At 39.3% G+C, this 72,089-nt stretch overlaps 5 protein-coding genes and 4 pseudogenes across 6 annotated transcripts in view; 6 read left to right on the top strand and 3 right to left on the bottom strand.

The window, feature by feature from the left end:
- nectin3a (nectin cell adhesion molecule 3a) overlaps nt 1–2,876 on the bottom strand; it is an 18,316-nt gene extending 15,440 nt beyond the window's left edge. Inside the window, exon 1 of the mRNA XM_062419875.1 lies at nt 2,795–2,876. Within this exon, the coding sequence (XP_062275859.1) occupies nt 2,795–2,876 (82 nt within the window). The remainder of the gene's footprint in view (nt 1–2,794) is intronic.
- A 19,980-nt stretch (nt 2,877–22,856) lies between these two features.
- Nucleotides 22,857–27,109, bottom strand: LOC133980870 (diablo IAP-binding mitochondrial protein-like). The gene is made up of 6 exons (XM_062419699.1): nt 27,009–27,109; nt 25,639–25,771; nt 25,427–25,549; nt 24,395–24,505; nt 24,148–24,244; nt 22,857–23,763 (listed from the first exon to the last, which is right to left on the bottom strand). Exons 1-6 carry the CDS (start codon nt 27,050–27,052, stop codon nt 23,558–23,560), a joined length of 714 nt encoding a protein of 237 aa, XP_062275683.1. The 5' UTR covers nt 27,053–27,109; the 3' UTR covers nt 22,857–23,557.
- A 9,331-nt stretch (nt 27,110–36,440) lies between these two features.
- On the top strand, nt 36,441–37,754 carry LOC133980243 (odorant receptor 131-2-like; annotated as a pseudogene).
- Nucleotides 37,755–47,660: 9,906 nt separating this feature from the next.
- LOC133980988 (odorant receptor 131-2-like) lies at nt 47,661–50,476 on the top strand (annotated as a pseudogene).
- A 3,968-nt stretch (nt 50,477–54,444) lies between these two features.
- On the top strand, nt 54,445–55,042 carry LOC133980987 (odorant receptor 131-2-like; annotated as a pseudogene).
- A 1,390-nt stretch (nt 55,043–56,432) lies between these two features.
- On the top strand, nt 56,433–57,350 carry LOC133980244 (odorant receptor 131-2-like). The gene has a single exon (XM_062418903.1). It carries the CDS (start codon nt 56,433–56,435, stop codon nt 57,348–57,350), a length of 918 nt encoding a protein of 305 aa, XP_062274887.1.
- A 7,443-nt stretch (nt 57,351–64,793) lies between these two features.
- LOC133980986 (odorant receptor 131-2-like) lies at nt 64,794–65,732 on the top strand. Its single transcript, XM_062419874.1, is given in 1 exon segment — nt 64,794–65,732. A coding segment is annotated over 1 exon segment (939 nt).
- A 523-nt stretch (nt 65,733–66,255) lies between these two features.
- LOC133980985 (odorant receptor 131-2-like) lies at nt 66,256–66,845 on the top strand (annotated as a pseudogene).
- A 901-nt stretch (nt 66,846–67,746) lies between these two features.
- LOC133980869 (diablo IAP-binding mitochondrial protein-like) lies at nt 67,747–70,326 on the bottom strand. 2 transcript variants are annotated; one of them, XM_062419698.1, is made up of 6 exons: nt 70,154–70,326; nt 69,612–69,741; nt 69,348–69,473; nt 68,910–69,020; nt 68,687–68,783; nt 67,747–68,390 (listed from the first exon to the last, which is right to left on the bottom strand). In XM_062419698.1, the coding sequence occupies exons 1-6, from the start codon at nt 70,288–70,290 to the stop codon at nt 68,185–68,187; spliced, it is 807 nt and encodes a 268-aa protein (XP_062275682.1). In that variant the 5' UTR covers nt 70,291–70,326; the 3' UTR covers nt 67,747–68,184. The 2 variants fall into 2 exon arrangements, with proteins under 2 accessions (XP_062275682.1, XP_062275681.1); XM_062419697.1 differs by having other exon boundaries at nt 67,749–68,390; nt 69,612–69,744.
- Nucleotides 70,327–72,089: the final 1,763 nt, after the last annotated feature.

Genomic DNA, 72,089 nt, shown 5'->3' with positions numbered 1-72,089 from the left:
GCTTGGTAGGAATGAATACTATATCTTGGAAAACTAACCTGAAATAAATCCTAAATTACAGGTTGTGTCTGCAACTGTGAAGGGAATAAAAAAATCCATCACAGGCTCAGTTTTTTTTTTTTTTTTTGTGTGTATGTGTGTGTGAGAGTACAATAACACAAATGAGTCATTGATAGAAACACTTCGATTTTAAAGTGGCTATATGAGGATTTACAACACCGGTCAAGACTAAATTGTAGAGTAAATTCACATTAAATCTAGTGAAAGCGTTTATTTTACATATAAAAGTGTAAAAAGGTTGATTTCATTCAAAATATTTAAACCATACATCTCAGTTTTCTTTGACATGGTTGCAGTTGGAGTAAACTATATTTGGGAGCTATAAATTTCCACTTTGTACGTAGTCTCGAATGTGTATGGAGTAAAGCTTATAAAAGTGGTCCGCTGGCTGATATTTTGAGTCTTTGGCATGAATGTGAGCGGTAAGCCACAGCAATGCTATCTTGGTTTGTGAGGAATATAGCCAAGGAGGCTGAGGCTCCCTGTGCTCCATTACGTCCCCTGTAATTTCAGTGATTACACACACACACACACACACACACACACACACACACACACACACACACACACACACACACACACACACACACACACACACACACACACACACACACACACACACACTCTCTCTCTCTCTCTTCCAAAAGTAAGGAATAAGTGTGTGATCATGCGTCTTAGACTCAGGCATTTTGTTTGAATGGCTGCTGGAACCTAAATGTATGTTGCATTGTGTTGTGAAGTTTCCTGCTGTGCTATAATACACGGGCAGGGTTTCCGCTAGAAAAGTTGTTAGACCCAAGGGGTGGAGATGGGGTGGAAGGGGTGTGTACGTGGGGGGTGTGCGGAGAGGGGGGTAGAGAGCATGAGCCTGAACTGAAGTTGTCACTAACTTCAGGGTTAACTCTCTTCAACTGGATGGTAAGCATGACTTTTGGGGAATTTGGATGACACGTTTTAGTTTTTTAAAAAGCGTCTCACAAATGCATTAAAAAATATTCCCTGATGCTTCGGCTCGGCTGGGAGTCAACGAAGACCCGGTGGGCCGCCGGGCATGTAATACACTGGTGGAAACCCTGCTGAGGCTTTCCTATTTGTTTCTTCCTCTGCTAGGCCTGACCCACATTTTCAAAATATTTTCCTTGTGCTTATTGAATTACTGTGCAAATTAATCCAGTACAGCTCCATACACTGTATTTAGGCTTTTAACCTATTTACCTAAAGTATTTAACCCGCACTGCCTAATATACCAGTCGTTTGGAAAAGACACATCTCAACACAATAATTCTGGGCTCCGTTTACATTCCCCCCCAGATCACTGATTCACGAGCCGGTCTAAAAAAAAGAAAAGAAAAAAGAAATCCTCACTGTGCCATAATGCGCTTTGCAGTGCATGTGTTGCCCTGTGTTTGTATTGCGTCTGCCAGAGTCCTTTGGGTGCGCTGGTGTGGGGGAGAATCAGGGTCAGAGAGCTGTGTGCGTTTTGCATTCTCCGCTTCACACCAATCTGACATGACTCGACAGCTGTTTGTTGTCACCTTACTATTTCACCTCCCTCGGTTATTCTGCTCTACAAAAAAAATAAACCAAAATTACACCGCGGTGACAAAAAAACTTGACTGCGAGATAAATATTTACAAATAGACTGTCTAATCAGAAGAGGAATACAAATGTAAGAATGAATATCTGCAGTAGATAGATGATACAGATCAGACACTGGTTGCCTGTGTAGTAAACTAACATGTTTGGCATGCGTGACATTGTGTTGATGCATGCAGATTGCAGACACGTGTCTCAGGCCGGGCTTCTCTCCCCCGAACATGCTCCGCATACTGCAGCTACCTGACACGACACTCCAAATGTTACCGTACGTAGTTTGTCTATCTCACTGTGTCAGCTTTCAGGCCTGTCAAAGCACACGGAGAAACTGAACTCCATCCATGCTATGTTCTGTTTGTTTTACAGTGAGTATTTGGGACTAAGTAGGAAAGCAGGGACAGAAAAAAAGGGGGGGTGGGGTGTGCTTACAGTGGACTCCACCCTTAACATTAGGGGAGGAGAGACAGATGGCCTCTGCATGGGATACCTACAGCCAGGAGGAGAGTGGGGAAACTTGGCACTGCGAGCAGAGACCATGAAGAACACGGCCAGCGCTCGCAAACTAGAGCACCGTGAAATATTATCTAAAATACTGCAGGCAAATGAAATGTAAGCAGTGCCTTAGAGAAAGTTATCATGCTGTTTCATAAAGGAAATAAACGTACAGCTGCAGAGCCGAGACATGAGCTCAGGACTGTCAATAGTTTGATTATTGGTTATTAGTCTTATCATGTTCAGAATTTAACAGGATTCACATGAAAACTGTATTTCGGTTTATGCTTCGTCACTGTTTGGATGTAACTCATTTAGTCGACTTAAATGTGACACCCTGCCCGCAAAAGAACAGGAACTGCCCTCCGCTGCAAAAGTTAACTGACTGAATAGGAGTGGGCTGCACTTTTGCCCCCATTTTCCTTGAGAAACCCGAGGAAAGAATGAACTCATGGGAAGGATATGCCTGCCCCTTTGAAGAAATGCTTCATATTTGTTTCTCTCCCTGCTGACATCACTAATTGCGACAAGCTGCTCGAAAAGACGCAATGCTAAAATCAAAACCTTCCTCTTTGCCTGGCAACTGGCTCAAACACTCCACGTCGGCCACTTGATGAGCCAAAATCTCCACCTACTCAGACCTGACCTAGCTTCAGCCCTGACCTCCCTAGAGGAGGAGGCTGTCTCCTGGCTAGAGATCCTCTCAGCGAGGCCTGCCTGCGGTGCATGTCAGGACTGCGTGAGACGAGACGGATTCGAGGCCAAAACATTCACAAGCTGCAACAAAATAGACAATATGTCATGTTCATGTAGACAAACTCCATGCATAGATTATCATGTCAAACAGCACTCACGAGGGACTGATCTAAAAAGACCTCACAGGAGAAGAATGCAGACATGAGATCTGTGCAGGAGGGAGTGTGGTTTAGAACTACAGCGAGAGGAAACGCTGAGTGCTCGGCATTCAGAAATGAATGAGGACACAAAGCCGGAAAATAGGGCGGCTATTGAGAGGAAACTCAGGCATATTGTGGATGGAGGGAAAAACTGTGTGAATGATCATTTTTACAAACTCATATCATTACAATGACAAGTAATGACAGTCTGACAGATGGTGCTGACCATGACTCAAAACCACTTTTAGAAGCACATACATGTAATATACACTTAATTTATAACGACTTTACATTTTCTGCATTTTATTTCTACTTTGATCGTCGTCGCTATTAGTTACAGTAACACTGCTCTAAAGCAACAGTTGAAATTTAGGAACATAGCAACAAAGCTACAACGAAGTCAAACCAGCCCAAAAAAATATGATCGGGCACGTTGTCGACAAGCAAACGGTTTAGTAGGATTATCTTAGCACACTTTTAATGTTAGTTATTACATTTCATAACACATGAATACTGGGTGTACTGGTACGCAGTGGGTCAAAGTTGGTGTATAACTTACAGAAGGTTTGGGTCACTATTTTACATTCAGCTTAGTTTTATCTCCTGAATAAATTTGGTTAACCAGGTGGTTTATTTAAAAGATCAATGTGTAAGAATTGGCTTCCTGATCCAAACAAATAGGTCATCTTTTTTAGCTGCGTGTGAGTCCTGTGTGTCAAATATAATGACAGTAAATCTTTTCATAATTCTATATAAATAGGGGGCAGCATATCACCCCCCTCTCCACACACACACACACACACACACACACACACACACACACACACACACACACACACACACACACACACACACACACACACACACACACACACACACACATTATCACTCACTGAATATACCGTAAAGCTTAATGATAACAGTGAACCTGTGCTATGGCATTGTTAAGATATGAAAATGCTATGGAAACATTAGAGACGGTGGTAAATTACAAATAAAGCTGTTGCACCACGGAGAAAAGTTACTACATAATTCTAACTAAATAGTTACACACATGCCCCCCCTGGCGTAGGTGAAAATCATCAAATGTCACAGAACTCACAAATGGTGAAACAACATGCACCATTTTTCATTAATTGATGCCATTTTTGCAACACAGTAAACCTTAAGAGACACAATTTATTGATATGATATTTCATTACTGACCCAGCTGATGTGCTACGATGCCACATGGTCAGCTTTCACATAGCTGCTGTGACCCAGTGCAGTTTGTCAGATCAGCTGAGACAAACAGCTGACGTCTCAGCCGGCCAGCGTCTGCAGCAGCAGCCAGCTGCTCCGACAACATCTGTGCAGCTTTCCAAGTAGGCGTTATCTGGATGAACTGACCATATGCTGGGAATCTTAATGGTTACTTTATCTCCTGAAGGAATATTAAAACTTAATTGCTGCTTAACTGCAAACATTTCAATGAATTTCAAAATTCAAAATAGCATTCAGCCTTTCATTTACTGGATTAAATTAGGCATTAAACACGCTGTCCTGGTGGTGACATCATACTCAAGATTTCCAGGCAGTGGGCAAAAAAGTCTACCTCCCATGGAGGGGGTGGGGGACCGGCTGTTTCCATCCCTCTCTGAAGTGTTAGTCCAACCCTCACACTCTTTCTCGCTTCACTAATTTTCAAATGTATGTAGGGGGGTAGGTCCAGGCTGAAGGGCAGTGTTTCATCACTGTTTAATGAGTTCAGTAATTCATACTCCTTCCAGGCACTAAAGTCCCTTAGTCTCATGTAGGCCAATCGCAACATTAGCTATTAAACCTCCATCTGATTATCAAGGTCACAATTCTAAACGTCCATTAACACGTTTTCTGTGGTTGGATAACAAACTATTTTTATCATCTTAAAAACTCTGCCAACCTCACACAGAGCAGCACCCAAACCCAATCCAATAAATGACTGTGTCATTTAGTCGTAAAATAATCAATTATTCAATGGACTTTAAGAGCCCACAACAACATAAACAAATCCTGACCTGGTCCAAGTCCTCCGAGAAGATAAGTAAAAGAAAGGAAAATTGCACATTAGTTAAAGAAATTGAAGAAATGGAGATTCACATTACTCTGTCTCTCTTACTTTTTCTGAGTGATCTGTACCTTTATACCATGCCAACCCTGAAGTCAATAGGCAGTGTAAAGCCCTTTGTTTGGTATTGTTACCATCTAAAGAGGAAAAAACAAATCGCACAATGTCTATACGCCTAACATAGTCTTTGCTTTGTCTTTGTGAGACCTACTACTCTGACTCCATCAGTTAAAGACAGGATAGTCTAAGTGGTTTATGTTTTATAGCGTGTCTTTATCGTAAGGAATATTTGTGCAGTGTGACAAAAACATTATTCCCTACACCAGCTGTAATCTACCCCCTTTCCTTCCTAGCATTGTACCCTGTGAGGGTGTGAGGTTTTTTTAGTGGGCTAATTCATGGTGGAGACAAACACTGGCTGACAGGCCTTTAAAAAAAGAGGCGGACGGGCCTCATTTACATGTCACTGTCCTCTTCAAAACCCTTTTCTCTCTGCTCCCCCCCGTAGCAGCGTGGACTTCTTTGCCCTTCTCGTCCGAGTCACATTTGATTAAAGATCGCTGCTTAAAAAGAAAAAAAAAGATCAATGGTGTTGACATACAAAGCGTCAGGATAGGTTACAACCTCTCATCAGAGTCAGCTGCAGCCACAGTTGTAGGACTCGTGAAGGACAATGTCTGCTTCTGTGTACCGAAGAAACACAAACATTCCTACAGCGTCCCGCCTTATTGTGTGAGACTTGTTATTGTTTGTTGTGTGGGTTTGTAGTATTTTTAGTTTGTGCGCACAATAACACGGACTGAGAGATGGCAGCCGTGTTATTTTTTCAACGCAGGTAGATTTGGCTATGTGCATTTATGGAATAAAAGGGGAAAGATTATTTGTAAAAAGCAGGATATCTGCACACTTTTTAAGTACAAATGTAATGTTTTTTTCAAGCAAGTATTCAATGCAGAAAAGTGTCACAGTGACTGTTCATGCACAATATATTATGAAACATATAATAATGCAAAAGCAGGATTTTAATGTGGTAGTGGGTTGAAATGGAGCAAATTTTTTCTGCTGATTATTTTTTGCTTTAATTAATAAGTTGATTGGTTGGTTTTGTAAAATAATCAGAAAATAATGATAAATAACATAAACTGAACAAATATAATTACGCTCAAATCAAATGTAATGACTTAACGCCTACAATTCCAGACATATTAAGACCTTGAATATCAAAAACTAAATTTAAGACATTTTAGGACTTTTTAAGGATCCGCAAGGACCCTGAAAAAGGCACAGGCTGTTACAGGAGGCAAGGAGAGGCATTTTTCAATTTGCCTCGAAAGTAAGATAACTTTGTTTTTCTCAATTAGAGCTTAAGTGTATCACATCTTGACATGTTAGTGCTAATAGAGAGGGCACTACATGCCACATTGTGCCACGGTGCTGTTGAAATTTGCACTGTTAGAAGTTGCAAACCACTCTTGTCCCTTTTTAGGAGGCTGGGCGTTCTCAGAAAACCCATTTCCATGTCTAAAAAAGCTAACAGCCACAAAATGTTAAGACACTTCCTATATAAACAAGTTAGCCTTGTTTAATTTATTTCAATAAATTATTCACAGCAACTTCTGAAATCTACCATCAAGAAAAACAAAGGCCAAACTGACATGATGTGCTGACATGAAAGTCTACCTCTCTACAGCAGCCTCATAATAAAAGATTAAGTGTTGGACATCTGCTCAACTTTGCTTCACTGCTCCCCTCCTGAAATGACGCCGCCCACCAACATGTCCCCTACAACTGTGCTCCCAAACATTTTAGGAGAGCGGAGAGAAATGCTTTTCCTTGTACCACACACCGTATCAACAATGATCAAGTGTATAACCCACAAATGTGCATTATAAAAAACACACTTACGAGACAGATGCCGTTCAAGAATAACACACTGTTATAAGCACAGACTGATTCTCTAAATTAAAACTAAGTTTGTAAAATTACTGTAATTTTCTGATAGAAAATCTTACAAACCTAAGCATAATTTTCATTCATTAGGACCAAAATAGATCCAGCCCTTGTTGGGTGGTGGTGGTGGGGGTGGGTGGGACTTTGCAGAGAAGAGAGGAAGGGCTCTCTACTAATCACAAACTTCACTGCCCTTGACTGAGTCTAAATGGGCTACTGTACTTTCATTAGGCTGATCTAACATAATGGAAACATAGTTTCCCACACGCCACAGAGACCCCAGAGGGAACGGGACTGTTTTCCTTTAAAATGATTCCCATGATTGTCCAATTTTAGATTTCTTGCATGACGCCTTCATCTGCCACCATGTATTTTTCAAGGATATACAACATGTCAGTGACTGTCACACGTACACTACATACACTACACATTTATTTTCTGGAAGTGACACTGATTTATATCACATTATTAGTGTGACAGAGCTGGAGCTAATAGTAATAACAGCATTTTATACAACCGCACTATTTTTAAGTATGACAGGCTATAAGAACAATCATCAGTATTTATCACCATTTTTATTGATATCATAAAAAATGGTTAAGCTTTGTTTGAAGTGCTAGATCCACCCAGCATGTTCTCTTCTTATTTATGCTGTATGTAAAGTTATGTAACTCTATTTGCTATGTCTAGTCAGTGTTTCCCCTGACGTTGACTGCTTTGGGGTGGCAGTAGCGGTGGTGGGAGAGGGTTTGCTGAGTAAAACCTGGGAGACACTCAACAGTTAGGCACTTCTCTGTTTAGGGAACGACTGAGATTGACACTAAAATGAGAATGACTAGTCCACTTTACAGGTCAGTCCGCCTTAAGTGAGCCTGGCGAGGGGTTAGGCTAACCCATCATTGCTAACTTTGGGGCTAACCCACTTCACTTTTCCAGCAGATGAGAAAACAACGGATGAAACTTGGGTCTTGAATAACTGCAGCCTGTAATTTACATTTACTGACAGATTGACAATTTACTGCTAACATTTTCCTCTGCTCCGCTCACGTTTCACTGTCACTTTTTTGGCGATCAATCACGGTCCTATTCCCTAACGCTCACATACTGTTCATATTCTGACTCATAATTAGTCATAAATTCAACATCAGTCATTAATAAATGTTGGATTAATCCTTAAGGAAGCTGTTAAGTGAGATTTTTCTGTTTAGAATACAACATGTTTTAAATTTCTAAATAAACAATGAAATCAAACAATCAAATTTGTACATTTACATATACAAAAATAGTGTATCAGCTGCATAAAATTTTAAAAAAGATGCATTTTTGTAAGCTGTGTCACATTTAGGGAAAAGTCTGGCTTAGAAATGTTTATATGATGTTTTTACAGCTCTCAAATGTAAAACTGTGTCAAATTTGACCCTGAACAGTATGTAAGGGTTAAAGGAGCTACACTACTCTTACAACGGTACCTTTTACATAGATGTTCTTTGAAGAATGAAGAGTAGAACGTTTCTGGGATTTGATGAACTGGTCGATCCTTCCACAAAAACGTAGGGTGCTATGGTGCAAAGTGAAAATCAGTAGCACCTTGATACTAATGAAAATGTTATATTAGCAGCGGTACTCATAATTCTTCAGCAGTGAATGAATATAGAGGAAACTATGGTAGCCTTCCTGTTGTGCATCGACCAATTTTGACCCAAGAGGACGTTTACCCAAAAATGAGGTATAATTTCATTTAAATGAGGTCTATTGACCATAATTTCCAGAAATATGTGTAAAACCTGTGGTAATAAGTTGGAATGAAGTTGGCTAAAAACGTCTAACCCAGAATTGGGTGATAATTTATAACTTATACTTTATAAAAAGTCAAACCAGATTGGGTCAATTTCGACCCTGGAGGACAAAAGTTTCACAGTCGGCAGGAAGACAACAGGAATTTTTGAATTGTGACTGCATATTCATTGAATAGTGACAGAAGGGAGTCTGTGTATTGCAGGTATAAGACTTGATGATTATTTGTGTAAATGTTGTGTATTTAACACTATATATATCCTTCAAATAGCTAATATACATTGATCTGAACACACAATAATCCTGTGCCATACTCTTGACCGCTGCTTTTATTTATTCTATCTAATTCTATTTATTTTATTAAGTGCAATACCCTCCATATTATGCTATTATAGCTGCATCTCTTTTGTTTTTTTGTTGTTTTTTTAATAAATAGCCCATTATGTCATCTTTTTTTAGCTGCATGTGTCTTGTTTTTATCTGGCTGACATGTTTATTATTGTCTTTAAAGCACAAATTGAGTGGCACCTGTAATCTCATTATATGTAAAACATAATGACAATAAAGCTTTCTATTCTATTTGGTAAATACAGACCACATCACCTGTACAAAACACAAGCAGCAATATAGAGTTAAAGTAGGGAGTTCCACATTTTGCTATAGGTTATAGATACTACTTGAATTAGTCTGTTTTTGGCTTTGCTGTTTTACTAATATTTTGTTTTTTAATTTGCTAAATCCTCGAGGATCTATACAGCTTCTTTAATAGTCTATACAATATGGATGCGATATCGATCGATCGAGGAATGTGCTTTGGGCTAGGGATGTCCCGATCCAGCTTTTTGCACTTCCGATACGATACCGATATTGTAGCTTTTAGCATAGGCCGATACCGATACCGGCCGATCCAAGCATGTATTAAAGATTAAAGATATTTACTTATTTTGTTGTTATACTCATGTTGAAAAGGGTTTTACTCTTAAGAACAACTAGCCAACTTAATTAGGTTAGTTTGAATAATCCACAATGGTTGGTAATGAGAAGCTGACCTGTTTATTCTTAACAGGGTTAAATAAACACAAAATAGACAAAATAATAAATAGTCAATTAATCACACAAACTGAATTGGCATCAGTGCTCTGCTCTTGAACAACAAGAGTGTAAACCAAGGCTTACAAAGCCATCAGTGCAAACAATTTTGTAAACTGTATTAAAAAAACAAAACACACAAAAAAGCTGAGTAGAAAATAAATAGTGGGACGCTGGACATGTCGCTAGGTGTGCTGAAAAACGCGGACCGGATTTGGGGGGGAAAGCTGAAAAAAACTGGAATGGATTACCTACAGTGGTGCGCTGGAAAACACGGACCGGAGTTTTGAAAACAAACTGGATCGGGAGTCCGGATCGGGATTTTCCCGTGCAGGCCGATCCGATATTGATATGCATTTTTTGCTAATATCGGCGGCCGATCCGATCCAAATATCGGATCGGGACATCCCTACTTTGGGCATTCTCAAGCAATCAACATCACTGCACATGTCAGCAATCCCCACTCGACTACAGTGGAGGAAGTGCAACAGCCCAACAAAAAACCCTCTGAGTTGTGTGTAACCAGCGGTCAATAAAAACAGTAGTTTGGGTTAGTGTGGCATTCCACCAACATTATCATGGTCAGAGGGAAGTTCATTTTCCCGGCACACCCACTTTTCCCGGCACCTACTCTCACCCTGTTTCTGCAACAGATTAAAGTGGCACTCCAGATTTACACTTACCACCCACTTTGAACAGTGGGAGCAGTGGGAGATTTGGTGCAAAGGTCACATGGGACACAGAGTATTAACAAAAAAACAAAAAAAACCCAGCTGACATGTATAGTGACCTCATAGAAAGCCACAAGATACATGCAGCCTATTTCACAGCATACCAGGAGGAACCTTTCGCCCACTCCTCTGGCTATGATGAAATTGTACGCCCTACATCCTGTGCAACTTTTGTATCTCTTTATTCAAAAGGAGGAATATTGACAAAATGTCATAAAGGAAGTCAGATCTGTATTAGGGATAAATACTGGGTAGAAATGAGAGGTCCACACCTTCCTAAATATACAATATCCACAAAGATTCAATTAGTTAAAAATACCAAAAAAAAGCCAATAAAAAAACATCCAAGTGTATTTTTCTGAAGACTTATGTTACTTGTCTGATTTGACAAAGTGTTCTCATAATATGAGGCTCACTTGGATTTTTAAAGAACAATATTTTGAGAACATAAAAAGGCCTCCTCCCCCATTTACTGTTGCTGTAACAGCTTAAGATGCAATGCAATCCATGCAATATCTGATATTCCAACATTGTTTTCCAGCCCTAAATAGAACTGGCCACTTGTTTTGTTACGAGCCTTTTTGCAATCCAAGTAGAGGCAAAAATAGCAACCACATTGAACTATCATGTTTGTCAGCGGTGTGCAGTAATCTATGACTCTTCTACTGTGTGATAGTGAATACTAAAAAAAGATAATATACTGTTTATTTTAATTTCTTTCATCAGTACTAAACAGTAACTAAGCATGTAGTCTATTTGGTCTTATTAAACAACAGCTAGTGTTTCAAAATAAAAGGGAGCAACTAAAACAGGAGCATGGAAACTTAAGTGTGTGTGTATGGGGGGTACAGGATAATTTGGCAGAATACCAGCAGGGATTGTGCAAAGTCCCCATTCAAGACATCACTGCAATATATGTGCATCAAAGAGCAGAGCTGCTTATCAAGCCAAATCAGAGTGCTTACTAGAGCCCGACCGATATATCAGACAGCCGATATTATAGGCCGATATTGGCCTATCTCAGATACATTGGTTAATGCAAATATGTTGTCCAATATGTGCCGATATTTGTTTTTACATATTTTAAAAGTTATATAGGCAGAATATTATGCATATTAGACAACAAGTTTAATATATGTATGTTTTTTTCTGTGTTTTTAAAACATTTGTATTAAATTCCCAGTGAACTTTATACAATAAAGTTTATTGTTAAACTGTAATATATCAATATCCATTACATATCTTTGTCTTTGTGTTGTGTGATAATCACATTTGAGAAGTGTGTTTATGTTAAATATTCTGTACATATAAGATTATTGGCCAATATATCGATACTGTGAACATTTTAAAATCCAGGTTAAAAACACTTCTCTTTTCCTGTGCTTATGATTGAGCTCTTTTAAAGCACTTTAAATTTTAATCTTTCATTTGTACTATATGTTCTTTTAACGATTTTAACGCAAATCATTATTTTATGCTGCACTCTTATATTTCATGCTCTATTTTAGTCTAGCTTTTTATTTTCTTTCTCTCTTTCTATTTTCTGTTGTTTATTTTTCACAAACTGTCACAAACAGTCTGCATTTAGTGACGTAAGTCTTTCTGAATGAAATACAGCAATGTTAAAACTGTACCCTGACTAACGAGATTGGCCGGGCCAATTCGACCGCTTTGGACCGCCGCTCGTGAGCGAGTCCATTATAGTAAATAATGCATGCAGTGAACATTTCCTGCTCACTTATGGTTTTTGGACTTGTGATCTTGGAGTAGTAAAGTGCTATTGCTTTCAGTTTTTCCACTACTTTGATTCAGTTAAATTGTACAAATGGTTATTTGTTGATAGAGGCTTCCTTTCAAATAGCGATGAGTTGATTAACTTTCCAGGAAGAGATTAAACACGTTATTAACAAATGCCAGTACTGTGGCAGAGTGACTTTGCTCTTTTTGTTCTCTTTTCGTCTTTTTTTTCTCCTTCTCAACACATATCACACATTTGGAGACTAGATAAAAAACAGTGCTGGGAAGTAGGATGTGGGTTTGTGTGTAATACTGACAGCTCGCCACTGAATGCAGATAACTTTACATCCAGGCTGGACGCAGAGAGCAGATGAAGTATCCCGAATCACGGGTGTGACAAAGGCAATGAGAGATTCGCTCCATCACTGACAGCATACTGCATGTCGCTGGTAAATGAGACAACACCACTGATATCTTTACACACTGCACTCAGCATGGCCCACTATTTGACTGGTGGGTGTAAATAATCTCCCACTTGGGTGGTAGGGGGGGGTGTCAATGCATACAACTGACTGTGTGCTCATCTCAAACATTATAAGCACCTGACAGCTGAATGAGTGAAACAAATAAGGCTTGGAGGGTAAAAAAGCAGCCACACCTGTTTCCCATAACCCCCGTGCACCTCTCCTGGGGGTGGAGGTGGTGAGGGGGGTGGAGATTCAACTGCTGACTGTGCACATCCTGCATGTATACCTCTTTAATATTGACTGTGAAGCCACAGTGTATCCAAGTGACCCTAACCTCAGGCACACAGTGATCTTGCTCTTTTAGGGAAAAAACCGTGACGGCAGAAAAACAGCAGGCAAAAAAGGGGGATTTAAAAGGTTTCTCTCTGTTCATTCACAGTAGGTAATTAACCATGGAAATATCTGGAAGCCATTTATACGCCGCAGTTTCCTATGACTCAGTGATTAAAACAGTGAGTTCCTGTCTATGCTAGATTTATACAGTAGACAAGACATACAAGCTTAAAGCACAGTGAAAAATAGCTAATATTAGCATTTTCTTTGCATATTTCTGCCTTTCCTCCCAATTTTGAATAGTTAATAACCCATGCACTGTGGTCTTAATGACTGCTAACTCCCAATGTGGGCCTATGGAGGAAATGGGCACAAAATAATAATTGATCCTAACAGAAACGCTGTGATTGGGTGGGGTTAAAGACAAAAGGCCAAAGACCAAAACCAACACGCATTAATCTGTCTCTTAAAACTTTCCGACTTCCCGACCCCGTCTGTGGCCCTCAGCGTACACACAAATATAAAGTTTGTTCGTGTTTTGTGCCTAAAAAAAGCTAAATATTTCCTAAAACAGCAGGTTACAGTACAACAGTGTGGCTCATTGATGTGTTTAATAGTTTCTGGGCAACAATCGAGTGTTTCCCCATCAGGTTGACTGCTTTCACTGAAATGAGAATAGCAGGTGTGGGCCTGGTCAGGTCAGGTTAGGATAACCCATTGTCACTAACTTAGGCTTCACTTTTCCAGCAGTTGGGGAAACAAAAAGACGGGACTTTTCTTGGTTTTGAGAAGCTGACAAACTGTAGCCTGTCCTTTACATTTACTGCTCCACTTGCATTCACCGTCACTTTTCTCACATTATTTCCAGTTTCGGGTACAGTAAAACGCGTTGAGATGGTTAAGTTTAGGTGTAAAATTGAACTTTATTTGAGTTTAGAGTTGGGCTGCAGCTAATGATTGTTTTCATTGTCAATCAAGCTGCCTGATATGTTCTAGTTGTGTTCAGAACATGTCAGAAAATGGTGAAGAATGCCCATTATAATATTGTTGACCTCATGGAGATGTCTCTAAATGTGTTTTTGTTTTATCTAATGAACAGTTCAAAATCCAAAGATATTCAGTTTATTATCATATGACACAGAAAAGTATCAAATCTTCACATTTAAGAAGCTACAACCAACAAATATTTGGCATTTTTCGCTTAAAGAAAAGACTACAATCACTGTGCAAGTATCAAAACAGTTCATTTTCTGGTATTCAATTAATCATTGCAGCTCTAGTTGAGATTACAGCTGACTGGGGTTAGATAAGGTGAAGCTTTCAGTTTCTTGTGAGAATATTTTTGAAACTTCCCCCTCTGCCCATTAATCCAGCGGGACTCATAAGAATGAAATTTAGTCGGCTACACGTTTTCACACACATGGAGTTGGAAAGCATTTTTTTTCTATTAAAACATGAGCTTCACTGAAAGGGCATAATTCATATAGCTCACTTTACCGGTCTGTTTCATTATATTGATCTGAGACGCAGCTTGAAGCTCACATAAGAACCCCCCCAGTTATAAAGTATGATGCATTTCACTTCCTAATTTAATAGATTGTATTTATCACATATTATAAACAGCAATAAACACATTCAGAAATCTCTTTTTATTAGCTTGAATGCAACTAGACAATTAAATCATGGTACTGCAGGTCACTGATGTTCATTCCTACTGATACCAGCGGACTGACAGTGATCTACAACTGACTGCAGTGTCACAGACATTATTGTCCTCTTATTTATTGCAGTTACAGCCATGTCCAGAGCTCAGAGAGTTCACTAATGGACCACCGCAGAGCAGCCTTACAGTCGCATCTGTCGGAGAAGAGGAAGCAAAGAGTGGAGTCAACAGAAGCTGGTGACCACAGCCTGCTCCCAGAACCCCACACGCTGCCACCGAGCCCCCCACAATAAAGCTGCACACTCATCTGCTGATGGCTCGCCTTCAAAAAGAAAACACTGCGAGCATTTAATGTGGACGACTTTTTCAGCCCGCTGCCTTCACAACTGAGATTTGAGATCAAATGAGAGGATCGGATGAATGCAACAGCTGCGACCCACAGATGTGCGTCCAAATGCTAAAAACGTACTTTTGAGTCCACTCTTGCATTACATTCTAATAGGGAATAACCAATGGTGGATAATTATGTTGTACTTTGCCATTGGATTACAAGCCAGTCTACTGTATTATGCAATTGACAGTAACATTAAATTATTGCCTCCTCTATAGAAAAGGTCCCCAAAAAAAGTAGCCTGACCTGATCTACCCTTTGTCAAAGCTGTAATTAGATTTTCTGTGACAAATGTACCTTTTTTGTTTTTTACTACATCTTGCTGATAATTAATAACCACTGAGGCACATTAACCTCAATACAGACCAAATTTTGCTCAGTCAGTGCGCTGCTTTTTCAAATCTATTTCTGTTTTGAGTCTGTAATTTCGGTGGCTCCCATTACTACATTATTTATTTAGATTGTGAATCATGCAGCCCCAAGAGAAGAAACCACAAAACTATACTCTTCAATTACAGACCTCACGGTCCATAACCACGCCTTGAATAAATCCCCTCCCCATCACAACCCCTTGTCTACACTTCGGGGCATCACAAAATGACACAGTCAAGAAAAGTGACATCACTAAGTCTTCCTGCACATTTTCGTTATGCTAAACATACAACAGAGCGGCCAAGGCCACATGGGCTCAACCATATGCTACTGGCAGTAAACTTAAACCTACATACACCAGGATATTTTTCTTAGTTTGTCCTCTGCATTAATAACCAGTGAATTTGATTTTTTTAAGTCGATTGATAGAAATGAGACCCTGCATACACATGGCACCCAACAGCACATGTTTGGAGGTTAATCAACTTTCATTTACAAGAGTGTGTTGTTTATCAGGTCTCTGTGGTGATTTATGAACCAGCATTTTGTGGTTACAGACAGAAAAAAAGTCAGTGCAAAAGTATTTGGCATGCGTGTGATCAATGGTAGCAACAACAATCTAAAACCAGCCCCAGAAATTGGCCTGCTCAATATATCAGATATTATGGGCGTATACTGTATGTTAACTGATAGTAATAGGAAATAGCAAAGCAAGAAATGTACAGTACAAAAAAATGATTATGTGTATATGCAAAAAATATAAATATCACATGACATATTGTTGCTGGACTGCCAAATATTGACACTGAGCAACACTAAATTCTAAAGTAGTGCTGAAAAATGGTGTAATCTGTTTGATCATCAAGAATTAATCAGCAAAAATGAAGATAATCAATTTATTGTTGAGTCATTTTTGTAAAAAAAAAAAAAAAAAAGTCACTTCTAGCTTCTCAGATATGAATGTTTACTAGATACATTAGTTTGTAGTTTTATATGATAATAGACTGCATATCTTCAACAGACAAATAAGTCATCTAAAAGGCATCACCTTGGCATCTGAGGAAGCATTGTTCTTATGTTTTATGGACCAGGCAATAAATCAATTGATTCAAGATTATAAGATTATAGAATTAACCATTAATTACAGCTCTATTCAAGACAGGTTTTTAGTTGTTTTATGGGAAAATGTAATGCTCCTGCAAATCTGAAAAGTTTTCATTGACCTTCAGATAAAAAAGGTGCATTCCTCAGCAGTATTTACTTATCTATCCATTTGTGTTTGTCCCCTCTCACATGGATTGTAATCCCAGCTCCTGTACTGGGACACAGCAAGGCTCTCCAGCTGCACCACTCGGGTCGGTGAAGAGACTGCAAGGGGCTCCGGCTGGCATGCAGCCCAAAATGCAGGTCAATACTTACAGAGACTCTGCGACTGCAGTGGCTCTCTCGAAATATGTCTTCATTTCCCCCCGCCACCCCTCACGCCCAAAAGCACAGGAGTCTGCTCCCTCTCCTCTCCTCTATCACATGTCGTTTATGCCCCCCCACATTCTGCATCCAACCACTTGGCAAACTTTTCCCCAAAAGAACCATAAAGTGACAACCCGTAGGAGCTTTCCCGTTTCTATTTTGGACCCACTGCTGCCTCTCAGTGAGTGTCTGGCCATATGAGTGGTATAAAACAAACTGGTATTTCCTCCTTTCCCTCCCTGAGTCATGATGTGACACATTGAAAATAAGGTTAGCTAAAAAAAAAAATTGCGCATAATTGAAACCAAATCAGTGCCGCGCTTAAAGTGATGTCCTGTCCCGAGTGAGAAGTCATTTGGTGTTTAACACATTTGTATACACATGTGTAATAATGAGCCATTTCTCTCAGGGGGTATCTTAGAGGTTAACATTAACTACTGCTGGTGACGTTAAAGGAGTTGAACTCAAATGGGAAAAGAAAGCGAGGTTTAGCTAACGGTGAAGCGACGCCAGCAGCTACTGTCCTACCGACGTCATGTTAGGATAACTATCCAAAAAGGCAAGAGTAGTTAGCATATTTCAAAGCTAGCTGGCTTTGATTGGAAACATCGCCACTTTAATACAACAAGGACTAACCGGGTATGGCCCTTATCGTATCGGTGGATAACGGACAACACTGCGAGTAGCTGCGCCGCAACTTCTTTCAATGGCCTCAAAGAGAAGAAGAAGAAGGAGTGTGTGCAAAATGACCAAAAACTGTTAACTCACAGGTAAGTCCGTATAAGGTAAGAAGTGATGTTAAAAGTCGCAGTCCGTTAGATGGCAAAGTCCTCCTGAGTGGTGATCTTTTCTCCATGATTCCTCTCTCTCTCCGTGTATGTGTGTATGTGAGCGCTGTGGCTCTCTCCGGTCAGTCCCTGCTCTCTCTGCTGCTGCTGCTGCTGCTGCTGCTGTTGGCTCGTGCTTCTGGGGAGAGCTGCTCTCCATAGCGACCGATCCGCGTGGGCTGTACCACTCCTGCGAGACAACAAACAGAAACGCACGCAGCCTACGCACGCAAGCATTCACGCACACACGCACGCACGGGGTCCCAATTACCCCCCCCCCCTTTTTGATTTGATTTTGTGTTATTATTAACGTACAACTTTGTTTTATACTTCCACTTCACCAAATTTCAGAGGGAACAATACTTTCTACTCCACTACATTTATTTGACAGCTTTAGTTACTTTTCAGATGAAGATTTTACACATTCGATACGCTTTTAAAATACACACTTTGTTAAAGATTAAACCAGTGTTTTTTCCAAACAACATTTTTGTCCCACAAAAAGCAGTGTGTATGTAGTCAGGGTCATGATTTCATTTCAATAGATGTCCAATGATTTGATGTTTCATCAAAAATCTAATATTAGAGAAAAAAAGTCCAAAAACTGAAAACAGATTTGTCTTTCAGAACTTTCTTTTTTCTTCTTTCCTCTCCCATTAATCTTCTCACACCCCCTCAGATTTATATGCTGACCCTCTGGAAGGGCCCAACCCATAGGTTGGGAACCACTGGGGTAAACTAGCTAACCATATGAAATAGTTCAAAGTAGCTCCACCTTGAGCCGCTACAACATTAACATGCTGTTCACACCCTGATGCTTTGGTATTAATAGTCTAATGATGTCATATGATAATATAAAGAAGTACTTTTACTCGAATACTTCACATACACTTTGCTGTACTTATTTACTTTTACTTAGGTAGGATTTTTCATGCAGGACTTTTATTTGTAATGGAGTAATTTAACATTGCTGCATTGGTACTTTTACTAAAGTAACTGAATACTTTTTTTCTCCTTGGTGGAGTAGAGGCAGTAGTAGTGATGCTACATAAAGTGGTAGAAGTAGGACAGTATAATAGAGGAAGTTAAGAAATAAAGAATGAGTAATTAGATTCACATACTGGGTCCTCATTCGTAAGACTTTTGCTGTTACAATGCTGGATTATCAACTGGGCAAAGCAGGTAACTGCTCTGGAGCCCTAAACCCTCAGGGGCTCCAAAGGCTCCAGGTTCATTGTGTGGTAATTTGCAAACCCATTAGGTAATGCTGTACGTATCATCAAAGTACAACATAAGCTGACATGTTTATGGCTTGAAGTTGACACCTGCGTTATTACATTGAGGTAACACTGATTATGTCATTATAGTGACACCTGTCAAACGGTGGGATATATTAGGCAGCCAGTGAACAGTCAGTTCTTGAAGTTGAAAAATTGGCAAGTGTACAGATCTGAGTGACTTTGACAAGGGCAGGCAGCTCTGTTCCCAGTAGGCAGTGGTCAGTACCTACCTACCAAAAGGGATCCAATCTCACTGATGTGTGTGGGAAGCGAATGCTTTTCCGTCGGTAGTGACCTCTTTCAGTAGGATAATGCACCCTGCCAAACTGAAAAAACTGTTAAAGGTTTGAGGAACATGACAAAGAGTTCAAGGGCCTCCAAAATCTCCAGATCTCAGTCTGATTGAACATCTGTGGGATGTGCTGGTAAAACAAGTCTGATCCATGGAGGCACCACCTTGAAGGATTTGCTGTTAACGTCTTGGTGCCAGATACCAGAGGACACCTTCAAAGATCCTGTGGAGTCAATGCTTCGATGGGTCAGAGCTGTTTTGGCAGCACAAGGGGGACCTTCACAGTATAAAGCAGGTGGTTTAAATGTTGAAGCTGATCAGTGTATACTTTTATTATTTCAGTTTATATTGCACTTACAATGCATTATTCATATCCCTAAATAAAATTGTGCTTAATCACATTACTGCAAATTAATTACTAGTTATACAGACACAATATGCAGAAAGTGGGAGAAATAAAGGGTTAGTACAGGCCCAGGGCCTCTACAGGGTTAATCTGACCCTTGAGAAGACTGAGCACATAAGGGGATAACTGTTAATTATTTACATGGGGATTATAGAAAAGTGAAATATTGTGTGGATCAGTAGGGGGTCTCTTTATTCCCAGGACACCCATTTTCTATCTGGAACACACTAAACTGCAGTGAAACAATTAGTTATACAAATAAACATTTTAATCATGGTTATCTTCTTCACAACAGTGACTGAGCAGATAAAGTCTCCCTGAGAGAGCCGCCGGACCGTTATCTGTTTTTGGCAGGCCTCTTGGGTGTTTGTGAGGAGAGTTGGTTACTTTGAGTATCTCAAAGCACTAAAAACACCCTACCTCATAATGTTTCATATGCAGTTTTCTGTTCGTTGAACTGTTGTTTTTCAGTTTATGCATTTGTATCATGTCATGGATAATAAAATAATATGGAATTATACATATTTTTGAGCCTATTAAGACATAATAGGCACATGTTTTGTCAATTAGAGAAAAGCACTAATCAGACATAATTCTAACTAAATGAACAGACATGATGAAGATGATGATAGTCAGTGATGATGGTAACTTTTTTTGGAGAAAACAAGGAAGTGAATCTGAAAGTTAATATAAACCCCATGAGATCTGCTAGTGAAGGACAAAGCAGTCACATGCAACCAACCAAACAGTCACTTATTTCCCTTTTTGAAAAAACTGTTCTCACCAGCTTAGACACAGAAACTATCCTCCATCCTAAAACAATGTGGTAATGAAACACTTTCTTGCATTGTTCCTCTTCCTTGAGTTAATTACAGCTTTTAGCGTGACACGTTCAAGAATCCAGCGTTGCGTGAAGCACAGTGTTATTATCATGCACTGTGCTGTAGCTTGAACTGATAAAGTTGCTCCCTCAGCAGTTTTCAGACATCATATTTATTCACTGAAGATAAGGCAAAAAAAATGCTCATTTCAATGTGGTTCACTCATGCTGAGATACCTATTTCATTCTGCTGTGATGTCTTCATAGCCCATATTAACTCTGAGTCCTCATCAGGGGACATGAACTCTGCAGGGCTCCTCCATCTCCTGCTAAATTGAACCTGCTCCCTCTCCAGCGCTACAGCCCAGCTTCACTGTGATTAAAGCATGACCCATGATGTTTCACCACACTATACCCCCTGCCTTTATACCCTCTGGTGGTTTATTTATATCCTCTAAGAGCTATAAATCCCCAGGTGAAAGTGCTGCCCTTTTCACCAATCAATCTCCCCTCCTGGGCACTTTGCATCAGAACAGAAAAGTCAGTGCAACAAGGAGGCTCATGTATTTATGAGATGATAAATCACATCTTATTTTCTTCCACAAAACATTTAATGTGTTTATAATATCACCAATTTGAGTGAAACAACATTTCAGCTTTTTCACACCACTGCCACATTTGAGCTGCATAAATGCTGCATAAATACTCAAACCCCCTCAGAAGCACTAAATAGTTTATGAGTATTTATGGCCTATGACCTTTGTAATTGTGGTTACCTCATTGAGGTTTTATGCTGCAAAAATACTTCTCTGTAAATGCTATTACTTTTTCTTCCAGGCAGGCAATGCTGCACTGGCACCACCTCCCCTGTGACCAGTGGGTGCACATCCACACAGACTGTCTGGGACATTTGGTTTTACAGTCTGTGAAAACAGCCTTTGTTAAACACAACATTCCTCACTAGTCACACTGGTGAGCCAGTCTTTGCACACCTCAAACCCCCACCACCCACCTACCCCCCCCCCCCCCCCCCCCCCACCCTCTGTAGCCACACTCATGGTCCCATCTCCTGCCAAGACTTGACCATTTAGAGCAAGGAGAGGTCACCTGGCTGCTGACACTACACTATTGTGTTCGCAGCTCCACACAGGTCTTCCCCATAATGAGCTCTGTCTGAAATGACCCTCTGCAGTACACGCTGACCTTTGAAAGGCATACGTGAAGACAGTTAAAGCAGCTTACCTATTACCTTGCACATTTACACTACTAAAGGAGAAGAATCCACACAGAGTAGATTTGGAATAGACTTGTAGATTAGGTGTATATGTTTAACTTTATCCAATACTTTATCAGAGTATAGAATATACTGTGAAAGAAAGCATACATGTGAGAGCGAAAAAAAATTGACTAGTAGACTACAGTTTTTGGGGTTCAAACTTATTCAAATTCAGGTGAAATCATATTGAACTATATGTGCACAGGCCTGTTTAGAGGCAAAATGCTGCATGTTAATGTGAGTAAACATGAAAATATCTCCAACAATGTAAGGTTTTTTCATTTCATTTTTCATTTAAAATAGTGTTGGATCTGTTGGAATAAAAAAAAAAGAGAAGGACAAAGATTCAGTTTAGATATGACACTGCAAATGTCAGGAATCCAAACAAGTGATACACATTAAAAATGTGTTTCAGTGTATTTTGATCGCCATCTGCTGGACTAGAGTACACAAAGCCAGGCGAGTTATAGCAGAAGAACTTTGTGCTTACCTGTCTGTGTCCTTTACACAGAAAACTATCCAGATTCTAGAAAAAAAGTTTCCCCTTTTTAACAATTTCTCACACCCCAACCCAACTTTCTTTTGCAAACAGCAGACAGTTTTGTTTTCTGTTCTGTCAGTGTGGAAAGAGGTGGCGCTGTAGATGATGTGTTGACAGTGGAAGTGAGAAACAGCCTAAGAGCTCTCCAGAAGACAGTCAGGCCATGGATAATTTGCAGTGAAGGCAGAGTTGTTGAGTGAAACAGACAGATACAAATAACAAGTAAAGCAACACCACCTTCAAAGATATTCTCAGAGGAAGATATGAGTGGTGAACATTGGTTATTTAATAACACCAATGTGCAAAAATGAATGTGTTACCTCCAGCTGAATGATTGAACTTCCCAATTATAGAGTTATTTTGCCAACTGTGTGGTATCTCCGGATTTTATGCTATTTACAAAGCGGCCTCTGGTCCCTTCAGTAAACAGAGCATTTTTCAAGATGACCGCAAAGGACATTCTGTTCACATAGTTGGCACAAACACCTCTCACATACGATATCCAATCACAACAACAATTAAGTCAGAACAAATCAAAATTGCTGTTTTAAACTCATCCTCTGTCAACCTTCTGCAACGGAAACATTGTTTTGCTTCTATTTCTAGAATCGGTTACATATTTTTCAGTCATTTAGATCCACAACCAAAGTTTTGTGCATTTGTTCAGTGCCTTGCCTTTATTATAACCAATTTTGACAAATATAACAAAAAATTAAAAAAAGTTTGATGCTGATCAAGTCACAAAACAATACACATACAGCACACTCTTCTATGCAGCAGAGAGATGATAATCAATCAAATCAAAACATCAAAAACCAAACAAAGTGCTGAATTAAAGAAACGAGTTTCTGCATTATCTGATGTGAGCACATACATTTGAGCAAGGCAAACATTGCAGAGGTGATTAAAACATATTCAGATGTCATGGCTGTTGTGGTCATGGTGGTCAATTTTTGTGCTTTCCTCCTTTCTGATACATCTCTTTGTTTCAGTCCTCTCGGAGATATGCATCAGGCACATCTTCCTCATCATTACTCTCTAAGGAGACAGCATGTTGAGCCATCCGTTCAATCTCCATCACTTTAGTCTCAGCCAACTTCTTATCTGCGTCTTGTGAAAGTTTCCATGCTTCTTCCACCTGGGATTGGGCCACCTGAATGTTTGTATGCACCGTGATGGACGCCTGCTCAGCTCCTGGGAACACACACATGCAAACACACATTTTTGTCAAACTGCTGAAAAAGTTTAACGGTTGACATAACACAACCTCAGGTTCAGATGTTAGCCGTGGTCACAAAGCAGGTACTCCACTCCATCATCTCAGTTTTGTTTTACACAAAGCTGTACCGAGTGACAGCAAATGATCCATACACTGTCTAAAGGGTGACACTGACAGCAGCTGAATAGGAACAGACACGAGCAGTAGTGTACAAAGCTTTGGAGAGGTGATACACAGCTACATGCTTTCATTCATCATAACAAGAGCCATGAGAAAACCTGCCTCCACCCTTCAACCATGACATCTGCAGCCATTCAATCTCACAGCCATGTAACATGCAGACATTTTCTTTTATATACCTGATGTATACGCCGCCTCAGCTGCAGTTTCACACAACTTGACTGCGTTGACCCAGGTTGACTCGAAACGCTTGTATTCATCTAGTTTGTCATTAACCTGTCAGGACAGAGAGAATAAAATACAACTCAAACACCTCTGCTGCTGATCCATTTATATGGTGTGGTGATAAGCACATGAGCACAAAAATTGAATGCTCTCAGGTTTGTTTTGAACAACCTTTCTCTGAACTTGTCAGCACAAACTAACCTGTGCTCGCTGGCCTATGATCACCTGCCAGATGGAATCCTCCTCTGCTGGCGTCAGTTTTCCTATTGAGGCCGCATAGCGTTTTTGGAGGGCAACCAGTGTGTGCACAGCCTGTTAGCAAACAGAAGAAGAACATGCACAGTCATTAACATTTAAAATTGTGAGCAGAGAAGCACACAATGATTTTCTAAAGGATGGACACTTTTCAGATCATAATAATGAAACTGCCATTGTAAAGTGGTCATTGAAGTCTGTTGATTATCCCTGATGATACCGGAGAGAAATGTTTTTCATTCCCTGAGTACCACAAATTAAATGCAATAAAATGCTCAGAAATGGAAATTTTAAAGTCATGCTCAATAAACTCAAACCTGCATGTCTATCACTAGAGATAAGTGTGAACAAAATTGCATGTTCTGTGTGATTTGGGCCTTTAAAAAGGCTTGACTGTGACAGATCGTTAACAGCCTCTACTATGGTTTGCATACAGTGCCAACACTTCCATCCGTCTCCACACTACATCCTGCGGCACCACGACATGGAAAGACTTGCTTATAAACATAATCAGGAATGCTCAGGAAGTGTTGACGCCTTCAAGGAACTCAAAGTGTTTACATGACTTTGAGAGTATTAATTTCTGACATGTATTTAGGTTCCCTGTTATAAACAGTTTATGGACCATTATTGGGCCTTATGGTTTAAAGACAGAACTTTAAGTTTCAAATAGCAAATATCCCTCCTTTGTAATTTATTTGAGTGTATTTATTCTTGTAAAAACAATAAAAATCACCATATTTGTCAAGAAGCCATGACAGCTCATTTACTTAAAAAAATAAAATAAAATCAAGTTTCCACAAGCACCACATGCCCATATTTAATCTAATAACATTCAAGACATCCTCCACTATTTCTTGCTGTGTTCAGCTTAATGTCATCACATCATATTTTGTACATTTTAGCGCATTTACTGTATACATGCTGTGCTTGGCAAACATACAGTAATATCTAGTATCTACCTAGGGAAACTGTTACCTTTGAATAGTCTGCGATGGCATCTATGAGTGCCAAGGTGGTCTGAGAGAGAAAAGTGCTTGAACTGCCTGTAACCAGAGAGGCTGCTCGTCTGATCAAGGAGTCATGAGAGAGGTCTTCCACCTGCAAAAGAAACAGAATGTATGAGTAAGCAGTTTTATTGAAGGGTTAGTTAAGTTATACAGAAAGCTGCTGTAATTTATATGCATAACCTGTGTGAAAGGGACAGCACAGAGCCCAGCGCCTACGGTTAGAGACGCTATACCAGTGTACACAATATTTGTCCATTTTCCCAGTTTGTGGACGACAGGTTTCCTGCTACTGAACAGGATACGAGAAGAACTCCTGTAGAAAACAAAGAGGTTCAACTTAATCTTACAGTAATTTACCAATACATTTTATACAAACAGTGGTGCAATTTGGTACAAATAAAAAGAAACAAATGGAAAAGAAATATGAAGTTGGTTTAGTTTGTAAGTATAAACTCATATTTGGGTTCTACTAGTTCTTAGTTTGCATTTAATCTTAGTAAGTTAGATTTGTAAAAAGTCTTTAACAGACAGAAATGACTTAAGTTATTAGTGTGTAGTTTATGTGTCAAACAACATTTAGCCTGACCCATATATTGGTCAGTTGATATTATCACAGATATATCTGTGTCAGGATATTCATTGTCAGGTATGCGCCTATATATATATATATCTTTCCAAAGCGTAAAAGCAGCATTTTATGTATATATGACCCTTTTTGTTAATTCAAGTTTAATGCGCATGTTTTTTGTTGTATGTGTTTTTTATTTATAGTTATTTATAATGATTAAATTCCCAGTAAAGTTTACAGTTTCAGTGCATTGATGTCGCTTTATACAATTATGTTCATTGCTAAACTGTAAAATATCATGCTCTTTGTCACATGTGTTTTATAACCATATTTAAGCAATCATTGCAAAAAATGTGTTTATATACATGTTCTGTTTATATAACATTAATCGTCAATATCAAAAGTTTTTTTGTATTCCCTAAAATCAGCATTGGACACAAACATCCAGTATTAAAAGTCAATATGCTAATTAGAGACATCCTAATATGCTAATCAACAACTATGTTTGAATATGGGTACGCTTGAAATATATAGAGTTTGTACTCATCAACTGAAAATAACTTTCTTATAATTCTTACTAAATTGTCTCACTGTCTGTAAAATGTCCTAAATTAAAAAAAATTGTTAAATAACTGTAAATTACTCAAAAAAAATTAGAATAAAACGAAGCAGTCCTGTAAAGCCAGTATAATGAGTTTATGACAGGATTACTAGCGGTAATCCTGTGGCGGTACAAGTCAGGTCATAATAGCTTCTTGCATGTGTGTGAAAAAATATTCTTTATTATTTTAGAGTTTAAGGTCTGCACCTAACAACTTCCGGGTATCGTTGCTAGCACTGATATCAAAACATTGTCAGTCATACATGTTAAAGTCGACTGGAACATTTCATTTTTAGTACACATATAGTGTAGTATACCGTGTGTAAAATAGATGACAAACGTTACCAGTATAACGTAACCTTACTGTAATACACGTCCTACCTTAGGAAACTGAGGCAAGCTGCCCCCTTACGGAGCGCGGCCATGTTGGTCCGCGCAGTAAAATGTTCCTCCCTCTGATCAAAGGTTCCCGTCCAGCTGATTCTTTTTCTTCTTCTTCGGTGTTTAAACGGCAGCTTGCATCCTTGGTGTTGTATTGCTGCCACCGTGTGTAGTTTATTCATTCCTACAGTGGTTTATCAGATTCATCCTGTTAATAAACAGGGTTGGGAAAGTTACTTTGGAAATGTAATACGTTACAGATTACTGCAGTTAACAAGTACATGTTATACTGTTTCTTGTACCTGACAATGTTCACAAAGTCCAGTTGGATGCTTCTCTATAATGTGGAGTTCATAGTATAATGTTCAGGTTACTGTGTCCTATTATTAGTCTGGTCATTATTCTATTTCCTCCACTATCTTTCTCAGTATCCACTCTATTTTGTATTGCATGCAGATGTCCTCTTTTCCTCTATGATGTCAATCAAAGCTGGAGTACTTAAGAAGGAAATTTTATTCTGCTGGTAAAAAACTTATTCACAGATGTAAATATTAAAGATTAAGCCCCACGTCAGTGGATGGAAGCATGAGCTCAAGCTATTTGCAAAAACTCTTCATTTATGCTGCTTGAATAGGACCCTTGCTTTTATTTAACTGGATTTTTTTGTTTTGTTTTTGTCTTTGGTGCTTTGTCAACTCCAATGTACATTTGGTATTGTTGGAATATGCCATTAAGGTTTGCACTTGAATTTTGTACAGTACACAATTATAATAATAAAAAAGGTGCCTTTACTGTATTAACTGACTCAGACTAGACACTATTGCCCTCTTGTGGTGAAATATATTGCTATCAACCTAAGCTGCAGGGGTTTTTTTTGTCTGGGGCCTGGCAACATTGCAAAATGCAAAATGCATTTAGGCTGTGTGTGTTCATAGTGTACATTTGGCATTTTCTACAGAGGGATACACAGATGTCATATCCAGATGCAGAATCTGTTCTTTCTCTCTTTTGCTTTCACTGTGTAGTTGTGTGTTCAGGACATTCAACTTCAAAGACAAATGGAGGAGCATTTCATGCTTTATTTTCATTTCACATTCCAATCATTGAAGGATAAAACAATTACAATCTCCCTGTGGCCACAAACCTAGAGTTGAAATGATATCAGAAGACTGGAAGTGACTGCTGATGTTTGAAGAGGTAAATGTGAGCTTGTGTGTGTTACTAGTAAAATAATATTTCTCTCAGTCATATTACAAGATCACAAGACATAAGGAGGCACTGTGTTGGCTGCAGGAACCTTCAGGTTTCTGGGATCTACAATCCCGACAGGACCTGAAGTTGGAGTCCAACATCAACATTATTATTTAAAAGACCCACCAGAGGAAGTACTTCCTGTGCCAGCTCAGAAAATATAATCTGCCTCAGGGGCTGCTGATATAGTTTTACACCATCATCACTGAGTCTGTTCTCTGCACGTCCATCATGGTCTGGTTTGGGTTGGCCACCAAACAAGACAGTAGTCAGACCTATAGGGTCAGAAAACGGGCAGGGACAATCGCTGCACACCCCTCATACCCTGGACATAACCTTCTGCTTCCTGGTAGGCGCTTATTCTGTATTGCAATTAAGTAATTTTTGCCACAGGTCAAATAAAGATGTTTTAGGGAGTTACCTTTATTAACTGTAAGATTGTTGTGTTTTTTTTTTTGTTTTTTTTTTAACTTTTAGGCAGTGTATTCATTAAGGGCTAACATCAACAGAGCAGGCTTTAAATAATTAATGATGCCATTAACCGTCACTTGTAATTAGTTTCACTGGAGTTTATTATTGCACTCAAGAACACACATAGCTGGCTAATTAACATCATCATTACATTCAAGAAACCATGATAACATGAAGAAAAACAAGCCAAGGCTTTGGACAAACAATAAACCTTCATGATATTTGAAAGTTAACTATCCAAAGTTGTTGACTGTGCAGGTCACATGCTGAAAAATAGCTACATTTACATTACAAACACACTTTGCGTCAAAAAATAAATTTGAGCATTAAAAATAGACATCATATACAATACAAATTAAATAGTAACAAATACAGACATGCTACCCCAGATATATCTGACATTGCAGTGGAGAGAATTATCAACTCATCAAAAAAAAATTCAAAAACAAAGGATGTATATACTGCAGATACTGCATTTCTGAAAAAAGCAGAACACCACCATCATCCACCCAAACTGTCCATCTCATAAACCTATCCAGCAAGCAGGGCATCTTTCCTGATGCCTGGAAGTTTGCTGCTGTTACACATATCTAAATCTGGAGACCCAACTGATGCTGACAATTACAGGGCCATCAGTAACCTACTAATCGTATCCAAAGTGGCAGAGTGACAGAGCATCTGACAGGACATCTGAGTCAGGATCATACCCCTTTGCATCCTATGCAATTTGGGTTCAGGTCTAATCAGATACAGCTTGCCATCTCGAGTGTATAAAATCAAAAATGGACAAAGAGTGTGTAGTTGGTGCTATCATTTTAGATCAAAAAGGCCTTTGATACAGTGAATCATAAGGTTGTTGTTTATTTGAATATTTTTTGTTTCTTTTCCCTTTTTTATTGTGCTTGGTTAAGTTGTTAACCTGCCCACAGACTACAGATGGAAACTAGCCTCTTGGCTAACTCTGACACATTTACATTGCGGTATGAACTAAAATGTTGATTGATGTGTCCTGTCCCTGCCAAATAAAATAAATCTATGCTATACTGGTCTACATCTTTTAAAACTCCCCAATTCTCTTTAAAAATAAAGATAGTTGCCATACTGCACAAATAGGGGCATCTGCAATGCAACTTTATCTGACAATGCTGGCTGGTCAAACTCATGCCGGTACTTCCAGGTAGGGCTGCAACTAACGATTATTTTCATCATCTGTCGCTTACTTCCGCAATTAATTAATTAGTGTTTTGGTCCAAGAAATGTCAGAAAATGTTTTTTTTTTTTTTTTAAATGTCAGTGTCTCCCAACGCACAAAATTAGATTTTCAAATGTCTTTTACTGTCCAGTCAAAAAGTCTACACCTTGAGATTTTTATTTACTGCTATAAAAGACTAAATAAAATATTCACATTTGAGAAGCTAGAATCAGAGAATTAGTCTTTAAAAATGGCTCAATTGATTAATTTTCTGTCAATCGACTAATCATTTAATTGACTAATTGTTGCAGCTCTACATCCAGGTAGAGTAAAATTAAAGGCAAAATTAAACCGTTTACATCATAATATATGTATACTTTGAGTACTTCAGTGGCTCACAGTAAATCAGGAGCAACAAGATGAAAAGGATGTAGACATAAAGTAATTACTAAAATCAGAAAAGTATTTCAGTGCTAAGTAACAGATCTCAATCAAAATGCATGCCTATGGGAGATTTTGGACCAACATGTTAGACAATATATTTTGGAAGAGTGGTGTTCATCACTCTAGTAGAGTACAATTGTAGAATCAATGCCAATTAGTGTTGAAGCTATTCTGGCGGCACATAGTGTTGCTCTTTCATGAAATGTGTCACCCATCTGAAATGTGCAGAAAGCTACATCATATTTTGCACTGTAAAATAAATGCATCTTAAAGTTAAAATGAAGTGTTAGAGTATTTTATCTGATTATTTAAGACATTGTAGACTGCCCGTGTGTTTATATAAGTCATAGTGCTTATCTGCAAATTTGCATTATACTCTTAATCAATTTTGTCAGTGTGGCACGATAATAATAGCCTGAGTCAAACTAAAAGAAAACAGGCTTGCTATGTTTTATCTACTGTTTTGCTGAACAGTGGCTGACAACTTATTAAAGGATCCCAACTACTGATACTGATTGTGACAAAATGGACACTTAATATCCCAGGTTTGTTTGTGTTTTGCATTATATTTTGTTATAAGCATACAGTCTATGGTTGTAAGTTACATCCCAGCAAACTTTTTGGTTAAAATAAAACACACACTTGTATTAAGTTTAGCTATAGTTTATTGGTTTGGACATAAGTTCAGTATTTTCTTTCTTTGTTACTCACCATACTTACCGTGTGCTCATGAGACATAGGGAAGAGTCGGTCTATGGTTTCCTGTATTTATAGACTGGTGACATCATTAATAATGTCACTAGGGTAGAGCCACGTGGAGGGGTGGTGGGTGAGTTGTTGCATAAGTTATTGATGTTTTTTGTGATTTGATTAAGTTTGGTTGCAGATGTGTTATAAGGAGGCTGTATAAAAGTGATGACATTTGGAGTTTGACAAATGTTAATCTTTTCATTGCTTACCTGTTTAAGGAGAGGCTCAGGACTTACCTGAGGAGTGGTATAGTTTATAGTATTCACCTGGAGGGCCAGCTGATGGAGGGGCATATTTAACCAGTGGCTTTGGGACTGTTCAGGGTTTTTTGTTGTTGTCAGAGTGTAGCTGTGAACACGTTACATGAACTTAATTTAAATTATGCTTATGAGTTGAGTTATGATTAGTTGAGTACAGTTAACTGTTTCATTTTTGTTTCTTTTTGTTTTTTACATACACTATATTGCCAAAAGTATTCACTCACCCAACCAAATAATTGAAATCAAGTGTTCCAATTACTTCCATGGCCACAGGTGTATAAAATCAAGCACCAAGGCAGGCAGACTGTTTCTACAAACATTTGTGAAAGAATGGGTCGCTTTCAGGAGCTCAGTGATAAGATGCCACCTGTCAGGGGCAGTGTTGGGGGTAACGCGTTACCAGTTACCAGTAATATATTACGTTTAGGCAGTAACGGAGTAATATAACGCGTTACTAACTATATTTTGGTAATATTATTACAGTTACTGAGTCCGGTAACGCCTTATGGGGCGTTCAGACCAAAAGTCTGATGCGAATTGAGTAGCAAGTCTACATAGAAAATCAATGTGAATGGCGCGATAACACGTAATTTCATATCAGGCGGCGCGAATGAAGCGTCTGAAGCGAATGAATGAATCAAGCGTCTGAAGCGGCACGACTAAAGTTGGAAAAATTGAACTTTTCAGGCGACATCGCGCCGCGACATCCAATCAGTGGCGACTTTCTCCCGATGTCACAAGCACGAATTAAGCAAATGAAGCAATGATCCAAAAGTTGATATTTATGATCAAGCGGCGCGATAGAAGCGTTTCAAGCAATTTTTTCGCGTCAGATGCTTTTGGTCTGAACGCCCCTTTACAATCCGAGCTGTCGCACAGGAAAAAAAAAACAACCCAGGCGCAACAGCCATAAATAAAGAGGAGAAGAAGACTTTTTTAAATCAACAGAAGAAGAAGAAGAAGACGGTTTGGTTTGGAGATGGCAACAACTGATGATTCAACGTTTTCTGAGGGGTTATACTCACAGTATTTTGAATCTGTCACAGAAAAGGATAAGAACCTCACAATAAGGTGCACTTTATGTGCTGGTGGGAGGCCGAGGGAACTGTCTACAGCTAAAAATAGTACAAGTAACCTAAAGAAACACCTGGAGAGAGTACACAGCAACAAATAATTGTAATGCCTTGTCCTAAATGTTTATTAAGGTGAAAGTAACTAAAAAGTAATGAGTAACTTATTACTCTAAACAGAAAGTAATATTGTAAAGAAACTTATTACTTTTGTAACCTGTGTGTCACTTTCCCCTCTAGAAAGGGTTCCTATATTGCTGATCTTGGCTTAAGTATCTATAGTATTTAAATCTGGGGTTCTCTGAAATACCTCAGACCAAAAACCTCACAGTTCAATATGATTTCAGGTTTACTCAGATTCTAGGTTCACTGTTCACTAGGTTCGGTAAGGAGATTGGCAGTAGCAGACTCTACGAGGAGAGACACAAGACCTCCAACCCACACAACACACACACAACTGATTTAGAAAAAAGTGTATTTAGAAAAAAATATCATATCATGGCATATCACTTCTCAGATACCTTTCTCATATATATTCAAGTACCTCTTCAAAGGACAAGATTGTTTGACCCAAATCTTAACTCAAAATACCATGAAAATAGGATAAAATAAATGAGTGGTTCACCAACATTTGTAGTGGTTAGAAAATAAAATAAATATTAAATTCTCAGTGCTCCATACACAAATTAAATGTATCCACAAGTGGACCAAAATACACTTATGTTCCAGTTATTAGTTTAAATGTCAGTTTTAGTTTTCCTTTAATTTCCAGTCTCTCTTGTCTTCAAGAACAAAAAATGACCTGAGATCTCAGTGGAAAAAAGTATCAAAATAAAATAGAAAAAATCCTCCTCAGTTTGAGTTCCTTTGATTTTTATCCCTACCGTCCCTTGGACTGGCACAACCTACACTTGTCAGCGTCCTGACAAGATGAAGGCATCCACGACAGCGTTGGCGACCTGGACCAGAAGATGAAGCAGCTCCACGATGTCCAGATAGAATCGCCCCTCAATAAAACCAGCCTACACACAAGTGTGTAGAACAGTTAAAACACAGTCTGTATTTTATGGTTTTCATTGTCCATTGTTTTAGAGTTACCAGAATTAAATTTGTATAACACAGAATTAAACTTAACTATAATAAACCTGTGAACTAAATTATCTCTTTATGTACACACACTTTTCAAATAACTCACATATTCAGTCAATTTACCTTTTATAACACACACATCAGTTTAACACATTTCAATTAAGCACAAACTGTCCCTTATGTTACAGTACAGTACAGTTAGCCTAGCGCTAGGCCGCAATGCAGCCGAGAGCAATTAGCAGTTAAAACATAGCAGCATCAGCTAAGTTTTTTTCCATCACACAATATATATATATATCCTGACTGGTTTTAAGCTCCACGTGTATTTCAAGGTAAAAACAACACACCAGTAAATTATTTTGGAGCAAAACATTGATGCTAACTCAACAGGATACTCGGGTGATTAGAAGAAAAAACCCGCTGTAGCATCTCATGTGCTCCTCTTTCCACAGCAACCCTGCAGCTTGCAGTAGTTTTCTTCCTCTCTGGCGATACACCAGTTCGGTTTTAACTTATCTAAATCTTATTTTTAAAATACTTATTTCACTCTTTTTCAACAAAGAAAACCACGTCTGCGTCGCGTATGCTGCAGCATTGAGGGAAGACGGGATACTTCTCTGCACGCAGTCGTCTAGCTCAGTGGTTTTCAAAGTGGGGGCCGCCAGGGGGCGCTAGGGGGGCCTCAGGAAATCAGAGGGAAGATGACAAAAAAGTGCAAATATGAAAAAAAAATTAAAATAATATATTTTTAAAAGAAATATAAAAGAAATATTCAAATTATTTTAAAATCATTATTATAAATATAACTTATAATATAAAATTGTCATTCGTGACGTCATGAGGTGATTGTTGTTGACCGTTGATCAATGTTTCTTGGGTTTTTTTTAATTCTTTGTGGTAAATGAAAGTAGTTTGTATGTTTATATTTCATTGTAAAGAGACTCTTAAGCGGTTTTGATCTATTTATAAATAAGTGAGGAAGGGTTAGAGTCATATATGTTTTTTATTTGATTGTATTCCTTTTTTGTTATTACATCTTATTTTTTTGTTCTTGAAATCTAAAATTTAAATAATAATTGAATATTGAATAAAAATAAGGAAATCATTCTAAAAGTCTCTCCACATTTTGTCAGTGGGTTTGCCAAGGGGGTCCCCGGGCAGAGGCTAATGCTGTTTAGGGGGCCTTGGCATGGAAAAGTTTGGGAACCCCTGGTCTAGCTGACAACCTGCCTGTGATGCATTCAGGGAACATCAGTAATTTACAGGGTTTACCAATTATCTGCATAAGTGGCATTTAGGGAAATCTGTAACTGAAACTACAGAAAATAATCTGGGTTACACTTTCAAATGCAAGTAACTAGTAATATGAAATATATTACATTTTGGAAGTAACTTGCCCAACACACCTGTGCAACAAGTCCAGTCGTGAAATTTCCTCACTCCTAAATATTCCACAGTCAACTATCAGTGGTATTATAACAAAGTGGAAGCGATTGGAACGACAGCAACGAAGTGGTAGGCCACGTAAAATGATGGAGCGGGGTCAGCGGATGCTGAGGTGCATAGTGCGCAGAGGTCGCCAACTTTCTGCAGAGTCAATCACTACAGACCTCCAAACTTCATGTGGCCTTCAGATTAGCTCAAGAACAGTGCATAGAGAGCCTAATGGACTAACTTCCATGGCCCCTTCCTGTTCCAACATGCTGTGCACCAGTGCACAAAGCAAGGTCAATAAATACATGGATGAGATGATCATCTCATCCATGTATTTATTGACCTTGCAGTCACTCTTGACTCACTCTTGACAAACTCTCGAGAGTTTGGTGTGGATGAACTTGACTGGCCTGCACAGAGTCCTGACCTCAACCCGATAGAACACCTTCGGGATGAATTAGAGCGGAGACTGAGAGCCAGCCCTTCTCGTCCAACATCAGTGTGTGACCTCTAAAATTCCCATAAACACACTCCTAAACATTGTGGAAAGCCTTCCCAGAAGAGTTGAAGCTGTTATAGCTGCAAAGGGTGGACCGACGTCATATTAAACCCTATGTATTAAGAATGGGATGTCACTTAAGTTCATATGCAAGTCAAAGCAGGTGAGCCAATACTTTTGGCAATATAGTGTATTTTTGGTTACACGTGTAACACAGTGGCACTTTTTCTTGTAAATAAACCACCTTTGGAAATCGGATCAAGACTTCTATGTCTGCCTCCCATTTGGTCAGCCTATATCACACTGATACAATCAAAAACTTTTTTCCAGCATTCAGTGTGTCTAATTGAAGGTAGCCACCAGCATGAGAAGCATTAGGAGTGACTGGTGATGACGACACTGAGGTGCAAAGCTGTAGGTGTTGTTATTCTCCTCTCGCTAAATAAGGTCTCCCTTCAGAAGGCCAACTCAGCATGCCACAATGCCTCATTACTGCTGGGAAGGTTTGGCACACTGAATTATCTTGCTTTGACTGTGTGAAAGATGTGTAGATGTGTATTGTGTTTCTTCCGTTCAAAGTAAACTTCATCTGCAGTTGTGATGCTTTAAAATCATTCATCTTACTGTTGACAGACACAGTTTAGATAATTACATATAATTTCTTGATTTTAGCTCTGTCTTCAGTTCCAAATGAATTGTGGCACAGTCTACAGTCTGTATTTAATTAAAATACTGTTGATATACAATACATACAAAAATTACAGACTCTTAGTCTGATAAAAAAATAGTTAGAGTAGAACCTTATGTGAAGTATAATTTAAACAAAAGACAAAGATGCCAATGTGCACAACTACATTCAGCAAAATGAATAGAAGCCATATTAGCCATGATTACGAAAAACTTGAGTTGTATTTTATTTGCCAAGCTTGAGAGAAGGCAGAATATTTTGTTTAAGACCAAGCTTTAATCTGTAATTTTCAATGCGATGAAAAGTCTGACTACTGCAACTATACTTTTGGTGTCTTGTAAACCCACAAGGGTTTGGCACTTTGTGTGCATGACACAAAAATAAAATAAAATCACTCTATCAATATTGAAATATATGGCTGATAATAACTCACTGGTTGGTGGTCAGTCTTTAATGCGAAAGATCAATTACCGGGTCATTTTAGTTCAGGTTTTGGTGATGATGTTTCTTTCTATCAACTTTCTGCTGATCATGACCTTTTTTATGAAGCATTTCTTCTACACAACCATGCGCTACATCTTATTTGCTCATACATTACTGTCTGACTGTCTGATTTTAATTGTGACAAATATCTTGCTGATCTTGAACTATTTTCCTTTTATCATACCGACATGGTTGTGTCTCGTTATGTGTACTATATTATCTCTGTACAATTTTGTCACACCTGTTACTCTGACAGCAATGACTCTGGAGCGATATGTGGCAATTTGCATGCCCCTGCAGCATTCAGAGCTGTGCTCCACACACAGAACTCTACACTGCATCCTCATGATTTATGGCCTCAGCTCTATACCCTGTATTATAAATTTCTCCATCTTCTTTGCATCTGCTACCAACAGCTTCTACACCCAGGACAGAATATGCTCTGTGGAGATATTCATCTTGCAGAGATGGCAAGGTCATCTTAGGTCAGCAATAAGTCAGTTCTACTTCTTGACCATGTGCATTACCATTGTTTACTCTTATGTTAAAATAATGAAAGTGGCCAAAGCTGCATCAGGAGAGGATAAAAAATAAACATCGAAAGGGCTCAGGACAGTGGTTCTTCATGCTTTTCAGTTGCTCCTCTGTCTCATCCAGCTGTGGTGCCCTTTAATAGAATCTGCTGTACTTCAGATAAATTTCATGTTGTTCATTAATGTCAGATACTTTAACTACATTACTTTTAATCTTGCTCCGAGATGTTTGAGTCCTCTCATTTATGGCCTCAGAGATGAAATGTTTTTTCATGCACTGAAATATTATGCTGTCTGTGGATTGTACAAAAACAAATCTTCAGATTTTCTCATTTGATAAATTAAAATCTCCATTGTTGCATGTTGTCCATGTTGCAGAGAAATATTGTTTATGTTGTATACAGTTTATTGCATTGCATAATCAATCTAATGAATGTATCTTATTCATTCAGTTTCTGTATGTGTTCACATGATGGCCTGTTTCTTATTATAAGTATGACTGTGTTACATTACTGTGATGGACACACTATTCAAATATTTATGTCAAATTGAATATTTTTGCATTTTACAGATTTTGTCGACACCATGTGGTCCATAACTGGTTAATCCGTCATGTAGTTTGTGCCCTATGAAAGCTTCTTCTTGTACATTTCTGGAATGAGATAGTTTCAAAATGTTTGAGTTGATGTCTGAGACCTCAGTGTCAATAGATGTGTAATTCTGGGTTACTGGAGCGGTACACTTGTCAAATGCTTATGCAAGCAAGATATGGAACTGTATGGCGATACAGCAGTGACGATCTATGCTATCTGCTGTTGACTTGTGTTTCGGTGGATTCAAGTAGTATGGAGTACCAGGGGCATACCATGCACATACAAAAGTAAAAGAAACCAATTCAATGCAATAATAATACATCTTCAACAATAATACATCATTAAACAAAAAGCCTTGGAAGTTGAGTGGTTAGCGCACATGCCACATAATGGCCACCCTGGTTCGATTCCAGTAAGTGACCTTTCATGAAAAATACATGATAGGCTCCCAGGGGAGGGAGAGGTTGATGGAGCGGAGGTCTAGAGAAAGTCGTGAAGTGTTTGGGCAAAATGCTCACCGCAGGCAGAGGTGAGGGTCTCAGGGGGTGTGTGGCTGCATGTATCCCAGGACCACTGTGTTAGTGTACCAGATGCACGAAGCACAAGCTAAAAAATTTCAGAGTGTTTTACCTCTGCAGTGGCGAATAGCAGACCGTCTGGGTCGAAAGCAATTTTGGTCTCACTTTGGGGGGAAGTCCAAGCTACCATCGTCACAATTTCAGAAACCCAGTTTTCAGAAACGTAAGGCTCCAGAGAACGTCCCCAACAACTTGTAGTCCACCTCCGTGGGGTGCTCTTTGGGCTGCCTAAACAGGATTTTGGCCTCTTTAACTGTAGTTTTCTTCCACTTTTGTCCCACTGATTGACTGGCATCCGTGACCCACCATTGGAGGGACTGCCTCTATGGCCCGGGACAGACCCTGTGGAGCTTGACTCTAGTCTGGCACTGTGAAGAGACATGAGAGGTGTAGAATAAGTGGGAGGCCTCAGCCGCAGGTGAAATACCACTACTCTAAACATTTTTTTCACCTGCCAATGTCCCCGCTCCGGGTTTGACTGGGGCGGTACACCTGTCAAACGGTAACACAGGTGTCCTAAGGCGAGCTCAGGGAGGACAGAAACCTCCTGTGGAGCAGGAGGGCAAAAAACGCTTGATCTTGATTTTCAGTATGAATACAGACTGTGAAAGCGGGGCCTCAAGATCATTCTGACTTTTTGGATTTTAGGCAGGAGGTGTCAGAAAAGTTACCACAGGGAAAACTGGCTTGTGGCGGCCAAGTGTTCATAGCAACGTCGCTTTTTGATCCTTCGATGTCGGCTCTTCCTATCATTGGGAAGCCGAATTCACCAACAATTTTTCACACACCACGTGAATTTCATGTAAATCAGATGATGTTTGTCATATGAGACTGACCTCCTGTGACCAGTAGCTATGAATATGAGTCAATATTGACACATGGACATGTTCAGGGCGGGACTCTCATCAAGCATGAGGAATTTGGGGCAGATTGTACAATGTATGTAGGAGTTTTAAGGACTTCCTGTTTTATGGTGACACATTGAACTGCACTGCCACGGCCACCAGGTATAATAGAGGCAAAAGACGTTGATAGCTTTTTCATCTTCAAGGTCTGAAGATGATACTGAGTGAATTTGAAGTCTGTGCAGTCAAATCTGTAGGAGGGGTTTGTTAAAGTATGAGGTGTGGAAATGGGAAAAATGGTGGCAAAATTGCACCTTTGAATCAAAATGGCCAACTTCCTGTTGGACTTGGGTTATGACTCCAAGAGACTTTTTTTGTGCATCTGGTCATGACAGATCTGCATACCTAATGTAATTCGTCCACATCAATCTGGAAGGCAGGGCTTCAACTCAACGCTGTTGAGTCATTTTGCCAGACCCATGTCAAACGCCTATATAGGATGTTAACTAGCTGCCCTTCAGATGTGTGCGTCAAGTTTCATGATTGTAGAAGCATCATATTTCAATGGCGCAAAATGTGTTGCCACGTCAACGCCGTTTGATTATGGGTCATTAGCTTCAGTAAGTAGCATCATCAAGGTGGCCAACTTCATGTTGGATGGACAGTTTGGTCCCCCCCAACTATTGTGTGCATCTGGACATGATACATTTGCATACCAAATTTAATTCTCCTATGTCAATATGGACCGAAGAAATTTACATTTTAAGGTGTCCTAGGGGGCGCCACAGAGCCATTTTGCCACGCCCATTTCTGGGACCCATAAGCTATAACATTTTTCACAGGTCTGACGCGTGTGCAAATTTTCACGAGTTTTCGTGCACGTTAAAGCCAAAAATTTGTTTGTTTTGGAAGAAAAAAACACAGAGGTTTTCCTACAGATACAATATGGCCTTTGCACTGTGAAGTGCTCGGGCCCTAATAATAATCATCATCATGTTTTTTGTGTTTCCAGTGCAGTGAGACAGCATAAAAAGAGAATCACAAATATTTGACAGCAGTTACATAAAAGATAATCCATGCACTTAAAAAAACTGCCTAATCCAGCAGATTTGTAACAGTAAGGACTTCATTGATATACTATTGTGCCTGACCATGTTAAGTCTTGTAAGTGATGAGTAGGATTTTAAAAATTGATTCTAGAATGAATAGCAACTAACTGGAAAGTGATCACTCTCTCTGTCTGTCAGACAGCATTTTGTTCAGTCTTCAAAAACTGATGGCCACTGTATTATTGACAAATTCTAATCTACACCGCACTATCTCCCTGTTTAACTGTAGTCTTGCTTAAAGGACAGGTTCACAATGTTTAAAGTCTGTCTTATAACAATAGTCAGGTGCCAAGCGAACATTGAAATGGATTTTCTGCCAGTATTCATTCCTCCTTTTCATACAGCCCTTCTTCTGTTCAAAAATATATTTAAAAGTATATCTGAAACTAATATGAGGCTTCAGCTTTCTGAAGCCTCATAATCAGTCAAATCAATTCAAAATCTTTCAAAGTTACTGTCTTTTTTATTAGCAAATCCCCTCTTTTTGTTATAATCCTTTCATTGCAGCTGAAGAGGAAAACATTGGGCCACATGCAAGAAGCCACATACAAACAAATTTCAAGTTTCTACGATTTGTTCTTATTTTGGTAGTACCCATTGATTTCTGGGATTCACCAATGTTTACTTATTTTGCTCTTCTCTTATAGGTAAGAGAGCACTCATACCAAGATAAGACAAAACAGATCAAGTGGGATTCATCATTCATTATCACAGTTTGGGTGGTTAAGAATGTTTGGTGCATCTAGAGTTGACTTGTCCTATTTGTTTTTCTCTTAATAGTAATTTAAGAGAAAATATAAGAGAAATTTAAGAGAATGGTGCTGTATAAGGCCTAGTGTCTGTTGAGTTAGAGAGAGGGATTTATTTCATTAAAAAGACTGTGAACTCTGTGTTGTTTTGACACTGATTGCAATTAAGTGCAAAAAAAGTATTACAAGTCAATCATGGTTTGGATAATACTGAATTCTTACAGAAACATTTAACATGAACCAAAAGTTTTCCAACTGTTGTGTCACCCATTTGAATTCAGGGCCCAAATCAGCAGAGGGTAGCTTAAATAATTAATGAGCCTATTACACCTCACCTTTAATGAGTTTCACAGGAGTTTATTCACCACAGGAGAATAGTGATGATGAGCTAATTGGCAATGTAGTTATGTTTGGAGTCTAAATCCACACAGAGGAAATCAAACCATGACTTCAGACTGACACAATGAAAACAATCCAAAACGTTGAACTATCCAAAACCCCGGGAAGTTTCATCACACTCCATGCAGGCCTTCAAGAGTTCAACTTTTACTGTAGCTTAAAGTAGCTGTGCACACACACGTTTTCTATAATAAAATACAGTTGTGGCTGAATTAGTTGTGTGCAATTGACATTTAATGATTAATTCAAGGGTACTAATTAATTTGTTCACACTAATTAAGAAATAAATGTGATCACTGGTACTTGGGAAGGTCACAACTAAGCAAACAAGACCCCAATTTGGGTCATTCATTTACTCCTTTCCAGATAACTGTATATTATGTTTGTGGTGAATAAAATTCGCAAGACTGTCTAATATGTGTGTGTATTTTTGTGTTGGTAAAGCTCATTTTAACATTGTATACTGTTGGAGGCCTAAACTATAACACTGCTGTTTTATAGACTGATTATATGTGTTGATTATAAAATATTTATAATAAAGCTAGTAACTATAGTTGTGAAACAGTTTGAACTGTAGCGGACTAGAAATACAAAGTGGCATAAAATGAAAATACCCAAGTAAAGTACAAGTACTTCAAAGTTTTACTTCAGTACAGTACTTGAGTAAGTGTACTTAGGTAGATTCCAATTTACATATTCAGCAGCAACTGGCGATAATGATATTGTGGTTTGTTCCCCTTTGTGTCACAGTTGGCCCTTTAAGTATTCATCCACAGTCCTCTGTCAGAGGACTGCAGAGATCTTAGCAGGAGGCCTTCGCCCATGTGTTACTTCAGGGACGGTTTAGTAAACTGAAGGATGGTAAGCCCTTTGAACTGTTGATGTGTTTCTGTCACATTTATTGTGGATATAGTGTATATCATATGCTACTGGTGTGCATTGTGTTAGTTTTGGTCAGTGCAAATTGCACACTCACCTTTTCACCACTGAAAAGCTAGGTTTGCATAATAGGTTTGCAAAATAGGTTTGCATATTTGTTTACAAGATAGAAATATGGCTAAAAACAGCTCATTTAGTCAGGGAATATTATCATATATGTGGCCAATCTGGGAATAAATTCCTTACCAAACAATTTCTTCACCAATGTGTTTGTAAAGGTGTCTAGTAACACATATTAAAATATTTAAATTCAACTCCTGTGGCAAAATCCGTGACAGCTCCTGAAAGTTGGGGTACCTGGAACCTTATCGGTGAAAAATTGAGAAAATTGGAAAAAAAGTGGAAAATGTTTATCTCTGCCTTAAGTAGTTTGTGAGGGGTCAAACTAGGGTTTTTTCAGGATCCTGAATTGATTGCAAGCATTTGTTTTGCACTAAAACCATTCCTTAGTGGAAAAACGGCCACACCCACTTTTCCCGGTCATCGCAAACCTTTTTTTTGGTTGGAAAAATAAAATATTATTACTATTATTATTATTATTATTATTATTATATTGTTATAATATATTGCTGGGTGAGTGTCAATTAAAAAGTAGCAAATATGTTTGATGTTTATATTCTTTTGCCATGGTAACTACTTATTGTTAACTGGTAACTGGTGTAGTTGGTTGGCATTCACAGTGAGTGAGTGAATTTGGAGTGGCAGGTGCCAGTCAAGCCATTGTGTGGATTATGGACAGACATAATAGACTCCACACATATCAATATTTACCAATCAACAAGATCTCAACATCCGATATGTAAGTATCATCTAATTTTTTTTTACAACTGGAAATATTTCATATATTTCAAATATTTTCACATTGATAATATATAAATCATATATAGGCAATGTACTATCATCAGAGTAGCTTATTTGCTAGAAAGTTAGCTATCCTGGTAACCTGGTTAATTAGCCACTTGTGTATTACACACCTCAAGTGTATCTGATCACCATTTTACTTTCTTCAGTGCTAGCTAACTGTCGCACACTAATGTTAGCTAGCTAGCTAGATTACAGTGGTTTGTCTTGATTTCCCTAGGGCTTTTTGCAGTTACTTTAAATCTGACCCCCTACCTTCTCCAAAATACAACAAATTAGTGAGAAGATATTTGTCCACATGACAAAGGATGTCTTTAAAGCTAGGTTAGGCATTTTTTGGAAAACTAGCAGGAGAAAGCTACATTTTGAAAGTAGCAACTGAAAAAATCCAGCCCCCTCCTTTGATTAACAGGTCAGCAGTTGGGCTACCACTCTGCTTGGAGCAGCAGGAGACCTGCTCTGGCTCTTGATATTAAACTTGCCACTGGCGTTATAAAAAAACGCAGATATTTTCCATTGGGGTTGACGCAACATATTTTCCTCTGCTCTCTCTCGGTGTGGCTCTAGTTGTGTGCGTGTGTGTGCAAGTGTATGTGTGTGTGTGTTGAGACGGAGCTCCGCCCTCCTCAAAACAGAGTGGAGGAGAATTGTAAATGCGCGATGATGTAAAATGAAATAAAATGCCTTTGCATTATTCGCACTAGACCTGTTCTATAGGAAAAGTGACTGAATTACCTTTTGTTGTGATTTGGTGCTATGTATAAAATACAATAAAATTCAATTAACTTGACTTTCGGGGGAGGAGGGCACGCCCCCTCAATATTATGGTAGGGGAAACATCACGTGGAAAACGTGAAATTCCCATTTGAAACATTTTCCACATTTGGCCACATGTGATCACATGTTTCCACATGTTAAAATAACATTTCGATCAAATGTGAAAATGTTTCATAGGAATTCATATGAGCTTCACATATTATACCATGAAAATGTACCAAAACCATGTTTCCCATGTGAAAGAAAGATTTGTGCTTCAATATTTCCCATGTGATTTGAATGATTATAACTGGCTTTAGACCAAAAATAAATGTACTGCCTTTTTATTTTGTAGGGCATTACAGTCTAGCAGTGGGGAGGAGTATGGAGAAGTTCAACCTGCACCTCTGCTCACTTGCTTTATATGTGAAGGCCTGGAGACGCCAGCTCAGAAGCTCGCAAAGGCAACTGCGAAAGGTTACCCTACTCTGTTGGCATATGCAGAGGCAGTAGAAAATGACACAATTTTGGAGCGAATGAAGGAGGCACAGAATGTTGGAAGAATGAGATACCACATAGAGTGTAAACGTGAATTGTACAACAAGTCTGTCCAGGTCACCACTAAGTCAACTCATCAAGCAGAGGCAGAGAAAGAGTCAACAAAGACAAAGAGACGACGCACTTGCTCTGAGTTTAGTGTATCTACTGCATGCAGTTCACATTCAGTTAAGCTTCTGTACAAGAATGTATGCATTCTTTGCAACCAGCCTGCTCATCTCTTCACAAAAAATCCAGAGGCTGCTAGAAAAAGATACAGAGTTCCTGACAGTTTGACAGCGGATGGACTGAAGGCAAGCTTGCTGAAGACAGCACAGGGTCGCAAGGATGATTGGGGCACTGAAGTCATTGGCCGTCTAGAAGGGATCAACGACTTAGTAGCAGAGGAAACCCTGTATCATTTGCGCTGCAAAGTTCTTTTTGAGACGGGTGGCCATTACTCCAAAACTAAAGATGTAGGAAGGAAAACAGATGAGGAGCGAGAGACTGTTTTCTATGAGCTCTGTGAATGGTTAGACTCAGAACTTGAGCATGGGGTGATGACACTTGACCAAGTCCATGAGAAGATGCAGCAGTTTGATCAGCCACCAGATAAGAGCATCACATATTCAAAAAAGTGGCTAAAGAAGAAGCTCCTAGAGAAATACCATGACACACTATATTTCACATCACAGGAGAGGAGGGCAGATGTGCTCTGTTTCAAAGATAAGACCAGCAACATCCTTCGAGAGCATCGTGCTAATGTTGAGTTTGGAGATGAGAAGACTCAGATCATAAAGACTGCACTAAAGTTAATTTGCAACGACATTGCCACAATTGATCTTCATCCAAAGTCATACCCCTCTGCACACAGTATGACTGATATCCCTAGTCAGCTGGCACTTGTTCCTGAGAGCCTTCAGATGTTCTTGAGACCGATAGTGAAGACAGATGAAAGAGTAGCCATTTGGGGGCAGAACTTCATAAAGGCCTTTCGGCCTCGGTCAGGGGTATTGCCATACCAGATGGGGCTTGCAATACAACTGGATCATAGATTTGGGTCCAAGTGGATGCTCAACAAGTTACACCGGTTGGGGTACACTGAATCTCATGCAGAGACACAAAATTACAAACACTGCTTCCTCAATGACCGGAATGGAGTTGGTATCTCTTATACTTCTGGCACTCTTGGTACCATTGTCGATGAAACTGAGGATCAGATAGATGATGAACATGAGGTTGACATCAAACTTGAGGATCTATCAGTTATGACAGCCAATGAAATTGAAATACAGAGTGACAATCAGGTGGTCACCATGGAGGTTGGGGATACAAGCTCAATCTGCGCAATCACTCAGTTTGTTGGAGACAATATAGATTTGAACATTCTTTCTATTTATGGGAACACTCCCTTTCATTCTATGGGATTGATTAAAGTCATCTCTCCAGCACCACATTCAGCAGATAATCGGACGACAGTAACTGTCAACAGGGTGAGGTTGAAGGCACTGGACAAGGCTAGGGTCCTGAAGGCAGCTGAAGTGAAGATTCTTCCATTCATCAACAGGAAACAGACAGGGATTAACTCCATCACGTTTCTTTCTATCACTGAGCTCTCCTCCTCCATGACACAAGACCAGCCACATCTCTCTCCAGGAGACACACTCTGGGCAGCAGGGTGGATGATAAAAGCCAAAGATCCCAAGTTTCAGCACTCAAATTGGAATGGCTGGATGAAGAGAATCCATGTAGATGATGCCAAGTTCAGCACACAGATGAACTTCCTCCCAGTCATCGAAGGTGACCCTAATGACCACAGAACCATCTTCACCACTCTGAAAGAGTGCATGCGGCTCTCTGGGGACAAAGTCACCATAGTGACCTTCGATCTCCCTATCTGGCTCAAGGCTGTGGATATCATAAAGCAGGAAAATCTACCCATCATTCCAAGGTTGGGTGGGTTTCACCTACTTAAGTCCTACCTCGGGTCCTTGGGTAATATCATGGGTGATTCTGGACTACTAGAGTTGATCCAGCTGATCTATCCAGGAAGTACAACAGCCAGCCACATTCTGAATGGAGGGTGTTTTGACAAGGCGATCCGCGCTCATCTCCTTATAGATGCAGCCATCTATCAGCACGTCATGAAACATGCCTTCACTGAGGAGGAGCTTGGGGAGATGAGGACCTTCATGGAGAAGGTAGCTAATGGGAAGATGGGAGCCAGACACACAGCTCCAATAGTGGCAGTCTTTGAAGAGAGGTTTGAAGAAACTTATAAAAGACTTGCAGAGGGAGGAAGAACACCTGCACTCTGGGTGCAGTACCATTACATGGTTGATGTCATCAAGATCTTTATCAAAACTGAACGGCTTGCAGACCACAATGGGCACCTGTCCTGCATTGTTACCAGGATGCTGGACATCTTCTCAGCTGCTGGGCATCATCGATATGCCAAGGGTGCACGGCTGTATTGTCAGCTGATGAAGCAACTCGCAACTTTGCCTGGTTACAAGGAGACCTTCAAAAGTTTCACTGCCCACGGGAACCATGTTGTCCGATACTCTTGTCATGATTGGTCTGGCACCTGGTGTGACATCTGTATCGAGCAAACACTGATGAAGGCAGCCAAGTCAGAAGGTGGGTTGAGCAGAGGGAGGATGAGAAATAGTGCTTCAGGCCATAAGTGCTGGGTGCAGACCCTGAACCACTTCTCCGATGTGAACCAGCGCATGGAGGAGGGTGTCAAGAAACATGGTCCACTCCACAAAGACCTTGCCAAAACACGGATGAAGCGAGATGCTGAAGCAGTTGAACTGGCCCTTAAATGGTTTGAGGAGAACAATCCCTTCGACCACAATCGAGACAAGCAGTTGCTTGTGTCCTTCTCAACAGGATTCACAAGCACTGCAGATGATGCAGTCAATGCTGAGAGAGCAGCTGAAGTTGGGAGGGACATGCAGATCAAGCTGGATGGACAGTCAGTGACATCGGCCATGGAGGTGAAGTTTAAAGTACAGACCCTGTCATCGCTCAGAAAGATTCCCAAAGTCAATGACAAGAAGATTTACCTAAACTCACTCAAGTTGTTCAACCGACTCATAATCTTCGCTCAAAGAAATATGACAGTTGAGACGAGCTTAGAGTATGAACTGACTCCCTTCCCCTTGTCCTTGTTCAGCGACAAAGATCAGAAAATGAACAAGGCGAACAAGGCAGGCTTTTCCAATACTAGCCTGAAGAAGCTGACCCAGCCTCTTGACCTCACTGACCAACCATGCTCAAGTCTTGTTGTTGATGGCGGATGGCTTCTGTACAAGGTGAAATGGGAACAAGGTCAGACTTGGCAGGAGATCACAAACAGGTACCTGAGCTATGTGCAGTCTCTTGGCAGTCACTCTCAGAAGATCACTGTGGTCTTTGATGGCTATAACAGCTCACCAAAAGATCACGACCACATCCGGCGCACCAAGAACTCCTGCTGTGATCTACTGATTCAACCGGATATGATACATTTGACACCAAAGGCAAAGTTCATGGACAACACTCATAACAAGAGGGAGCTCATCAATCTCCTTTCTTCAACGTTACGAAAACATCAGATCACTGTGGAGCAGTGTGACAATGATGCTGACACTTCGATTGTGAGAGCAGCATTGGCTGCTGCTACACATGACTCTGTTGAGGTCAGTAAAACATTGTGTAGCATTTTAACATTACTTACATCAACTACAATTTATGTGGTTGATATTTTGCTGTGTTTTGCTGTATTTTTGATATGCCACATTTTTATGCAAGAGTATTGATCCTCAGAAAAGAAGGGAATTAACATTGTTAAATAACTTGATGATTGTACAGTTTAAGACATTTTACACATATCTTGTTCTGTTTTCAGGTGCGGGCAGAAGATGCAGACGTGCTGGTAATGCTTGTGCACCATATCAAAAGCACCAATCATCCACTCTTTTTCACAACATCTAAGGGCTCTTACGATGTCAGGAAGATCAGAGAAGCTCTCTCTGAAAGACAAAGGCGCTACCTGCTTCTTTGTCATGCCTTCACCGGTTGTGATACCGTCTCTGCAATTGGGAGCCACGGGAAATCAACCATATTTGACAGGCTTTGTACAGGGGACCTTGATGAACATATGGACATCTTCCTTAATGCACAGGGTAATAAGGAAGATATTATCAAGGCTGGTATTGCAATTTTCCAATATATCTATCATGCACCAGGTACTCCTTTGGGTGCAATTCGTTACCACATGTTCTCACAGAAGGCAGCAGCCGGGCTGATCAAACCAGAAACTCTACCTCCAACAGAGGGTGCAGCTGCACAGCACTCTCTCCGTGCCTATCTCCAAACCTGGGACTGGATGCTTCTGCAGAGCATGTCTTTGGATCCCAGTCACTATGGATGGATGGTAGGACTTCATGGGTATGAGCCCGTTCCAACACTAGACCCCATGGCTCCTGAAGAGCTACTCCGGTTCACAAGCTGTAATTGTACTGGAGATTGCAGCAACCGGCGATGCAGCTGCAAGAAGAATGGGGTCCAGTGTATCTCTGCATGTGGAGGATGTAAAGGTATTACATGCAAGAATGGTATACATGATGATAAAGAGTCTGGAGAAGACTCAGACCTAGATTTCTGAGACATGTAACATTGTGGAGCAATATTGTATTTGAGATTTTGAAAAAAACAAATAAAGCTACTTTTGAATTGCCATCTAAAAATAGGTGTGGCCGTTTTTCCACTAAGGAATGGTTTTAGTGCAAAACAAATGCTTGCAATCAATTCAGGATCCTGAAAAAACCCTAGTTTGACCCCTCACAAACTACTTAAGGCAGAGATAAACATTTTCCACTTTTTTTCCAATTTTCTCAATTTTTCACCGATAAGGTTCCAGGTACCCCAACTTTCAGGAGCTGTCACGGATTTTGCCACAGGAGTTGAATTTAAATCTTTTAATATGTGTTACTAGACACCTTTACAAACACATTGGTGAAGAAATTGTTTGGTAAGGAATTTATTCCCAGATTTTCACAATATTCCCTGACTAATTGGTTAGTGGTCAATCCTTAATGCGAACGATTAATTACAGAGTAATTTTGGTTCAGGTTTTGATAGCGGTTTTCCTTTGCATCAACTTTCTGCTGATCACAACCTTTTTTATGAAGGATTTCTTCTACACAACCATGCGCTACATCTTATTTGCTACTACTTTACTGTCTGATTGTTTTATCTTGATTATAACAAATGTCCTGCTCATCTATGATTATTTTCGTTCTACCCTGCAAATTTGGTTGTGTCTCTCTTTGTGTGCTTTCTCATCTGTATGCACTTTAGTCACACCGTTTACTCTGATGGCAATGACCCTAGAGCGATATGTGGCCATTTGCATGCCCCTGCAACATGCAGAGTTGTGCTCCACACACAGAGCTCTGCCCTGCATCTTCATCATTCACGGCCTCAGTGCTATACCTTGTATTGTGGATCTCTCCATGTTCTTTGCATCAGCCACCCACAGCTTCTATGCCCAGGACAGAGTATGTTCTTTGGAACTGTTTTACTTCTTGATCATGTGCATCACCATTGTGTTTTCCTATGTTAAAATAATGACAGTGGCCAAAGCTGCATCAGGAGAGAATAAAAAATCAACATGGAGAGGCCTCAGGACAGTGGTTCTTCATGCTTTTCAGCTGCTCCTCTGTCTCATCCAGCTGTGGTGCCCTTTCATAGAAGCTGCTGTACTTCAGATTGATTTCATGTTATACATTAATGTGAGATACTTCACCTACATTAGTTTTTATCTTGCTCCGAGATGTCTGAGTCCTCTCATTTATGGCCTCAGAGACGACAAGTTTTTTTTATTGCACTGAAATACTACGCTCTCTGTGGCTTGTACAAGAAAAACTCTTTTCATTTAACAGATTAGAGCCTTAATCTGTGTATAACAAATAATGTCAGTGTAATACATGGTTTATTACATTTGCAATATTGTATTTACTGATTTTTTTTTACCAGTGAATGTACCCTCCGAATGGTTTGTCCTCACAGTGTGTGAATACAATGTTCAACTATTACCAGCTCATATTGGCATGACATAATCTAAGTCTTATGCTCTAACTGAATTATACATCATGCGGCTTGTGTCCTGATTCATAGAAATCAGCATATATTTACTTCTGTAAGGCTTGTATTAATGGTGTTACTGTAAAAACATTATTCTTGATCTATTTGACTGTTGATGAATGGTTAATCTTCTTTTTAGTTTTGGTCTGTAATGCCCCATTTTCTTTCGTTATTAATTCAGCCATTTGTCCCGTTTTAAAATTGAATGTTTCTTAATATATAAAACAAATGTAGCAGGGTACCACATACGTGTTAATGCTGTGCTTAAGCCCAGGGGCTTTGTTGTTGTCCTTTTATATCCTGTCAGCTTTCTACTGTATAAAAAAGCCATAAAATGCCACAAAAAAAAACATAACCCAACTGATCTTTGTAACATTTCGATTTTACATAAAGCTGCACTAATCATTGTTTTACATTGACAATGGATCAAATAAGCAGTTCATCTTAACAACATCTTAAGCAGTTCGGGGGGCTCCGAAAGGAGATGTGGCAGACAATAAGGTGCAACTCTGGGCTTCAAACTGGTTACAATGCATACCAATGGATGTCATCACAACTCACTATGTCCATCCTTACATACAGTCTATGGATGGACTGCAGTAATGTAGCCACATCTAGGGCGGGATATTCACACATTACCTTTATTTTCTGCCTCCCATAACCTATAAAACCTTGCTTTCTATACTATTTATAATATTGTATGTATTTGTCATGTGAAAACGCACTGTAACCCCTAATATTTGCTCAGAATGAAGTCACTCGCCCTGTTTCTTGAAATGCAAAATAAAAGGGAATGAATGTCAACATGGAAAGGACTCAGACCAGTGTTTCATTAGCTGCTCCTCTGTCTCACCAAAATGTAGTGGCCAGTCTTAGATGCACTGTGATGTTTAATTTCTGAAACGATAATGCTGCTATTATTAAGTGATCAATTATGTATTGCAGGCCCCAAAAAGGCGAGCAAAATCGTGAGGCACGTTACTTATTTATTAGGGCCCGAGCGGCGACTGCAAGTCGCCTGGCGAAAGCCCTATTGAAATTCGTTCATGCCCCAACGTGCAAGTGACCCCAAAGTGCAAGTGACCCCAGAGTAATCAAGTAATCAAGTAATCATGTGGTATGGAAGACCCCCGGGGAAAAATGCTATATTGAAATTGTAATGTTTATTATTATTATTATTATTAGGGCCCGAGCGGCGACTGCAAGTCGCCTGGCGAAAGCCCTATTGAAATTGTAATGTTTATTAGGGCCCGAGCGGCGACTGCAAGTCGCCTGGCGAAAGCCCTATTGAAATTGTAATGTTTATTATTATTATTATTATTAGGGCCCGAGCGGCGACTGCAAGTCGCCTGGCAAAAGCCCTATTGAAATTGTAATGTTTATTATTAGGGCCCGAGCGGCGACTGCAAGTCGCCTGGCGAAAGCCCTATTGAAATTGTAATGTTTATTATTATTATTATTATTATTCTTCCGACATTTCGTGCACCAATTTCGCCCCTTTCCCAAATGCGAAAATGCTTATACTTTTGCACGGACGTCCGGCCTCATCCGAAATTCGATATTTTTGGGTGGTCGCACATGGTCGACGCAGAATGGCGGAATAGCGCCCCCTACAAAGTCCAAAAATGCCCATAGGGAATTTTGCTAACTTTGTCCTATGCTCACAAAATTCGGTACAAATATGTATTATACCCACATATGCAAAAAAGCCTCTTGACCTCATGACCTCAACCCAACAGGAAGTCGGCCATTTTGGTTTTGATTTTTCCCGCCTAAAATTAACTCCTCCCACTGCGTTCGCCCGATCAAGTTCAAATTAGGTACCCAACATCTCCAGACCTAGCTGAGCTTAAGTTGTGCTCTGCACATCCGTAGGTCAAAGGGCGTGTCTGCCAGGGCTCAACTAACTTTGGCGTGCTCGCCATGTACATACGAGTGGCTCTCACGCCCACATACTTCATCCAATCAGCTTCAAACTTGCTGGACATGATGATGGCTCCGCCCTGAACGTCCCGATATATTAACTTCCCACGTAACTCATAGCGCCCCCCGGTGGTAACAGGAAGTTAACTAAGATTCATTAAAATTACATACTTTGCCCCATCAACTTCATTCAGAACCAGTTGGTGAAGCTACATTATGAAGACTGTGAAGCTACGAGTAATGGCGTCCCTGTGGCGACGCGGCGACCATCAATTCCTCGCCATGAAAATACGTTTTGGCTTTTTGATGGCTTTATTGAACTCGTATCATCATGAAAATTGGTACACAGGTCCAGGGTGCCGACCTCAACGTCTCCATTCGCTCATAGGCGATCTCACTCGTGTCGCCCCCTAGTGGAAACAGGAAGTGCCATATTTTACATCATCATTGTGTGATTTCCACAAAACTTCACATGTGTAATCACTGTCCCACCCTGAACGCAACCGCTTGTGTTTTGTTACACTCTACTGCCCCCTGGTGGATGAACCATCAACCTCTCATAACTCCTTCATGCTTTGTCCAATTCACTACAAACTTCACATGACTGATGAGTGGCCGCCCTGAACACACCAGACCACACCAGACCATATGTGTAACTACCTGTGACTGCCCCTTACTGGATGAACGAAACATTGCATTTTTGGCCTCCTTCCAGGTTTTTTCTCACTTTCTGCTTCACACCACAGCCCCGCCATGCCTCAGGCCCCGCGGTGGCATGGGTGAGCGAGGGCCCGCCATCGCCGCTTGCGGCTTTAATTATATATATTATTGTATATCAACTTCCCCTCATATTTTGCAAACCTGACATATATGGGTCAATGACGTATAAGGATTTTCAACAACTCAATTTTAGAATAAAAAAACAAGCATATCTAATGCAGTAGTTCAAACATTCAGAATGTTGTGTACCTGACAATTCATATTACAATTTGAAAGTGATTTTAGTGGGGTTTTTTCAAGATTAATTGGCACTGGCCTGAAAAAAAAGTCATTTGGTGCGACCATGATTCATCTTGAAATATCTTATCTAAATAAAAGATCATCATTTACAAACATTTAAAAAAAATTCAAATACTTTGTTTCCAAACACTTTATATTACTGAAAAAAAGATGTGAAGCATGTTAAGTAAATTGATTTATTTCAAGATGAATCATGGTCGCAGCACATGACTCTTTTTAAGGCCAGTGCCAATTAATCTTGAAAAACCCCCACTAAAATCACTTAATTTTAAATGTATAATATGGATCTTCAGTTACACAACATTCTGAATGTTTGAACTACTGCATTAGATATGCTTGTTTTTTATTATTCTACAATTGAGTTGTTGCAAATCCTTATACGTCATTGACCCATATAGGTGTGTATTATGAGTAATTTGCATGTCTGTGGGGGAAAACAATCTGTAGGACCTGCTGGTGCATTGTGGTCCAGTTGCTCTTATAAATTCTGCCAAGCCATCTGTCAAAAGACAGCATGGAGCTCAGCAGAGGACACTCTGTGGGAATGGTATGTTAAACTCATGATCTTACTGTATGCTCAAACCTTGATATACAACATATGGTACTGCCGGGTTTTGTGTTTGTTTTAGTCAAAGTAAATGATGATGAACCACAGAAAAACACCTTGCTTTAGAAAACCTTTCAGATTATATTAACACAGTTTTTATAACAATAAATTAGAAAATTATTTATTATAAATCATTTATTTGATTTTGAGCTGTTTAAAAAAATAAACGAATTGTTGCAGCTTCTATACTTCTCGTGGCTTTGGTTATAAAAGAGAAATATATGGCTGATAAAAGTTCACTTGCTGGTGGTAAATCAGTTATGCGTAAGATCAATGACCGTGTCATTTTAGTTCAAGTGTTGGTGTCCATTTTCCTTTGCATCAACTTTCTGCTGATCACAACATTTTTCATGAAGGATTTCTTCTACACAACTATGCGCTACATCTTGTTTGCTACTACATTACTGTCTGATTGTCTGTTCCTAATCATGACTAACACCCTGCTCATCTTGAGCTATTTCAGTTTTACTGTACAGATGTGGTTGTGTGTTATTATATACATTGTTGTGTCTCTGCACACTTTTATCACACCATTTACTCTGACAGCAATGAGTCTGGAGCGCTTTGTGGCCATTTGCATGCCCCTGCAGCATGCAGAGCTATGGACCATACACAGTACTATGCACTGCATCCTCATCATTCATGGCCTCAGCTCTATACCCTGTATTGTATGTCACCATTGTGTTTTCTTATATTAAAATAATGAAAGTGGCCAAAGCTGCATCAGGAGAGAACAAAAAATCAACATGGAGAGGGCTCAGGACAGTGGTTCTTCGTGGCTCTCAGCTGCTACTACTACTATTACTACTACGGATTTAAAATGACTGTCGACCAATGGTTTGAGCAGTGCACTTGAACCCTGGAGCCATGGAGAGCAGCAGATGAGCAAACAACAATGCCCACACAGTAGACATGAAAGCATACTAGAAGTCTTCAAATCTCATTAACAGAGCAATGATTTCCAAAGTGATCACCAGCACACTTATTAGTGGTCCTAAATTTATCTGATTGAGAGTATAATGACTCACTGATAAAAATGATTGACTTTGTATTTCGAGAGAAGAGTTGATGCTTTTTGAATGGTACTCAATTGTAGACAGGAATTTTTTGGAGCTGGTAATTAGCAGCTGTAGGTGGAATTGCCCTTCAAGGTACTAACACATTGTTTCAGCTTTAATCTTCGGGAGATGATGCTTGTGTTTGGTGCCAGGACACAACACAGACAGTAAACTTAAGAGTGACTACCAGCACAAACCTACTAGATTTTGGTAACTCAGACTGCTACTGAAGCTTTATGTTAACATCAGATGAACTTCACAATGCAATTTCATTTTGCACAATCATTTAAGAGTGACACATGGCCGACACCAAATTAGGAAAAAGTCCATCAAACAACAAAGGGTCTATTAAGCTATTATCAGTGTAGAATATTACAGCTTTTCTTCCAGTGTGCAAATGTGTTTCTTCTTTGGAGGACCCTTCATTGTGGTTTTATTTGCAGGGCCATAGTTAGCTGGCCTGCTCAGTTTTCTATATACCTCACAGACAGACAGTTATGATGATCTCATTACTCACTATATTGTGATTTAAATATTCAATCCACAATTTAATATTAATAATACTGAGATGCCTGCTGCAATGTGTAAATTTATAGCTAGGTGTTTTACATTGTATTGAGGCATTTAATTTAACATTAAAAATTTAAAAAATCTTAATTAGATTGTAGTAAAAAACAACAAAACACATTTTCCATAGATCTGGTGAGTTACAAGAACTTTGATTACTTGCATGAAAGTCAAAACTCTTGGATAATACTTGTGCAGAGAAGCCCAATTACTGAAGTCACTCTTGAGACTGTTAGTTTCTAGCCAATTATTGACAGTAGTAGTAAGGAGCAGTGATGACACTGTGGTGAGCAAAGTTTCATTTGGTGTTTATCGGGTATGTTCTGTTTCCTATAAAGTCTTCCTGCACTGCCTAACCAGGGTTCACCTGAAGCCATGACGCCTTGAATGTGGCCCGTGTTCAAAGTGTGGTAACAGTGCCATGTTACTGCAGGGAAGGTTTCATTTTTCTCTTTTGTCTGTACTTGAACCAGCATCTAAAGACTTCAAACAACACTGGACTTTTCTATTTATGTAATGTGACTGTGATATTGATATTTGAAGACACATCAGTTCACTGTTGGTAGTGCCTAAAACATTTTAGTATGACTAATAACTCATCAGTTGGTAGAGCGTACTTGCTGCGCCAAATCAATTTCCAGGTTATTTTAGTGCAGCTTCTGGTGTTAATCTTTCTTTGCATCAACGTGTTGCTCATTGTGACCTTTTTTTCTAAGGATGTCTTCTACGTAAACATGCGTTACATCTTATTTGCTGTCACACTGCTATCTGATAGCCTGATATTAATCATGTCTGATGTTGTGCTCATCTTGAGCTATTTCCGTTTTACAATGCAGGTTGGTATGTGTGTCATTATGTCTATTTTTTTGCTTCTTTATACTTTTGTCACACCGTTTACTCTGACAGCAATGACCCTGGAGCGCTTTGTGGCCATTTGCATGCCCCTGCGGCATGCAGAGCTGTGCTCCACACACAGAGCTCTGCACTGCATCCTCATCATTCATGGCCTCAGCTCTGTACGCTGTATTGGTATTCTCTCCATCTTCTTTGCATCTGCTTCCGACAGGTTCTACACCCAGGACAGAAAATGCTCTGTGGAAATGTTCATTTTGCGTAGATGGCATGATCATTTTAGGTCAGCAATAAGTCAGTTCTACTTCTTAATCATGTGCATCACCATTGTTTACTCTTATATTAAAATAACGAAAGTGGCCAAAGCTGCATCAGGAGAGAATAAAAAATCAACAAGGAAAGGGCTCAGGACAGTGATTCTTCATGCTTTTCAGCTGCTCTTGTGTCTCTTCCAGCTGTGGTGCCCTTTAATAGAATCTGCTGTACTTCAGATTGATTTCATGTTGTTTGTAAATGTCAGATACTTTACCTACATTACTTTTTATCTTGCTCCAAGATGTCTGAGCCCTCTCATTTATGGCCTCAGGGATGAAATGTTTTTTCACGCACTGAAATACTACGCTCTCTGTGGATTGTATAAGAAACAATAATCAGTCTTACTTTGCTCTATAAATTAAAGTCATGATATATTGCTAATAAAATACCCTGTTTTGCATTTGTTTCTAGCTTTATTTTGGTGCTATTTCATGGAGATGTGATTCCAAATTGCTTTCAATACCATTTTCTGGTCTTGAAACTGTCTTGAAAATAAACATTTGTCTTATGCGGCCTATTTTGCATGTGTCTATTTCACTATAGTGCAGACTCCGTGAATCCACTGCTTTTTGAGTTGTTTTCACAGTGTGCCCCTTCACAAAGGCTGATGAGCAGAACGTTATATATTGTTTCAGGCAGGCAATATTGCACTGAAACCACCTTTTCAACACACAGGCTGTTGCCTTACATAACTTTCCTGGGATATAGGTGAGCCAGTACACTTAAACGACCCTTCCAGTCTCACTACTGCCACAAATCACTTGTTTTTGCAAATAGGCTCTCCATGTGCAAATATTTGGACAGTGTACTCAGCATGATCTGTTGTACTTCACTCATTTTGTTACAATATACTAAAACGGCAAGTGCAAGAGTAATAGAATGAGAGGCTTAAATGTGTAATAATTTAAAATCAAAATGCATAATGGTAAGTTTGCAAGCTGGTCAAGAAAGAAATAGCTACAATAGAGGTACACATGAATGGTACATGTTTCCATCTATCACAGGTGTCATTGGCTGTTGCACTTTAAAGTACTTCCACACTGGCTTCAGCCTTAAGCCGTGGTAGTTGATGCTTGTGGTGCCAGGACACAACACATCATAAAATGGTAATCGTGGTACACTTACAAATGACGACCAGCACAAACCTACCAGATTTTGGTCATTCAAACTGCTGCTAAAGCTTTATGTTAACCTCAGATGAACTTCTCAATGCAATTTCATTCAATCATTTAAGAGTGACAATTGGCCAGGAAAGTAGGAAAAAATCCTCCTAACAACAAAAGGTGGATTCTATTATCAGCTTGGAATATTACTGCTTTTCATTCAGTGTGCAAACGTGTTTCTTCTTTGGAGGTCCCTTCAGCTGGCCTGCTCAGGCTTCTGCATAGTTTGCAGACTGTGATGATGACCATAACACATTCATTACATTGTTCGCTGCCTTGTGATTTAAACAGTCAATCCATAATTGAATATTTATTATTTTATTTTGTATATTGTTTACTGTGGTACATCTACTGCCTGGCAGTAACATGGTAAAAGTGAATAATGTGAAATTCAGGAGAGAAGATGATATAAAAATTGGATAATGGTGAATTCCAGATGTCTTGAAATCATGTAATGTGTGAGGGTGCTTCTATTTGTGACATGACTGTTTGATACTTCCTGTTTCAACAAGTTGCTGAGGCTGGCAGAAAGAGATTTCAACTCATATGTATCGTAGGGTTAGAGACGGGTCAGGGAGTGGAACTTCTGCATGTCTACTTAAAAATGGAACTGAAGAACCGTTATGATGCTATCTATGGAATAAGACTGCTAAGGTGTTGAGTAACTGTTATGACTCTATCTATGGAATAGACCTGCCTGCTATGGGAGGGGGCTGAACAACGCAGGTAAAGAACAGTATAAAACCTTTCTGACAACGCTCCTCTGGGAGCCTTTTCGCCTGTAACCGTTGTTGTTGCATTTGTAAAACGCTCCGCTTGTACAAGCAAATAAATTCAACCTATATCCTATTATTTCGAATCCAGTCTCCTTCTTTAAGAGTGATAAATAATTCTCTTAACAGAAGAAATGAGACTAGGAAATGTGGCTAGTCCTCTGCCATCATGAGAGGAAAACATAGCTTGTGTGCACTGCACATAACTACAGTCTCTGGTGAAGACATAGTCTCTTGCTGCCACCTAATGTTAGGTATTGTACATAGCAAGTTTACTTCCTTGTCCAAGAGACACGGTATTCGTCATGATTGATTAAGTCATTTCAAATTAAAAAGCACATGCACATTTTATAAAGTTTTGCTATACAAAACATTTAACAAAATATTAAACAAATGTGACCACACATAGGTGGGATGGTCCCCAACAAAAGAAAAATGACTCCTGACTTTGCACACAAACTGAATTTTATATTTTCAAACCACCAACACTCAATTTACTCATAATATACACTATAAGCAACCTGTTTCTTTATTCCCTTCAATATACCTGCGTAGGGGTGACAAGGCATGAGGGAAGTACATGGCAACAACCGTTTTGGTATGGCAAGGTCAAGTGGTTGATACAGAATTTGGTGTTGCTGAATATGAAGTGGTTCTATTTCCCATACTGGTGTCGGTGCTTTTGACTGGTAAGAGGGTTCACCTAAAGACTCATATGTTAACATATATATGGTAACACACAATTTAGCTCTGCCCAGACGAATAACCTCTTACTATTCATTGATCGACCAATGTAGATTGTATGCGATCTGTGTGGTGTTCAAAGCCGTTACGGAAAAGGTCCGATGCTGTCCCTCAAGTAAGCGCTGTCCCTGATTTCGGCTCTATGGCGGAAAGATCAGCCATCGACGATGGTGTAGAGTGACTATTGTGTTCTGTTACAGTTGTAGACCTATAGAGGGCGCACCTGGATTGGAGTATTTTATGATTAGGCAGTCTGTGTGTATACAGAAGAAAACATGCTAAAATGGTACTAACACGTTGGTCATGTACTATGCCGTGATGGGTCCTGCAAATAAAGTCAGCTCAACGAAGTATATGTTGTACTTCTATTAATTGATATCCGACGATATCACAGACGAAAAGGTAGATGGCCAGGGCATAGTAGTTATCTGGCGGTCCACGAAATGGAGAAATCTTGATACTTGGTTTTGTAGCCTATCTTTTACGGTGGCCGACAAGGGCCAAACGCACTGCAACGGCCAAACGCGTCTCCGTTAAGGAAAACAATTTTCCTCTGCAATTTTTGGCAGAGGCAGACAACAGTAAGTGGACTCATATCCAGTTTGTTAATAACATTGATGTAGTTCACACCACATCCTTATTGCACATTAGACCCACATGAGCCACAGAACATGAGAATTGTTCCCAGATCTTGTCCACAGTAAGGGCAAAACATAGTAGCCTGGAAAAAAAGATGATAGATCAGTATAATCTAGAAAACTAAAAATGAAAAACGTTATAAGCAACGTTACTGAGATGAGTATTAATACTCTTCACTACCTCTTGATATACACACACAGTGGAGATCATTCATGACTGCTTGCAAGTTAACTGCTGTCATTAATAAGTATAACACGTAATGTGTAGTGCTGTATGTTATGGAAGACTGTGATAAGAGGGCTTTTTATTATAACGGGTGCTTATATCAATCTCTAATCATTTTATTAAGCAGGCTAGTCTACATGCAAATGTGCAGCCTTGTAGAGTCTGATGTAAACTACAATATAAAAAAAACGTCACGTAATGTGCGTTGTACAGTGATATAAACATAACATACAAATATAATCAAATAAAAATCACATTACCATTCCCGCTGAAACACCGTTCAGTCAGCTGTTCTGTCTCTCTGCATCCCGAGCGCCCCCTGCAGGTTTGGAGCAGTGACCGGCTATGAAGCGTTTTGCTTTTGAAGAAGGTTTCTTGGTTTGAATCGTTTAGTGCTCTGCATCGTTTCTCTATTTGCAGCGCGTTTGATGATGCTGCATTTGTCTTTGTTTTTTGCAGCGCGTTTTTTCATTTGCTACACGTTTCTCTTTTTGCACCTCGTTTAGACTTGTGTTTGAGTTTGTACATTTGAATCGTTTCTGTACTTGAAGCTGTTTTCCTTAACGGAGACGCGTTTGGCCGTTGCAGTGCGTTTGGCCCTTGTCGGCTACCGTAATCTTTCCCCTCTGCAGGCAATTTTAAAGCTGTGTCTGTGATCGCTGCCTCTCGGATCCGTTTAAATGATGCGTTCAGGGGCAACGCATCATTTAAACCAAAGAGATAGTGTACAAGCCTTGCGCGTCTCTTTTTGAAGCTTCGGTGACGTCAGCAGCTGAAAATGACGTGGGGTGTCTCTCAGCCAATGAGGTACAAGAATCCAAGGGGTTACCTGGGTTTAGAGTTCAGGGTGATCCTCCCCCAGACATGGGAAAGGGGGCCTGAAAATTGAAATGGCTTTTGGATTGGGGGAAGGGTCCTGGTGCCCTTTTCTGTGTTTGAGTATGTGAAGAAAACTCAAACTCAACACTGAAGAGTTACCCTTTTCACATGATGATTGTAATACGGTTTTCTTCAAGCACTTCAGTGACTGCTGTTTTGGGAGACAATTTTTTTCTTTATCTCAGGGTCCGAAATAGATACAAAAGGACCCCTTGAACCTTTTTGCTGTGTTACCCTGAAGGTTGTAATAGATACCATAGGAACCTTGACATGAGACACAAGGTTTTTTTTGGTTTTGGGCACATTGGTCTCAATTTCTTTCTTCATATATGGCCAATAGAATCTTTCTCTGGTCAAGCTAATGACCTTCTCTGTTCCTGCAAGACCCATTTAATCATGGAGGCGTTTCAGGACGATGGCTCTATATATTTTAAAGTAAGACCAGTTGCCATCTGTTCATTGTCTTTCTGTACAACAGTCCATTTTCAAGCTGAAGCGATCCCCATGCAGGAGCCTCTTAACCAGGCCTCTGGCACCTTCCCTAATGTGACTTCTTAGGTTGGTGTTGGTACTGTGTCCTGTCTCTGAGGTCTGAGTGTGTAGGGTGCTGAGCTCTCCTGTGACAAGTTTAAGACAGCAACATAGGGCACATCCTTTTCGCTGGCAGCCTGACTACCTTCCTATGTGGCCTGGATTGTTTCCTTTGAAAGTTCCTCTGTGCATGTGGCAACATGTGGCATGCTCACTACATAGGTCGGGGTTGTTGTAAAAATTGTAATTTTTCTGTGCAGAACACAATGGTCTTTACCCATATGCAGTAACCCTCAACCTTCCCTCCTGGCATTGGTACAGTACAGCTCCAAGGCTCTTTGCTGATGCATCTGTGTGTAACACAAATGGTAGGCCAAAGTTGGGGTAGGATAAAACAGGTGGGCTAGACAAGATGCTTATCAGTCGGTCAAGGACTTCTTGATGTTCCTGGGTCCATTTTATGGGAGTTCTCGAAGACAGCTGGCCTCCCTTCTTCTTACTCGTTTCAAGCTGAGGTAGTGCAGCATGATTTCCTTTCACCTGTCAGGCCATACAGCAGCTATGCAATTTTGGCAAAGTCTTGTACAAAGGCTCTGTAGTGGCTTAGAAATCCCAGCAGCCTTGGGACATCTCCGGCAGTGTAAGTTCTTTACCTCAAAGCTTGAATAGCTGTTATTTCTTTGGTAGTGATCCTCACTAATCAGCTGGGACAAGCCTCCCAAACAGTGTACCTCCTGCTTAAATATCTCTTAGTGGGCCTGAGTTTGATGTCATGGTCATTAAAAGTCTTCAGGACCTGCCTCAATCACTCCACATGGTTCTGGAAGGATTTGGCATAGCACATCATCCAGATAAAGGATGTTGCATTCATCCAGTAGGGACTCCAATACCTCCTCCATATATATCTGAAATGAAGACACAGCATTTGAGAGGCCTATGGGGATGCAGATCCACTCATACAGGCCCCAGTGATGAACGAGGTAAGAAGTCTGGATCCAGGACACTGAGATGTGAGCCTGGTGATATGCGCTCCCTTGGTCCAATATAGAAAACCAATGATATCCTTCTTTATATCCCATCCTAAGTGTGTTCATCAGATCCTGGATATGTGGAAGTGAGTGCCTGTCCAGAATGGTCCTATGATTTAGGAGCCGGTAATCAATACAGAGTCTCAAGGTCCCATCCTTTTTTATGCCCACATGCCACCAGGGCAGCATAAGGTGACTTCAATTTCACTATCCACTTTCTGGCCAGCAGGACATAATCTTTAACCTGCACAGGAATGTCATCCTTCACAGTGATTGTCATTTGCAGATTCGAAATGCAGCCAATATCATCATTGTCATGGGCAAAGGCGTTCATACTGCAGCTGCTTCACTACTGTTCTTTCTCACGTAGAACACTGGCGAGCGCCACAATGTTGATGGACTGACTTTGTTATGCTCATTGGTGGCAGAAAGTATGCCAACCTCACTTACTTGACCACTGTTTATTTTGTCTGTTTCGACTATTCTTTCGATAGGTTGGACGCTGCCTCGAGCTGTGTGACTAGCTAGAATCATTTCATGCTTGTTTGTATTGCCCACAGGGATTTCGAAAAATATACTTTTAGTGTTAGCTATCAGATAGGTGATAGTACTTCAACAATTTATCAGACCACAATGTATTTTGAACTTCTTTCTGTAGAATAGAGCTAAATCTTGGAGAGCTACGAGACTTTCACTGCTATGAGAAGGCTGCGGATCAAGGGCTAGCTGAGTGATGTGTACTGGAGGACTGATTACTGTCACTTGCCATTGTCTCTTAGGCACAAATGTGAGAGGTACGTGAAGCACTACACTCAGTATTGAGTTAGGTTTGAAGGTATATGAGTAGCTATAAAATCTGCCTCTTTTTCTACAGTTTAAATACAAGAGGTACAACTTGCAATCATCTCATTAATTACGACTTTCAAAAGAAGTCTCTGGTTAAGCCACATTCTCACACTACCACCTGCTGTTAGGGCGTATACATGGCAAGTTAACTTCCTTGTCATAGATAAATGGTATTCACCATAACTGATTAAATGATTATAAGAAACAATAGGATGCACTTAAAAAATATATTACCACACAAGAAATGTAACTTAATATTAAACAAATGTGACCATACATAAGTGGTTGTCACAACTGCTTTACAATTTAAACAGTCAATCAACAATTTTATATTTATAATTTGGAGAAGCCTGCTGATATGTGTAGATATAGAGCTAGCTGTTTTATATTGTAAAACTTTTTTATTTAGCATGATGAAATACAAATCTCAGTTAGGTTGCTGTTAAAAAAAACCCATAGGAGCATAGGTCTGGCATGGGCCTAATTACTTTGGTCACTCTAGAGACCTTTCAGTTTCTAACTATGAATGGCCAATTAGTGATAGTAGTAGTAGTAAGAAGCAGTGACAACACTGTGGAGAACAAAGTTTCATTTGGTGTTTTTTCTTGTGTATTTTGGTCACTCTGCACTGCCTGAACAGAGCTCACCTGAAACCATGACTCTCGCAGTTATATGCATTTATAGATAGGCTAAAGCATTCACTTTTAATTACGACTTTCAACAATTTATCTGACCACAATGTAGCCCACGTTCAAAAAGGTAACAACTATATAACAACAGTGCCATGTTACTGCAGGGAAGGTTTCATCTTTGTCTTTTGTCTGTACTAGAACCAGTCTATTGACTTCAAAGAACTCCAGACTTAACATTTGTCTTCATGTTATAAGACTGTGATATTGATATTTGAAGATACATCAGTTGACTTTTGGTTGTGTCGAAAACATTTTAGTATGACTAATAACTCATCAGTTGGTGGTGCATATTTGCGGCGCCAGGTCAATTTCCAGGTAATTTTAGTGCAGCTTTTGGTGTTAATCTTCCTTTGCATCAACTTGTTGCTCATTGTGACCTTTTTTTCTAAGGATGTCTTCTACACAACCATGCGCTACATCTTATTTGCTGTTACACTGCTATCTGATAGCCTGATATTAATCATGTCTGATGTTGTGCTCATCTTGAGCTATTTCCGTTTTATCATACAGATGTGGTTGTGTGTTATTATATACATTGTTGTGTCTCTGCACACTTTTGTCACACCAATTACTCTAACAGCAATGACCCTGGAGCGCTTTGTGGCCATTTGCATGCCCCTGCGGCATGCAGAGCTGTGCACCATACACAGTACTCTACACTGCATCTTAATCATTCATGGCCTCAGCTCTATACCCTGTATTGTTATTCTCTTCATCTTCTTTGCATCTGCTACCCACAGCTTCTACACCCAGGACAGAATATGCTCTGTGGAGATATTTGTATTGCGCAATTGGCAGGGTCATCTTAGGTCAGCTATAAGTCAGTTCTACTTCTTGATCATGTGCATCACCATTGTGTTTTCTTATGTTAAAATAATGAAAGTGGCCAAAGCTGCATCAGGAGAGAACAAAAAATCAACATGGAGAGGGCTCAGGACAGTGATTCTTCATGGCTTTCAGCTGCTCCTCTGTCTCATCCAGCTGTGGTGCCCTTTCATAGAAGCTGCTGTACTTCAGATTGATTTAATGTTATTCATTAATGTCAGATACTTTAATTACATTAGTTTTTATCTTGCTCCAAGATGTCTGAGTCCTCTCATTTATGGTCTTAGGGACGAAATGTTCTTTCATGCACTGAAATACTACGCTCTCTGTGGATTGTATAAGAAACAATGATCAGATTTATTTTGCTCATGAATTAAAGTCATGTCATAAAATGAAATCATATCATGAATTAAAGTCATGATATTTTGCTACTAAATAACATGTTTTGCATTTGCTTCTATATTACGATGAACACTGGACTTAACATTTGTCTTTATGTTATGAGACGGTGATATTGATATTTGAAGATACAACAATTTACTTCTGGTAGAGCCTAAAACATTTTAATATGAATGATAACTCATCAGTTGGTGGAGCATACTTGCAGCGTCAAATCAGTTTCCAGGATATTTTAGTGCAGCTTCTGGTGTTAATCTTCCTCTGCAACAACTTGTTGCTCATTGTGAACTTTTTTTCTAAGGATGTCTTCTACACAACCATGCGCTACATCTTATTTGCTGTTACACTGCTATCTAATAGCTTGATATTGTTCATTTCTGATATTGTGCTCATCTTGAGCTATTTTTGTTTTACAATGCAGATTGGTATCTGTGTTATTATTATGTCTATTTTTTTGAGTCTTTATATTTTTGTCACACCGATTACTCTGACAGTAATGACCCTGGAGCGCTTTGTGGCCATTTGCATTTGCCTGCAGCATGCAGAGCTGTGCTCCACACACAGAGCTCTGCACTGCATCCTCATCATTCATGGCCTCAGCTCTATACCCTGTATTGTTACTCTCTCCATCTTCTTTGCATCCGCTACCCACAACTTTTACACCCAGGACAGAATATGCTCTGTGGAGATGTTCATTTTGCGTAGATGGCATGATCATTTTAGGTCAGCTATAAGTCAGTTCTACTTATTGATCATGTGCATCACCATTGTGTTTTTTTATGTTAAAATAATGAAAGTGGCCAAAGCTGCATCAGGAGAGAACAAAAAATCAACAAATAAAGGGCTCAGGACAGTGGTTCTTCATGCTTTTCAGCTGCTCCTGTGTCTCTTCCAGCTGTGGTGCCCTTTCATGGAATTTGCTGTCCTTCAGATTTCATGTTGTTTGTAAATGTCAGATACTTTAATTACATTACTTTTATTGTTGCTCCAAGATGTCTGAGTCCTCTCATTTATGGCCTCAGGGATGAAATGTTCTTTCATGCACTGAAATACTACGCTCTCTGTGGATTGTATAAGAAACAATGATCAGATTTAGTTTGCTCATCAAATTAAAGTCATGATATTTTGCTACTAAAATAACATGTTTTGCATTTGCTTCTTTATTTAGATGAACACTGGACTTAAACTTTGTCTTTATGTAATGAGACTGTGATATTTATCTTAGAAGATACATCAGTTGACTTTTGGTAGTGCCTAAAACATTTTAGTATGACTAATAACTCATCAGTTGGTGGTGTATACTGCAGCGTCAGATCAGTTTCCAAGTTATTTTAGTGCAGCTTCTGGTGTTAATCTTCCTTTGCATCAACTTGTTCATTGTGACCTTTTTTTCCAAGGATGTCTTCTACACAACCATGTGTTACAGCTTATTTGCTGTTACACTGCTATCTGATAGCTTGATATTAATCATGTCTGACATCTCATGTCTAACATTTCATCCACATATAAACCTGAGCTGTGCAACATCACCATTTGCATTTGCCATAGCACTTCAATCCTGGCCAATATTTTTGTATTAAAAAGACTGCATGAACCAAGTTATAAAAACCCTAAATGACTCTAAAAAGTTTTTGACTTTATTTGTAATAATACAATTTTATTATTGAGCTGAAATCTAAAAATAAAAAAAACATTTTTGATTCTTAGTATACTCAGATTTCCAGCAAGTCATGTTTCAGTATTGGTAAACATATTGGGTACTTTTTGTGTTACTTTTTTAAAAGTCTTTGTTATGGTATATCTGGTATATGATGCATAGGAGAACAAAGAGAGTTGTGACATATGCGCTTTGATTCTTCAAATCCACATCCACATATCAAGGTTTTGAGGTTACTGTTCACTTTTAGGAGCCACATTACAGTAATTTAAGATGACATGATATTGCAACAAACAAGACCCCATTGACACAAACACTGTATTGAATAAAATACATATTTTATTTATTATCATCTGAACAATGAGAACACAATACAAACAATGCTTTTACTTTAAAAAAAAAAGAGAGAGAACAGTCTTTACAACTGTTGTTACAACAAAACATACAAGTGATATACACAATATACATAGGAGATTAGATAATAATTTTCAGAAGTTCCAAACATATTCACTAATCAAATAAATAGTCTTAAATAATAATTGATCTAGTAAAGAATTATAGATTGTTAGCAATTTATGTGATTCCCTTCTCAAAATTTGATTTTCTTGGTGTAAAACACCCTAAAGGCTCAAAAAAGAAGAGCCATAATAGGTGAATAAATGTAGAAAGCTCAGAACTTTTGGAGGAGAATCCGTCTCACTATGAAATCAACAGCACTTAAAAATGCGGTTATTTCATCTGGTTTGCCAATATCTCTGTCTATTTGTCTTAGTCCTCCCGTAGATAGGCCTCATGTATCTCAAGCTCCTCACCACCCTCTAGGGAGGAAGCATATTCTGCCATTCTTTGGATCTCTTCTACTTTAGTCTCGGCCAACTTCTTATCTGCATCCGCTGACATTTTCCGTGCCTCCTCCACCTGAGACTGGGCCACCTGAATGTTTGTCCTCACCGTGATGGACGCCTGCTCAGCTCCTGGGAACACACAAATGCAAACACACATTTAGTCCTACTATTTGAGTAGATGTTGACCTTATGAAAGCACTCCTGTCCATTTTGTTTTTTTTTAAAAAGCCCCACTGAGTGACAGCAAATTATCTGTGAACTTTTTAAATCATACCACTGACAGCAGCAACACTATTCCTACATATTACAGTATTTAGCTTTAAATCATGCCTAAGGAAATCCAGCTGGACAGTTACTTATATCTGTGACCAGACATGATGATTGTTGTTGAGTTATTTAAATATCCAGGCACACTTTCTCCTCACCTGAAGTGCACGCTGCCTCAGCTGCCATTTTACACAAGTTGACAGCATTGATCCAGGTCGACTCAAAGTGTTTGCATTCCTCCAGTCTGTCACTAGCCTATTAGGACAAAAAGAAAAGACAAACACATTATTATAAATCTATTTTCCTAAATTGATGAGTTTTTTTTAAGAAGAAACTCAATGCTAGAGTAGTTCTCCTCCAAAGAACACAGCACAGACTAACCTCAGCTCGCTGGCCATGGATCACCTGCCGGAGGGAGTCCTCTTCTGCTCGGGTCAGTTTTCCTATTGAGGCCAAATAGCGTCTTTGGAGAGCAACACGTGTGTGCACAGCCTGTTAGCAAACAAAAGGAGGACAAACATTTAGGGACAGTACAGGACAACTTTTAAATAATAACCTGGCAATGGTTTTGTTGTGATAGGACAGGTGACTATTATTCATAAAGGCTGTGAATGGAAATTTGGAGACAGTTCCAAAACCCAAGGTAGTTTTCACTGTCATTAGAGGTATTATCCTCACCAAGATATAGTCAAGTCATTTTCATTACATATGGACTTTGATTAACTCTGAATATTCTCCTTAATGATAAATTAAACTATATGATTTAGGTTGGTAATCCTAATATGTGGGTGAAATGTTTTACTTAAGATTGAAACCTACCCGTGAATAGTCTGTGAGGGCATCTATGAAAGCCAAAGTGGTCTGGGAGAGGAAAGTACTTGAACTGTCTGTGACCACTGAGGCTGCTCTTTTGATCAGGGAGTCATGAGAGAGGTTTTCCACTTGCTGCAAATAGAGGGGAGAACATTTTTTTTTTTTAAATCCATTCTTCAATTTCTATGCATAATGTTTGAAAGAACAAGAAAAGGATTTGTGTAGTTGCTGTACATTGGGCTGGTGCACATATATTATATTCTCACCCACCTGTGTAAAGGGGACAACACAAAGCCTGCGGCCAACACTTAAAGATGCCATGCTTGCGTGTGCAGCATCTTTCCATTCCCCCAACTTCTGGACTCCAAGATTCCTGCTGCTGTAGAGGACACTCTCAGAACTGCTGTGGAAAAATTAGAAAAGGTTATAAGCACAAGGTTATTACAGTCATGAGCAATGGCTCAATGTTTCAGAAGTCAAACCTAAAGTTGATATAGAAATTTTTTCTGTTAAATATATCTTCCACATAAGCAAACGACTGCATGAACCCTAAAATTGTTTAGCTGTGAGTTGTGTTTTTAATGCATATATTGTCCAGCAATGTAATGTGCAGTGAAAATGAATGGATAGTCAGTAATAAGTGTGCAAAAGTACTGATGTATACAACTGGGACAGTCCCATAAAAAACAATAAAAAATGTACTCAAATGTATTTTGGATATTATATTTTCTGATATCTATATTACTAAATGCACAATGCATTTAAATCTATGTTTTTGTTTGTGTAACATCATCCAGAGATCCATAACTTACCTTAGGAGACGTGTGCAGGCTGCTCCTCTCCTGAGTACACTCTTATTGGTCCTCAGCAATGGAATGTCTGCCGGATTTCGCAGAAGTCCTCCAGCAGTACGGCTGGCACACACTGAACACTGTCGAACGGCTTGCATTTTGCAAATAAATTCGATCTGCTGCAAATGTGGAATGTATCTGATCGTCGTCTACCAACTGTTATGTCCCACCGGTATTTGTAAGGCCCAAGCAACATCTCATTGCGTAAAACACATTGATCTGTTGACTCTGCCAGCACATGTACGTATTTGGTCTTATCTGAAAAGGCTCACAGAGACAAAAATTACGTACAGATTGCAGAGCCTGATGTGTTAATTGTTTGTACAGCTCTTTGTTATTCACTCACTTACTACTCCTTATACAATAATAGACATTCACTACAGTGTCTAAACAGTAAGCAGTACATTTTTAATTATTATTATTATTATTTTTTAAATTACATTTTCTGATTTCCACAAAGGACAAACCTTGACATAACATGACACTCGATATGTAAAATACATACACAATGATAGGGATTGGCGGGGGGTGCATTTTGTAATTTTTTTCCCTGCAGCTGTGGCTATAATCTATAAAATGTGGTGTAATGCATTGTGGGATTGTAAAGTTATTAATGAAAATTAATAGATTGATGAAAATTAAATTGTGAACAAACAAACTTCAAACTCCATTTTTGTTTTTGTATAGAATTTGTACTGAAACAATGATGAACCCCATATACTCACACAGCAAGCACTGAACTTTCCAAACTTGCTGTTATATACTATAGATAAACCAGGTGTGGACTATGTTATTGCGTCAAATGTACTGTGCCAGTTCTTTAGGTTGGTAACGGCCACATGAAATGAAACGTAGGAACTGTTATACATAGTCCCCCAATTTTGTTGGCCCAAAATGAATAGAAATAAGACTATGTAAAGTCTACAACCCTTCAGTCTGGTCTTTAGCAGGGGCAGGGCATGGTCAATTGGATTGATGTCAGGTGACTGACCTGGCCAATCAAGATCCTTCGATCATTTATAGCCATGCTAGCATCTCTGTGCCAGCTCATGCACTTCACGCAGTGCTTTGATTCTCTTTCGTAGGATTGATATCATGTCATTCATTCAAGTCAGGTATTTTAACTGCATCATACCTGCTCTTGCTCCAAACCGTCTTCTTGTTTATGTCCATTTTTTTCTTGAGCTTGAACAGAAGAGAATGGTCTCAGTTCAGTTTCTTTGTAGTTCAGATTTAGAAGCACGTTTTCTATTTCTGCTTTCTTTATTTCTATTTCTCGTTTTGAGCGTGACTGATTGCATTGCTATGATAACTGTTGGCCCAACCGAAGTCTTATGGTATAAATATGAACATCTTATACTACAGTTTCAACTGAACACTTCTTTTCTATTGTTCTCTATTTGTTTTTTTACATGACTTGAGTGTATTTCACTAAATGCTGTTGATTATAGACCTGTGTACCAAATAACCCAGTAACAATTAATGTAATGCACTTGTTAAAAGGAGAGATGGTTCTGATAATAAATGTTATTCATAATTGTTATTTCAGCCTGTACTTTAAAAGTTGCATCCTGCTCTTTCAATCCAATTTACAGTTGTTCAGTAAGTTGAATCATTTGAGTCATACTATGGCCAAGTTTGATTAAAAATGGACAAAAAAGCTACACAACTGTAGTTTTACTTTACTAATGATCATGTTTGGTTTGTTGTTCTCCTCAGTCATGTTTGTCACCATCATAATTTCCTAAAGTATGTCATTATTGACTGACTAATAATGAAACTGACCAATATGCACATTACATAATTTGCATAGTTTGAGATTTGTGTGTGTGTGTGTGTGTGTATGTATGTATGTGTGTGTGCGTGTGTGTTTGTGTGTGTACTGCACTGTTAGATT

This window comes from Scomber scombrus, chromosome 5 (assembly GCF_963691925.1).
Source record: "Scomber scombrus chromosome 5, fScoSco1.1, whole genome shotgun sequence".
In the NCBI taxonomy this organism is placed as follows: domain Eukaryota; kingdom Metazoa; phylum Chordata; class Actinopteri; order Scombriformes; family Scombridae; genus Scomber; species Scomber scombrus.
Note: the sequence above shows the minus strand (reverse complement) of the source record. Positions and strands in the feature narration are given on the sequence as shown.

What these genes read in the sequence shown, in the direction of transcription:
- LOC133980869 (XM_062419697.1), bottom strand. Translation starts at nt 70,290, where the DNA reads ATGCAAGCCGTTCGACAGTGTTCAGTGTGTGCCAGCCGTACTGCTGGA. An exon ending in CCCTCACAGACTATTCACGG is followed by an intron (nt 69,021 to 69,347) that starts GTAGGTTTCAAT and finishes GTTTGCTAACAG; the next exon opens with GCTGTGCACACACGTGTTGC. An exon ending in TCCATGGCCAGCGAGCTGAG is followed by an intron (nt 68,784 to 68,909) that starts GTTAGTCTGTGC and finishes TTGTCCTAATAG; the next exon opens with GCTAGTGACAGACTGGAGGA.
- LOC133980244 (XM_062418903.1), top strand. Translation starts at nt 56,433, where the DNA reads ATGACTAATAACTCATCAGTTGGTAGAGCGTACTTGCTGCGCCAAATC.
- LOC133980870 (XM_062419699.1), bottom strand. Translation starts at nt 27,052, where the DNA reads ATGGCCGCGCTCCGTAAGGGGGCAGCTTGCCTCAGTTTCCTAAG. An exon ending in GTGCTGTCCCTTTCACACAG is followed by an intron (nt 25,550 to 25,638) that starts GTTATGCATATA and finishes TTTCTTTTGCAG; the next exon opens with GTGGAAGACCTCTCTCATGA. An exon ending in TGAGGCGGCGTATACATCAG is followed by an intron (nt 23,764 to 24,147) that starts GTATATAAAAGA and finishes GTGTGTTCCCAG; the next exon opens with GAGCTGAGCAGGCGTCCATC.